Raw genomic sequence first — 70,729 nt, 5'->3', positions numbered from 1 at the left:
CTTACGTTTTGCTAGTTTCAGGTGTACAGCAAAGCGATTCAGTTACATACATTCCTTTTCAGATTCTTTTCCATTATAGGTTATTACAAGATATTGAGTATAGTTCCCTGTGCTGTACAGCAGGTCCTTGTTGTTTATCTATGTTATACGTAGTAGTGTGTATCTGTTAATCCCAAACTCCTAACTTATCCTCCCCTCCCCCCTTTCCCCTTTGGTAACCAAAAGTTTGTTTTCTATGTCTGTGAGTCTAAAACAGTCCTTTTTCTGCTGATAGTATCTTATTTTCATTTACCTATATGAGTTTCATCCTTTTCTTCTTCCCCTTTTATGTTTTTGTTGTCTCAAATTATCCCTTTTTTTGTTGTAAGTTTGTTACTTATACCTGAAAATGAGATAGCTATAGCTGTTTTTCTGCTTTCCATTTTTTTTTTTTTTTTGCGGTATGCGGGCCTCTCACTGTTGTGGCCTCTCCCGTTGCAGAGCACAGGCTCCGGACGCGCAGGCTCAGCGGCCGTGGCTCACGGGCCCAGCCGCTCTGCGGCACGTGTGATCCTCCCAGACCGGGGCACGAACCTGTGTCCCCTGCATCGGCAGGCGGACTCTCAACCACTCCGCCACCAGGGAAGCCCCTTGCTCAAAGTTTTGTGTATTTTTGCTGTTTTGTTTTTAGTAGAAGAGTTCCTTTCAGCATTTCTTTTAAAGCAGGTCTAGTGGTGATGAATTCCCTCACCTTTGTTTGCCTGGGAAAGTCTTTATTTCTCCTTCATTTTTGAATGACAAATTTGCTGTATAGGGTATTCCTTTTTTTTAAAAAATTAATTTATTTTATTTTTGTGTTGGGTCTTCACTGCTGCACGCAGGCTTTCTCTAGTTGCGGCGAGCGGGGGCTACACTTTGTTGCAGTGCATGGGCTTCTCATTGCGGTGGCCTCTCTTGCTGCGGAGCACAGGCTTCAGGCGTGCGGGCTTCAGTAGTTGTGGCTCGCGGGCTCCAGAGCGCAGGCTCAGCAGCTGTGGCACATGGGCTCAGTCGCCCTGCAGCATGTGGGATCTTCCCGGACCAGGGATCAAACCCCTGTGCCCTGCATTGGCAGGCGGATTCCCAACCACTGTGCCACCAGGGAAGTCCCTGTATAGAGTATTCTTGAGTGACAATTTTTATCTTTCAGTATTTTGAGAATGTCACTCCACTCCCTCTGGCCTGTAGGGTTTCTGCTGAGAAATCTGCTGATAGCCTAATTCGGGTTCCTTTGTAGATTACCATTTTTTCCCCGGCTGCCTTTAAATTCTTTCTTTTTCCTTGACTTTTGGCAATTTTAATATAATGTGTCTCAAGGAAAGTCTTCTTGCGTTGAGGTAATTAGGTGTTCTTGTAACTTCATGGACTTGTGTATCCAGTTCCTTCCCCAAATTTGGGAAGTGTTCAGCTATTATTTCTTTAAATAAGCTCCCTTCTCCCTCTCTTCTCCTTCTGGGATACCCATTATGCTAATATTGCCCTTCCTAAAAGATAGCTCTTGTAGGATTTCCTCATTTAAAGGAATATCTTATTTCTCTTTCCTCTTTTACTTGTATTATTGTTAGATTTCTATCTTCTATCTTGGAGCTCACTAATTCTCTCTTCCATATGGTCTGCTCCATTTCCAGTGCTAATACTCTCTTCATCTCATTTATTGAGGTCTTCAGCTCCAGAATTTCTCTTTGGTTCCTTTTGAGAGTTTCGGTCTTTTTGGTAAAGTGTACCTTCTGTTCATCGTTTTTATTCCTGAGCTCATTAAACTGCCTTTCTGACTTTTCTTGTATCTCTGAGTTTCTTTTTTTTTTTTTTTTTTGCGGTACACGGGCCTCTCACTGTTGTGGCCTCTCCCGTTGCGGAGCACAGGCTCTGGACGCGCAGGCTCAGCGGCCGTGGCTCAGGGGCCCAGCCGCTCCGCGGCATGTGGGATCTTCCCAGACCGGGGCACGAACCCGTCTCCCCTGCCTCGGCAGGCGGACTCTCAACCACTGCGCCACCAGGGGAGCCCTCTCTGAGTTTCTTGATTACAGCTATCTGAATTTTCTATCAGATCACAATATTTCATGACTTTAAGTTTGGTGTCTGGAGAATTGTCATTTTCTTTTTGTGCAGTGTTACTGTGGTTCTTCGTGTTGTTTGATGAACTGTTCCTTTGCTGGTACATTTGAGGCTGGACAGGTTGGGAGTTAGAGTCCGTTCTTTTATTTTCCAGTAGGTGGCGCTATCACACAAGTTTTTGGTTTCTCTTAGCTGAGCTGCCTCTGGTTCTATTTCAGTGCACTTTCCAGCTTCGTCGTCTCTGTAAAAAGTGTGGCTCTGTGCATTCATTGTCATTTCTTGTGCCTCTGGTGTCATTGCTGCCTTGTTTCTGCCAGGGCTGCTGTCATCCCTGGGATGGTGGGCTCTTTCCTTATGTCTGGGATCCCCGGAGACACAGGCTCCCTGTGGAGGAGGGAAGACGAGGGGAGGGGAGCCAGGGTCCACGGGGCACCTCTCCTGTGTCTGGTGTTGTAAGGTTCCCGGGCCCCACCACTGCAGATGGGGGCGTGTCGTGGGCGCCTCAGCGGCTGGGAGGATGGTCCCCCAGCCCTCACTGCCACTGCTGCCCAGTTACCTGTGGCCACGGGTGCCGGTGCAGCTGGGACGCCTGAGTCATATGTGCCCCTTCTTCTGCTGCTCCTGGGTTCTCTGAAGCTGTGGGCTCAGCTGCCGTGGTCAGAGGGCTGGGACTGCAGGCAGGCACCCATTCCACTGTTCCCACGGTTCTGTCTTCTCTATTTCAGTTCACCCACCTTTAGATGTACTGATGTGTGGACATTCCCCGTCCTGCTGTGTTGGGCAGAGGAGGCTTTGCTGAGCTGTGGACGTTTTACCGGGTATAGATTGAAGGGGAAGGACAAAGGTAGTTTTCCACTCCACCATGTTTCTGATGTCACTCTTTAACTTTAAAAGACAGTTTTACAATTACCGAGTGGTAGCGTGATCATAACAAATTAATTAAAAACAATTTGGCATCTTCCACGTTCTATTATTTTACATGAATCTCATCTAAAAAATTAAAAAGCAGTTTGCACAGCCAAAGTGTAACAGGAAGAGCCAAATTTGACATGTTGGATCTGTTCCTTTTACTTTAACCTTTGCTTTCCGCCGCTTTTGTTCACTAAAAGGATACTGTCTCTACACAATGGCCTGCCTCTGGGAACCCCGCCCCTCTGCCTGAATGTTAAACCAAAGTGCCTTTGTTCAGGCAAACATCCGGCCCTGTCCACCTGTGGATGGCTGCAGGAAAGAAGAAATTAACACCTCCCCTCCCCAAGGCTGGTCATTCCAGGTGATACCTGCAAAACTTATGGCTTTTTTACTTTACTTCCTCATCTCCTCCCCCTCTCTGTGCTATAAAAGAAACTGGCATCCAAACCCCGATAAGATGGTTATTTTGAGACTTTAATCTGCCATCTTCTCGATCTGCCTGCTTTCTGAATAAAGTCGTATTCCGTGCCTCAACACCTGTCTCTGATTTTTTGGCCTGTCGTGTGGTGAGCTGAGCGAGCTTGGACTCGGTAACAAAAGGAGAAACCGTGGATCACACAGGGGTGGGGGAAGCATGCAGCTAGACCAGAGGAAGAACCGGCATTTGGGCTCCATCTCTCTGCAGAGCAGTGTTCTCCACTGCTCATGCTGCCGCGCAGTTTCATTAAGTTCGGCAAAGACGGTTCTATTCCAGCACTTGATGGCAAAACCCGTTTCCCAGGGTGCGGAGCGGGTGGCTTGGGGCTCCCAGATGTCACGGCAGAGAGCTGTAACCACAGAGAATCCTGAGCCCAGAAGTGGGAGGGGGTGTCAGAGAAGGAGCCAGGGATATCTGCTCAGAGGAGACGACTCCAGAGCTGGATCTTGGTGTGTGAAGTTGGGGGCAGAGCCAGGTGGAGACAAGGCACAGTCATCCAGGGGAGCAGACATGGAGGAGGGCCCCCGAGGCTAAGTGCGAAGGAAATGGTGGTTTCCAAGAATAAGAAAAGTCAGCGTCCTAAGTGAAGAGCGAGGGCACGGAGACTCCTGGAGAGAGGAGCAGAGGTCCCTTGTGGCTGGAGAGACTGCACACAGTTCTCCCCTCCAGGCTCAGTGCAGGAAGAGCAGACCCAACCGCCTCTGAATCCACTCCTGCCAGGATTCTGCCGACCTCTGTGGGCATCCCTAGCCCTCATCGTCCTGCTCCCCGTGATGTGTGGTCCTCTTGTGCCCACTGTGACACCAGGCGCTCCTGGCCTGGCAGCCCCTCCTTTGTGCCTGGCGGGAGGCTTAACCTCCTGCAACCAGCCTCTAAATGGCGAGGTCCTGAAGGCACGTGGCTGAGCCCTCTGCTTTGCTGGGGCTTCTGCACGGCCCACCCCCAGGCAGCCCTGTTTCTCCTCTGAGCTCCGGCCAGCCCCTCTCCTGCTAAGCCTGCACCTCCACCACCAAGCCTGGCCAGAACCCTGGGGGCTTCTGGCCAAGTCCTGCCAATGTTATCCCTAAATACGTCACTTCCACTCCTCACTCTCTCCTACCTCCCTCTCCCTGTGACCTTGTGCCTCAGGGTCCGTCCTCCTAACCGCTTCTCAAAATGCAGATGTAATGGCTCTCTTGCTCACCAGCTTTGGCAGGCTGAGTGATCTGCCAGCCAGAGAGGGTGGGACATGCATGACCACCACCCATCCATCCGTTCATTCAGCAGGTATACATTGGGCGCATACTTTTGACTTGGCACTGTTCAAGGAGCATGCTTCCCACAGGAGTCAGACAACCGTCCTTTCATTTCAGCCACAGGGGTGTGTAGGAGAGCAGGGTCGAGATTTGAAGCCAGGGCAGTTGGACAAGCCAGGCTCCACCATGTGCTACAGAGGGACTTCATGCAAATCAGGTCATTGATCAGGTAAGTAGGTCATCTTATTGAAGGCTCAGGTCTGCCATCACTAATGTGAACTTCAGCCGGAATATCTGTCAGGGTCCAGCTGGAAAAGGAAAGCTTGTTTATGGTGGGACTTTTCCAGTGTATACCTGCTGAGTGAATGGATGGATGGGCAGTGGTCATGTATGTCCCACCCCTGTCTGGACGTGGTGAAAGAGGTGATTGTAGGGGAGGAGTAGAGGGGGACGGCCGAGGCAGGTGGTGAGTGGGGCGGTCTCTCTGCTGGTCCCCAGGGAAGTGGGGAGCACCTCCGCAATGCATACATTTCTCAAGCCTGAGAAGGGAGGTTTGGGGAGACGGCCCCCGTCTCTGCCCTCAGGAGACATTGTGAGGACAAGAGTGCCATTGTGGACTGCCACCAGCCTGCCCGCCCCTATGACTTGGGCAGCGCTGCTCCCCAGAACTTTCTCCAGCGGTGGAAGTATGTCCAGTATGCAGCCACAGGAGGCTCTTGAGTACTAGCGTGACTAGTGCAACTGAGGACCTGAATCTGTAATTTGTTTCACTGCGGGTAATTAAACCTAAATAGTCACCCAGAGCGAGGGATCTGAGAGCCACATCTCCGAGGCCGCGTTGCCAGCTGGCTTCCTGTTAGATTCTGCAGTAGGAGGCGTCAGAGGGGGACTGGAGGGGGTGGGGCAGGAGATGGCCTCCTATTTTGTCCTGGCAGGGTCACTCCTGCAGTGGCCAGCGTCCATCTCCTTCCAGCACCCTGGAGCGGGCCTTGCGGCTTGGCGCTCAGCAGCACCCCTCAGCCAGCCACGCTTGTTCTGTGGATGTCAGGCACGCTGATGGCATCAGAATTTACACCTGTTTGAATTTTGTCTCCCTCATTACTAGCGAGGTGACCGCATTTTATGTTACCCCCGTTTCATCGTCTCCTGTGCCCTGCTTGTTCATACTCTGTGGCCCGTGCACTTTCCTGTCAGGCTGTTACTGATTTGTAGACATTCCTCTTACCTGTTGGATATGAATTCTGTGTGTTGCAAATACTTCCTTTCATTAGGTTGTTTTTATTACCAATCTATGGTATTTTTTTGTCCTGTGAAATATGTAAAATTTTATGTGGTCAGAATTGTGCGCTACTTTATGCCTTCTTGCTATAACCCGGACTAATCTAGCCCAGAGTTATAAACACATCCTTCTGTAGTTTTAGTAATACTCTGATGGATTTTTTCACGTTAAGTTCTTTTGGTTCATTGGAAATCATATGTGTGCAAATGTGTATCAGGTCAGGAATTAATATAATTAATTTCCCTCAAAGCTGACAGATTGCTCCAAGCCCACTCGTTCCTCCTTGATTTTAAATCCTGCCTGTTTAAGGCCCTGTCCTTTTGTTCGATTTGTTCAGTGCCTCGAATTCTGCTATCGCTCGGCAGTGTGTGTGATGCGGCATGGCGTGGAGGGAGGGTCAGAGCACCCGGCCCGGCTCACGTGGGTACCACTGCAGCTCTGCATGGACCCTGCGCTCCATCTTCAAGGTAAAAGCCTGAAGCTCAGAGTTTCAGCGATGTGCTCACTTCACGGACCCTCAGCCTGATGTTTCCAGCCGAGAGGGCTGGCTCCAAAGCCTGTGTTTTCTAGAAACTCGAGTGACAGGACCGGGGTCTGGGTGGTTCAGAAATGGTGCTCCAGGAACACCTCAGCGTCAGAGCGCCCAAACCTCTGTCTGGGCTCGTTTTCTCTTCACTCTACACTTTACCTGGGAATCTCGTGCTTTCCTCTGGCTTCAGATACCATCTGGATGCCAAAGACCTATAGGCCTGTTTCTCCACCCAACCTGCCCCCCAGGCTCCAGGCCCAGGCATGGACCTGCCTGGGGACATTCCCCTGCAGGGCTCAAGCAGACCCCTTCCCGCCAGCCCACATCTTTCTCCTCCCCACTCAGGGACCGCCACCAGCACCCACTGGGGGTTTGAGCTGCCATCCTGGGCAGCCATCTTTTTTTTTTTTAATTGTGTTTCGTTGTTGTGGTTGTTTTTGGGTTTTGTTTGTTTGGTTGGTTGTTTTTGGCCTCACCGCACGGCATGTGGCATCTTAGTTCCCTGACCAGGGATCGAACCCGTGCCCCCTGCAGTGGAAGCGTGGAGCCCTAACCACTGGACCGCCGGGGCACTCCCTGGGCAGCCATCCTTGACTCGTCACTCTCTCTCACTCTGTCCATCCTTTCTGGAGTCCTGTCAGCATCTGTCGGCTGTGCCCTCCCTGTGGCTAGAGGGGCCTGCTGAAAGCGCCATCTAATCAGCTCTGCAGAGCAGGCCTACTGCACGCAAAATAAAACGGACATTCCCTGAGCCCCCCCTGGGGGCTTCACTGCTTTTGGCCTGGCCCACACTCCTCTGGGGTTGGACCTCCTCTTCCTCCCCTGCGCCCTCTCTCGCCTCTCCCACCTCAAGTGAACCCCACTCCCCTGGGCCTCCCCAGAAACCACTCACGTTGGTTTCATGCCGGTTCCTGGTGTCGGGGTCTGTTTCAGGGAGCCCAAGGCAAGACGTGAGCTGTACAATAAGTCCCCTACATACGAACCTTCAAGCTGTGAACTTTCAAAGATGTGAACGTGTGTTCCGTCAGCGTCAGGCATGAGCGAAATTGCAGCTTGCCCTCTGTCTCCTATTGCTGGCGATCCTTCAGCTCTACCATCTCCCACCTCCTCTCCCTCCTCCAGTCAATAACGTTCTTGCCTTTTCACTCGATGCCAGCCCCTGTGTGCCAGCTGTTGTACTGCACTGCTGTACTTTTCAAGGTACTGCACTGTAAGATTAAAAATGTTTATTTTTTGTGTTTGTTTGTTTTTATGTATTATTTGTGTGAAAAGTATTATAAACCTATTACAGCACAGTACTACATAGCCGATTGTGTTAGCTGAGTACCTAGGCTAACTTTGTTAGACTTGTGAACAAATTGGACTTATGAATGCGCTCTCGGAACGGAACTCGTTCATACGTAGGGGACTTACTGTATTTGTTTTAGGGTGGATGAGCTTTCTGAAGCTGCCATGACACTGACCACAAACGCAGCAACTTAAATCCACACACTTATCCTCTTATAGTTCTGTAGGTCAGAAGTCCAGTTTGGGTCCCTTGGGCTACAATCAGGGTGTCTCAGGGCCCCCTTCTTCCTGGAGACTCCAGGGGAGGATCCATTTCCTTGCTTGTTCGTGTCACTGGCAGAATTCACTTCCTTGTGGTTGTAGGACTGAGGTCCCCCTTCCTCACTGGCTCTCAGCTTCTGAGGTCACCCACGTTTCTTGTTTTTAAAAACTTATTTTTGGCTGCGTTGGGTCTTCATTGCTGGGTGAGGGCTTTCTCTAGTTGAGGCGAGCGGGGGCTTCTCTTCGTTGTGGTGCACGGGCTTCTCATTGCTGTGGAGCACGGGCTCTAGGTGCGTGGGCTTTAGTAGCTGTAGCACGTGGGCTCAGTAGTTGGGGCATGCGGGTTCTAGGGTGCGCAGGCTTCAGTAGTTGTGGCACATGGGCTTAGTTGCTCCACGGAATGTGGGATCTTCCTGGAGCAGGGATCGAACTCACGTCCCCTGCATTGGCAGGCAGATTCATAGAGGCAGAAAGTAGAATGGTGGTTGCCAGGGGCTGCGGGAGAGGACAAGGGGAATTACTGTTTAATGGGGGCAGAGTTTGGGAAGATGAAAAGTTCAGTATATGGATGGTGGTGTTGGTAGCACAACACGTGAGTTCGCTTAATGCCCCTGAACTGTACACTTGAAAGTGGTTAGGATGGTAAATTTTATGTGATGTGTGTTTCACAACGACAACGACAAAAACAACAACAGCAACACAGAGAGTTGAGTTCTGGGCCCTGGGAAACAGCTGAGGGTCAGGTCCCTCTCCCGGCCGGCCGAGGGGGATCTCCCTGCCGCCCCTACTTTGTATACAGACCCTCTGCCGCATCACTTGAGGGGGTCACGTCTGGCGCTTCACTGAGGATGGAGAGACAATGTTTCACCGGCAGGGGGCGCCAAGTACCCGTGCACCTGCCCCGCTCCGCCGGCCTGTCCAGCCTAGTCTCCCGCCGTCTGGGTTTTGAGGGGAGTCTCCCAGAAGGAGCCTCGGCTCCTCTCATGCTGGATCCTGGGCGAGATGCGTGGAGCCGATACGCCCCGTGTTTCTCTGATCCCATTTGCTCACAAACCCTCCACTTAGAGAAGAAGCTCCTTTACTGTCGAGAGAATTTGCTCCTAAAGCCATTACAAGAAAAATTATTGAATAAATGTCATGAGAATACTGTGTCAGTCAGAGCTGGATCAGGATAGAGAAGCCACACAGTAATTGGCATGGGAGAGTTTGATATAGAGGACTGTGAACGGAGACTGGGTGGCCTACGAAGGAACGCAGGACCGCAGCTGTAGGGATGCCTGGTCAGCAGACCCCGGCGGCAGGGGGCCGCACCCTCAGGAGGAGTGAGTCAGGGGCCAGGCTCTGCCTGGGCGCATCATACGTGGGCGTGGGAACCGAGCGTCCCCGTGTCACACGTGAGAAGACGCAGGTGCAGGAGCGGCTGCTTCCTCTCTGGGGTCTCAGACCCTGGGGCCCGGCAGTACAGACGGGGAGCAGCCCCTGTGGGATCCAGCAGTGAGCCCTGTCCTCTCCCCTAGGGGCAGGGATTCTCCCCACCCCATGACATCGTCTGAGCTTGTCTCTGGGTGGCGCTGGCTGCCAGGCCACTCGCAGGGGAGTAAGACCACTTGGGCTCACCCTTCAGGGCTCAGCTTACTCCACGGGGCCTGAGCCTACCGTGAACCACAGGGGAGGGCCTCGTGCTCGTCCAGTGCCTGTGTTTCCCAGAGGACCTGGCATGGGTCCCTGGACCCTGCAGGGGCCCCTCCTCAATCAACACAGCTGCTATTTTCCCATCTGGTGGCCCGTGGCCAGGCAGGGGTGAGGAGAGGACCCTCAGGGAGCTGCCTGCAGGCCTGCTGGAGAAGGCGGGGTCTGATGGCCTTGCCTTCCCAATGCAGAAGCCACCTGCTCAGAGTGGCTGTGCCGCAAGGAGGAGCCAGACGAGGCCGACAGGCATGATGGCTACTCTGGGCTTGTCATGGCCATCTGGGTCCTCCCCATCTCCACCTCCATCTCCACTGTACCGTCTCCACCCCCACCATCTCTATCTCTACCTCCACCACCGTCTGCACCATCTCCAGCTCCACCATCACCATCTCCAACCCCACCATCTCTATCTCTACCTCCACCACCATCTGCACCATCTCCAGCTCTGCCATCTCCATCGCCACCATCTCCATCGCCATCTCCACCATGTCCACCTCCACCATCCTCACCTCCAGCACCTCCACCTCCACCATCTCCACCTCCATCCCCCAGTGCCTATGAATCTCAGCACAGAGAAGCCTCTTTGACCTCAATCCTCACCTCTGACCTGAGAATGAGGCAGGGCAGTTATCCCCTTCAGCTTCAGACGGAAAACTCGAAGCTCCCTGAGGGTTTTCGAGCTTGGGGCGGGTTTCTATAAAAGCTGATTGGACCTGTTCTCAAGGGTGTGTGAGCTGAACCGAGGGCAGCTGGGGCTTCAGGGGAACAGGAGGAGGGCTGGCTGGGAGACCCTCAGGTGGGTTTCTGGATCCATCCATGTGGGGAGGAGACGGTTCTAGCCTGTGAGCTCAGGGAATCCCCTGGGCCTGGCCTGTTCTCTCTGCCCTGAGGCCCGAGGGCTGCAGCTGGCCTCCCAAACGTCATCAGCTTGGCCCAGAGGAGCTGGCTGTTTTGTGAGTAGGGGCTTCCATCCCTGGAGGGATCCAGACTACAGCCTGTCCCCCTCTTAAGGGCAGATTGCTTGTGGATCAAACAGCATCATCCTAGGGCAGCACCCACTGTCATGAGCACTGACCCTCACCCACCTGTCCAGGGTGTCCCCTTACCCAGCCTCCACCGTCCCACCTTCCCCTCTCAAGCTCATCCTTCCACAGGGAGAGCCCCTCCTGTCTTCCAGGGAACATCACGCCCTCACACCCCTGCCCCCAGACCTAGTGGCGTGTACAGCGAACACGTGTCCTTCCTCAGCGTCCTGGGGGAGGCTGGCCGCGACTCAGCCAGGACCTCAGTGCAGCTGGAGGAATGTCGAGGTGACCTCTCACCCCAGGGCCACCCACACGGCTTCTCCTTGTCCGTGAAAAAGCAGCTCTGCACAGCAACAAGCCAGAGCTGCCCACCTCTTAAGTTCTGGCCCTGGAGTTCCCAGAACGTCCCTTCTTCTGTGATCCACAGACCATAGCAACCACTAATGCCAGCCTGGATCTGGTGGGGGGAGGGGCAGCCAAGAGTCTCTGATGACCTTTGAAGCGTCTCTGATGACCTCTCTGGAGAGAAGAGAAGCAGCCGGCTCTCAGCAGGGGAGACAGCTCTGCACAGGGGGGTCCAGTGTGCCCAGCGGGTGCCAGGACAGGATGAATGTGGGAGCAGCAGCGTGGGGTCCCAGCACGATGGCCCCTCTGGGACTCTCCTAACCCCCTTCTCACTACCTGCCTGAAACCACCTGCGCCAGCAGACCACGTGCCCTGTGCGGGCCACGGCACTGTGCACGGGGAACGGAAGCCAGGGCCCTGCCTCTCAGGCACTCCCTCTAACGGGGATGCGTGGGCAGCCTGTAGGCCTCGGGAATTTGCTCTGGGGCACAGAGGAGCTCCATGGAAGTGGGGTGCAGGGACCCAAGTCTACGGGATGGGGGAGGGGAGGGCATCGCAGACAGGGGAGCAGCTTCATCCAGCGCCCTGCCTCCCAGGGTGCTCGTTCCCTAGTACCGGTCAGTGTGGAGCCACAGCCCCAGGCTGGGGCAGGCTGCAGGGTGCTGTCTGATCTGCCCCCCGCATCTGGCCCATCTCTCCCATTCCAGCCTGCTAGCTGTGTATGATCGCCTGCGAGGTCTGGCCTAGCCTCTCTCATGGAGTGGTGCAGGCCTCTGTGAGTCTGTGGCCTCCTGGGACACTGGTGGACACCTGGGCCGTGCTCTTGGCTTGTCTCCCTTGGTGCAGGGCATCTGAGATAGGGCAGCTGGCAGGAAACACTGGCTGAGACTTCAGCCCCCGCTGAACGCGTGGAAGGCCTGGGTCACAGGTGCTGAGTCGCCCCTGCATCTGTGTTTGCCACCACCTAGGGCAGAGGCAGGCAGGACGGCTGGTCAATTTTAACTAGCTTCAATTCTCCCTTGAAATAATTCTGTTTGTAATCAGAAAAAGCACAGAAAGCTTCAATCCCTTATTAAGTGGACTTCCTCATGCAAGAAAGGTCAGTTCAGCTCTTGCAAGGTAGTTGTTTTGCGATGCCTGTACTAGAATCCCTCTACCCAACCCTCCCTCGCAGGACCTGGACTTCAGGGTGGGGGTATTACCCATCTTCCACCACTCAGAGAGGCGGAGCCCTTGTCCAGGTGGGGAGCCCACTTGCTCCATCCCTCTGACTTGGGAAGGGCCCAGGCTGAGAGCAACCAATCCCTGAGGGGACCCCCATCTTCCTGACCCGGCTTCTTGAGCCCTCAGACCAGCACGTGCTGGGGGGGTGTGTGTGGACTGGGGGCACCGTAGGGCAGAGGGGTCCCCATCAGTGACAATGTGACCAGCTGTCCATGGGGCCAGAGTCTATGCTAGGGGCTGAGAATGACAGAGGTGACCAAGCCAGGTGAAGTGATCCATGGTTGGAGAATCCCGGGTCCCTCCCTCCCTCCCCTCGGAGGCCATGACACTCCTCTAGGTCAGGTCCTTAGGGGTACCCAGTCACTCTCCTGGCCCTCGTCTTGTCCCCTGAGGCCTCCAGAGGGCACAGGGCAGGACCAGGGCCTGAGGACGCGGTTCTAGCCGTGGGCAGTGGGGTGTGTGCGGGAGTGCAGCCGGGTGCACGCGTGTATGGCCCCACCCGCTCTAGTCCAGAGGGGGTGCAAAGGCTCCTGGCACAGGCGAGGCCCCAGGAAAGTATCCTGGGGGCCTGAGGCCAGTAAGAGTTCGGGGATCATTTGCGCTCCACCCTGAGGGCTCCTCTCCGCACCCTCACACAGAGATATCCCCACTCTCAGCCAGCTCTCTCCCCAGGGGTGCTGCCCTGCCCGGTCTATCATGGCACAGAGACGCAGAGCAGTCCTTCTCCAGACACCATGCCCAGCTCTTCTTCGGGCTGGGGTGAGGGTGGGTGCATCCGCAGGATCCTGCCCGCTCCTTGGCAGGCTGCTCTCACCTGCCCCTCATCTTGCCCCGCAGCCCAGCCGGGCGCGGAGCCTTCCAGGCTCTCACTTGCGGTGGGCCGCGCCCCCAGGGCTGCAGGAAGGGGGCTTGCGCTGGGGAGGGGATCCGTCCTGGGGGAAGGACCGTCCAGTGAGGGAAGACATATTTTGGGCTATAGGGCGCGTCCTTAGGGTACTCGTCCTAGGGATGGGAGCGTCCTGGGGGAGGAAGCGTCCTGAGGGGGAGCACGTCCTGGGGGAGCACGACCTGAGGGAGGGCACCTGGGTGGGAGGGAGGCGCATCCTAAGGGGCGCAGAGCACATCCTGGGGGAAGGCACCTCCTGGGGGCGGGCTTTTTGCGGCCCCATCCCCGCCTGGGCTCCGCCCCCGGGCGCCCCTAGCGCCCCCAGCCGGGACTCAGCTGTACCGCGCGCCGCAGCTGGATTGTGCGCCACACAGCTGGACCGCGCGCCACAGCTGGTCAGCCATGGAGACAAGAGCGCGGCGGCGCCCGCACCTTTTCCCGCTACTGCCGCTGCTGCTGCTGCTCTGCGGTAAGGGGACGCTCGGTCCGGCACCGGGGGCCCAACCGCCCCTGGGGCTGTGGGATCCGCGCGGCCTTTGCCTTCCTGCAACCGCACCTGGCTGCACCTCCTCCCCTGCACCGACCTGGGCGAGTCTGGCGCGCCCCGCTCCGGAGGGGCGAGGGGTGACCGGGTGCGGTCCCCAGGCTCTCTCCAAGCCGATGGCGACGGACCGGACTAGGAAGGAAGGTGCAGGGTCTCCTGCGGGCTCTGCATCGCCAGCCGCAGACTCGGCCTGGGCCTGCCCCTCCCAGCTGCGATGTCCCCGGCCTCGCTGCCCTGGAGCTGGGGACGCCATGCCAGCGCGACAACCCGAGCGAGCAGCGGCGGCGAGCATGTCCGTCTCCCTCCTCCCTGTGAGATAGTGCGCTCCTCGTCCCGGGGCTCCTGCGTTCACACCAGGCGCAGGGGTGTGGATGAGAGGAATCCAGAACTGGGAGTGCTAGATCTTCCCTGCTGTGCCTGTCCTTCCGAGGACAATGTTTCAGTGTGAGTGTGTGTGCGTGTGTCTGGAGAGACTGGCTGGAGGGGGCAGGGGGCGGCTTTCCGAGGCTTCCCCTCTCAGATCCCTTCTCCAGCAAGAAAACACAACTCCTGGGAGAACACATTGCTCACACATTGGGAATGGATTGAATGAAAAGGTTGTTTTGAAAAATCGTTCTAAAGAAATCATCCAAGAACAAGTAATAGGGTATGCGTGTTTGGGGAGGGCTTCGGTGGGAGAGACTTGCTGAGACTGGGAGTTGCAGAGCAGGGTCTGAGCCTGGCCAGCTCTGGGAGGAGGGAGCCCTGGCCTGGGGTTCAAGGGTCTCAGGCCCTGTCCGTGGGGGCCACTGTCCCCTGGGTCCTTTAGGATGCTCCCTTGCTCTCACTGGTCTCAGTCTCCCTGGCTGTAAGATGCAAAATTGGGCTTATTTGAAATATCATTGTCTGCTTTTTTTTTTTTTTTTGCGGTACGCGGGCCTCTCACTGTTGTGGTCTCTCCCGTTGCGGAGCACAGGCTCCGGACGCGCAGGCTCAGCGGCCACGGCTCACGGGCACAGCCGCTCCGTGGCATGTGGGATCTTCCCGGACTGGGGCACGAACCCGTGTCCCCTGCATTGGCAGGCGGACTCTCAACCACTGCGCCACCAGGGAAGCCCCATTGTCAGCTTTGATGACGTGAAATTTGGAAAAGGCTGCATAGGCCCATCGGCATCTTGAACTCTAGGTTACCCTTCCACTGGAGATGCCTGGGGTGGAGAAAGTGTGACTTCATTTCATATTCTGGGCTTAGAGCCCTAGGGTTAGCTGGGTTTTGTGTTGAAGGAAAGGGTGATTGGTGGCTTCCAGAAATCAGGAGTGCACTGATGTGGCTTTTCAGCAACCTTCAAATACAAAGCTCTTGAATGGAGATTTTGGTCCTTGTAATGGAAGAGGAATCTTTTGCTTCACTATGAGGGAAGCTGAGGTTCTCCTCACCCGCCTGTAGCATGGAGTTGAGAAGGCCCAAAGGCAGACCCTGTGCAGAAATCTTCTGTGTTAATAATCTTGGGCTCACGTTGGCACGGTTCTGGAGGCCACCTTGTCTTGTCTTGTTGGTCCCAGTGTCCCCCTTCCATGGAGCCTGGGCTCAGGCTCCCCAGCCGGGGTGGGGACCGGGCCAGCCTCTCAGCAGACACAGCCCGGTGCTGGTCTGGTCAGAGTGAGGGCCTCAGGAACTGGCTCCTGACTGCGTCAGGGAGATGCAGGGAGAGGCAAACCTGCTCTTGGTCACGTGCTGCTATGTCATAGGTGGGATGGGGGCCATATCAGCCCTGGAGGCTGCTGCATCTTGAAGGAGGGTTTCAGGGCTGCCGGCTCTCTATGCTCTGGATCCTGACACCCTGCTGTCCCTGAGCTGCCTCTGAGCTGTGCCAAGTGGGGGGCCTGGCTTCCCAGGGCGCAGGGCGACAGGGGGGGCCGGTTCCTCTTGACCATAGGGGCCCATCAGGGAAGGTGCTTCTTTGAAAATTACAAACCCTAATTCAGAAGCAGTTGCTGCTGTGCAGGGCCCTGGGGTAGTGAGGTCAAGCAGAAGTCCGCTCAGCTGGGCCTCTGCCTCCGTGTCTGTTCCCACCCGGAGCCAAAACTGACCTCAGCTTGGGCTGCTCACTGCTCAGAAGTCAATGTTCGACAGACAGGAGTTGGTGGGGGGAAAGAGATGCTTTATTCAGGAATCCAGGAACCTGGGAAGATGGCAGACTAGCATCCCCCAAACCAACTCCGCGTTGCCAATCAGAGGGCAGGAGCTTTTAAAGGAAAGCTTCCAGGACGTGCAGGAGACTGCGTGCAGAACAGATGGAGCCGCTTGTGTCATGGCGACAGTCTGATCATCACGCAGGTAGCTTTTCCCCTCTGGTGGCGGTTTTTATCAAGTATGTACAAAACAACCCAGGAGTATGCATTGGACACTGTCATCTGTCTTCTTCAGGGAGGGAATAAAGATTCTGTGACTGCTCTATGGCCGATTTACTCTTTAACCTGTTACCATTCTCTAGGCCTAACTGCTATTTTTGTCACTACATGTCTACATCCTTTCAATCATTTATTCTTGAGCCAGGCTTTTGTGACTCAGGGGAGGCCCCTAGGAGACTAAAGCTTTTTGCTACAAACAAGAAACAGGGGACCCAGAAGGGCTTCTGTACCTGAGAGGGTCCTTGCAGAGTCCTGCTTGGTTTCAGTCCCCCCTTTTCTTTGATATTTTCCAATCCTGAGGAGGAAGAGGTGCAGAATATGAAAGGGAAGAAAGTTTTGGATAGAAAGGTTAATCATAAACTTAGCAGAGGAACTTGGTTTTGTTTTTTTTTTTAACTTTTCCCAAATCTTTGAGGGAATGGGGTGATGATCACTCTGGTTACTTCCTGGTGAAACGAGGCCTAGTCCTGCCTCAATTTGGGGAATTGGACACAGAGTTGGAAATAGTCCCTATTTCCAAGCTTAGCATCAGTATTTTGTATTATGAAAACATTACTTCCCTCTTTGATTGCTTTGTCATAGCACCTAGACAAACATTTGAAAATTAGTAGATATATTACAATGAGGATAATAATCAAAATGCGTGTTTGTACTATTCTCCAAATGTATTTTTTCCCTTAATGGTTAAAGCAGACATACAATGTATGTTTAATAAACCACAAACAGGCTGTTTTAAATTAGCATAAAATTTGAGTTAAATCATGTAAACCAGAAAGACTTCCCTATACCTCAATATGTGAAAATTTCTTCCGTCATTTCCCCCTTTTGATTGCAAATCTTTCAGTAGAAAGCACTGATGATCAAAGTATCTGTCCCTTGATTGTGTTTGCTGCCTGCCCTGCCCTGGGTCTATCATGTCCCTTGGTGCTACTCCTACTTTTTGTTTATATGTTTGCCTAGTTATCCATGTTGGGGGAAAACTAATCAGACATAACAAACAGCTACAAAGGTATGTTGACAGGGAAACATTTGATAGGTTATACATCTTATCAATTATATCAAATTGTCACACAAACATTGCACGTGCTCCAAGCAGTAGACTTAAAGCAAGCAGTGATACATGTCACGAGTAGTTATACTCTGTGACAACTTTATTAGAGAAATGCTTTCATATAATGTTTTCCATGTAGTTTAATAGACCAAATAATCTTAATTAGTTTAATATGTCTTTCTGAGATGGCTCAGGGGCCCTTTGGGAGACTCAAAGTTAGCTAGAGAAAGAAACTTACAGTCTGTTATCAAAGCCGCTCAATATTCCAGGAAAACTTTGTTCTCTTAACAGAGAGAGAAAAACAAACTCTAGTCCTGTATTAGTTTGCTTTTAAATTCAATCTAATCTCAATCAGTCCTGACCATGCACAAAACTCTTCTCTTAAGGTTCCTTTTCCATAAACCTTCTACAACTTTCTGTATCTATATAAGTTTGTCCCTTATTTTTTCCCATCTAGAAACAATGAGCTCTAGGACAAAATTATTTTCCCTTTTTCTTTAACAAAAATATCTCCATCCTTCTCTTGCTGACAACGTATTTTCTTTACATTCTGAAATGATTTCCTTATTATTTTTAATAGTTTAATCGCATATTTATTAGAATTTTTAACCCTTAAAAACCTTAATCGCCAGCAAAAACCAAAAGCCAACTAACTGAACTGTTTGTTATACCAACGTTTTCTGATTGGCAAACTTATAAACATGTTCTCTAACCTCTAAAAACATTTTTTAAAAAATACGTTTTTATAGCATAATTTCTCTTTAAAGTGGTTCAAGATGTGTGTCTAATAAACCCAAACATCTTTAGTTTTTTTTTCTCTCGTAAGACAAAAGAAGATAGACTTGTCTAGCAATCAATGTTCCAGTACTTTATCTTAAAAATGACCTAGACCTTCAAGAAATGTTTATCATTTAACTTAATTCAGAAAAACTCGAAAGTTTCAAGTTACTAAGAATCTGGAAAGACTAAAACATAATTACTTCTAAAGAGTTCACCTAAGAGCTTCTATACCACTTATCTCTATTTTTTTTTACTTATGACAGTATCATCATACAAAATTAATTTTCTTGTTGACAAGTTTTTCAGTAGATATAATATGAATTTACTGACTTTCAGTAAACCTAGGTACAATAAAATTATCATACTTAACATTGATGACTCTAAAGACATGTCTGTATTAACTACACTTAAACTAACTTTAATGCTGGATATTAATTTAATACTGAATATTCCCCAGATCACATGAACCTGAAATTCATTTTGGTTAGTTTTTTGTTGTATTTAGAAATGTTTGATTTGTAAGCACTTACTTTTCTTTAAGCCAATTAAGTAGCGCTCATTTACAAATTAGTTTTGGTAATACTATCCAAAGATAAAGACATATAATTATAATGTATACATAGACATACATATATCCAGATAGGCAGAGATCTCATAGCTTCATTAAATTAAATTATATATATATTTATTTATTTATGGTTGCGTTGGGTCTTTGTTGCTGTGTGCGGGCTTCCCTAGTTGCGGCGAGTGGGGGCTATTCTTCATTGTGGTGCGTGGGCTTCTCATTGCGGTGGCTTCTCTTGTTGTGGAGCACGGGCTCTAGGTGTGTGGGCTTCAGTAGTTGTGGCAGGTGGGCTCAGTAGTTGTGGCACACGGGATTATTTGCTCCGTGGCATCTGGGATCTTCCTGGACCAGGGATGGAACCCGTGTCCCCTGAATTGGCAGGCAGATTCTTAACCACTGCACCACTGGGAAGTCCCATACCTTCATTTTAAAACTTATTCATGAATCAGGTATTTATTTCAATACGAAACTTATTAGTTTATAAATCTTATCCCATTTTTCCTCTCTGTTGTGAAATAGCTCTAACGCATAATAGTAGCGTAGTTTAGGGACCCATTAAAGGGCAAATTTTTCCCCCTGAATCTAGGGAGTATCATGGTCAGGTTGTATTACAAAGGATAATCGTCTGTTTACATTTCATTGCTTTGCAACTGGAAGTGGTCCACTTCTGCAGGATGCACCCTGAGGTGTTGCATTCAGAAAACAGATTTTGTTTCCCATAGAAGTCACACTTATGCCCAAGACAAATGCAAAGATACACACAAAGAACAAAATTCAACTCTTGTAGCACAACAGAAGGGTGAAGTCCAACAGTTCCCTCGACTTACCCAAATGAGGTTCCCTCTTTTTAACAACAAACAACACACAAATGGAAAGATAGGGAATCAGGACATCGTGTGTCATGGCAATTCACCTGGCCAGTGTAAAACCAAAAATAATAGTTGGACTAAGTTAAATTTACTTACTTGAGTTTAAAAAGGCTCTCCCCCCATCCTTTTTCACTTTTGGTTGAAGTTCTACTAATTAACCCAAGGCCTACTGCTCGGTTTCATGCCTAGCCCTTGACCAGCCCCTTGGGTCTGGGTGTGAATTCTGGGGGCCTACATTTGCAGCAGCTTAACCCCAAGATTATGAGACACTTACTTACTGGCCCTTAGCTTCAGTTTCCCCCACTCTAGTGTGGATGCAGGAATAGCAACCTATAAAGGGCTGTTGTGATTGCCATTTGGATTCAATGAGTTCAGTCCCCATAACGATGTGCGGGGACCAAGAGTGTGGAATGAAAGGGCTGTGTGTATGGGAAGCTCCCATCAGTGCCTGGCACACATTCTGTGGGCACTTGAGTTTGCTAGCAGCTGTGGCTACCAGCGGCTCACAGCACCCCCAGACAGAGTGCCCATGCCAGTGTGTATGTGTATGAACATGTCACTGTCACTGTTTTTGTCACTGGTGGGAGTAATGTTGTCCTGCTGTTGAGCCACCTCCTGTCACATTGGATTCTGTGGACTCAAGCGAGCCCAGAGGCAGTGGCGGGTATCAAGTACCCCAGTGACGCAGTGATTCCAAGGAGGTGGTTAGCCGAGAGGTGTTTGAAGGTCCTCTGACGTCCCTATTCATCGTATAGGTACAGAAACTGAGGTCCAGGGTGGGGAGGGAACTCCTCAGACTGCAGGGACTGGGGGCAGAACCTTTCAGAAACCACACCCTCCCACAGCCCTAGTGACCATGGCCCATGGCTGCAGAGCCTGCCGAGTCTGCTCGATGCTGATTTGCACAAGAAGAGAACGAGAGCTCCTGTATTTCATTTCCAAGTGACTGGCCATAAAAGGCCTTTCTCTTGGAAATGCATCTGTTTGGCTGTTTATCATCTCCCAGAGTCTGGAAGTCCCCTAGACAAAAGGAACACAGTGCATTTTCTTTGTTTCCCTGATGGAACCAACTGAAATGGTTTTCTATTTCAACTTAATTCCCGAGAACTTTACTAATGCAGCTGGTAGCTTGAGTGGGTGGCAGCAACACACTTTCTTGGTGTTGTCAGGAATCTGCGTGTTTACCTCACTGTTATAACACAGGGCAGGTTGTTGGGTTTGGCTGGGAGCCCCTGAAGCCTGTGCATCAGAAATGGTGCCATGGGCTTCCCTGGTGGCGCAGTGGTTGAGAATCTGCCTGCTAATGCAGCAGACACGGGTTCGAGCCCTGGTCTGGGAGCATCCCACACGCCACGGAGCAACTAGGCCCGTGAGCCACAACTACTGAGCCTGCGCGTCTGGAGCGTGTGCTCCGCAACAAGAGAGGCCACGATAGTGAGAGCCCCGCGCACCGCGATGAAGAGTGGCCCCCGCTTGCCACAACTAGGGAAAGCCCTCGCACAGAAACGAAGACCCAACACAGCAAAAATAAAATTAAAAAAAAAAAAAAAAAGAAATGGTGCCGTAATTACCAGTCTCCCCACCCCCTCACGGAGGGCACCTGTGGTTGATCAGACAGGTGTCCCATGGTCCCTGCCCTGTGCATCCTCACAGCATCCCCCGCCTGCCTCCATGGGTGGGAGAAGTTATCCCAGGAAACCTGCCTTAGGATCTCACGTGGTCCTTGATGACACATTCTCAACCTGCCCTGGCCAGGCCCCTGTGGTGCTGGGTATGTGGCGATTCTGGGACACATGGAGATTCTGGGTTCATGGAGATTCTGTCCATGAGGAAGCAGGAAGGAAGAAGAGGAAGGGGCTCCAGTGGTGGGGAGAAGTGGGAGGGGAGGAGGAGAAAGCCCTGGGCTGGGTCTCAGTGATCCGACAGGTGGCCGTTGGGTCAGACTGAGGATGTCTAGGTGTTCCAGGTCCAGGGGTCCAGGTCCAAGGGGTCCAAGAGGTCCAGGGGGTCCAGGTATTCAAGGTCCAGGGGGCATCTAGGAGGTCCAGGGTCCAGGTATTCAAGGCCCAAGGGGTCCAGGGGGTCCAGGTCCAGAGGATTAAAGTCCAGGTCATCCAGGTCCATGGATCCAGGTTCAGTTGGGTCTAGATGGTGGTCCAGGTGGTCTAGACGGGCCAGGTCCAGTCGGGCCATGGCTGGGAGGAGTGGCAGCAGCCAGCAGGGGCGAACAGTGTGAGACTTGCCGGGCCCGTGCCCATGTGGGAGGAAGGTGGAGCCCAGGACAGCCATGAAGGATACTGAGAGGATACTGTCAGGGGATGACAAGACCAGGCCCAGGAATGGGTACAAGGGCTGGATGTAGAGAACATCAGGTGGACTTTCAGAGCCTGTGGTGGGGAGCCTGTCAGCGAGCTGCGGGGAGAAGATGCCTTTGGAACAGGGCAGCCAGTGGGAGAAAGGAGCATAGGCTGCCTTCTCATCGTCTGCCTCCACCTCAGCCTGAGAGCCTGCGTTCCCTAAAGTCACTAACTGCGGGCCTGCACGGCGCTGGACCCAGGGCTGCACATGTGTTTGGCTCCCTACCGTGTTACTGAGCAGGTCGATGACTTTCCCCGGTCACAGTGGCACTGTCTTGTCGGGCTGTTGCAGGGCTCGGCGAGCTGGACCACACTTAGGACAGGGCACTCAGTGGACATTGGTCAGTACTGAAGTGGAGGGAAGCTGGGCAAGGAGGTGTCACGTCAGGTGTCACGGCTCCATTTCCAGATAGGGAAACCGAGCCTCAGAGAGGAGAGTGAGTGTGTCTGGGCTGGGGAGCAGAGCCACGGGGCTGTCTGACTCCCCTCTGACTCTTGGTTTCAGCGCTCCCATTTTCTGTCTCTTACTCTGCAGAGTGTGGGCCTGGGTCTCGCATCACCCACCTGGAGCTTGTCAGAGATTAGCATCTTGGTGCCCCAGGCCTGCGGGGTTAGAATCTTCATTGCACAAGATCTCCACGTGCCTGTGTGCACGTAACTGTGAGCAAGCATTGCTCTTCCCACTTGTTCTCAGCTCTGACAGCACATTGGAATCATGTGGGCGTAGGGGCAGTTTAACAAACACCGATTCTTGGTCCGTGTCTCAGGGCCCGGGCTGTGGCCTGGGTGAGTCTGGTGTGCGGCCAAGTCAGACACCTCACGTGGTCACCCTGACTCAGTCTCTTAAATGATATTATATCAATTCACGTATAGCACAAGAACCTTCCATTTTTGCCCTTTATATTATCACTATCATACATTTTATTTAAACTTAAGTTGTAAATCCACAATACATTATTTATTTATTTATTTATTAAATAAATTTATTTATTTATTTTTTGCTGCTTTGGGTCTTCGTTGCTGCATGCGGCCTTTCTCTGGTTGCAGCGAGCGGGGGCACTCTTCATTGCGGTGCGCGGGCTTCTCATTGCGGTGGCTTCTCTTGTTGTGGAGCACGGGCTCTAGGTGCGTGGGCTTCAGTAGTTGTGGTTCACGGGCTTAGTTGCTCCGCGGTATGTGGAATCTTCCCGGACCAGGGATTGAACCCGTGTCCCCCTGCACTGGCAGGTGGATTCTCAACCACTGCGCCACCAGGGAAGTCCCCACAGTACGTTATTGTTTTTGTTTTCACAGTCAGTTATCTTTTAAAAGATTTAAATATTGAGAAAAAAACTTTATATATTTACTCCTAGAGTTACAATTTCTGGTGCTCTTCATTCCTTTGTGAAGATCAATATTTACTTCTGATATTATTTTCCTTCTCCCTAAAGGAAATTCTTACATATTACTTGAAGTTTGAGTGTGCTTGTAATACCTTCTTTCAACTTTTGAATGTTTGAAAAACCTTTTATTTTTTAAAAAAGCTTTTTTGAGATATAACTCACATACCACACATTCACCCATTTAAAGTATATAGTTCAATGTTTTTTAGTATATTTACAGAGTTTTGCAACTATCACCACCATCCGGTTGAGAACATTTCATCACTCCTAAATAAATTCCATGCTCACTAGCAGTGATGACCCATTCCACCAACCCCCTCGGCCTTAAGTGATCTAGTCTGTACTCTGCCTCTATAGATTTGGCTATTCTGCAGACTTCATTAAATGGAATCATACAATATGTGGTATTTTGTGACCGGCATCTTTCACTTAACATAATGTTTTCAAGGTTTATCCAAGTTGTAGCACGTGTCAGTACTTCATTCTTTTATGGAAAGAAAGTACACTACTACCTCTAGTAGTGTGATTGTGGGGTCATATAGTCATTGTATTTTTAACATTTTGAGAAACTGCCAGGAAACTAGCTTTCAATGTGGCTGCATCATTTTACGTTTCTACCAGCAGCATATGAGGGTTCAAATTTCTCCACATCTTCACCAACATTTGTTAGATCTTTTTTTTTTCCTCCCCTCCCCTCCCCCCACCTCTGTTAGATCTTTTTGGTAATAGCTATCTTGGGGGGTGTGAAGTGATATCTGATTATGGTTTTGACTTGCATTTCCCTGATGGCTAATGATGTTCATTATCTTCTCATGTGCTTATTGGTCATTTGTGTATATTTTTGGAGAAATGTTTGTTCAGATCCTTTGCCTATTTTTAAATGGGTCATTGCTCTCTTTTTATAGAGTCATAAGGGTTCTTTATCTATTCTAGATACAAGCCCCTTATCAGAAATACGATTTTCATACATTTTCTTTCATTCGGTGGGTTGTCTTTTACTCTCTTGATGGTGTCTTTTGAAGCACAAAAGTTAAAAATTTTGATATAGTTCACTTTCTGTCTTTTTCTTTTGTTGTTTGTGCTTTTGGTGTCATACTTAAGAAGACTTTGTCTTATACAAGGACACAAAGACTTTCTCCTTTTATCCTAAGAATTTTTATAGTTTAGCTCTTACATTTAGCTCTCTTATATGTTTTGACTTAATTTTTGTGTAAATTGTGAGGAAAGGGTCTAATTTTATTCTCTTGCCTGTGTATATACAGTAGTTCCAGCACCATTTGTTGAAAAGACTATTCTTTCCCTGGTGAATTGTCTTGGTACATTTATAGAAAATAATTTTATTCTAAAATGAAGGTTGATTCTTGCACTCTCAATTTTATTCCATTGATCTATATGTCTACCCTCATGCCAGTACCACACTGTCTTCATTATTGTAAGATTATTGTAAGTTGTGAAGTTGTGAGTCCCACATAGGCACATATACACCAGATACACACAGTAGGGCAGCGTGCACATAGACACACACATGTACAAACACACATACCACACAGACATACATATACACACAACACACATACACACATCAGGACACACACGGCAGGGCAGTACACATATATACATACACACATACATACGTCAGGATACACATGGCAGGGCAGATATACCTACACACACAACACACACAGATGTGAACACAACACACACACACTAAGACACACATGGCAGGGCAGCGTACACAAAGATACACACACACACATAGATGCACACACATACATATATCAATACAACATATGTACTCCAGGACATGCACAGCAGGGCTTTCTCTTGATTATATGATGGGAGCCAAAGCTGGGGGTCACGAGAGGGAATATTACGAGGGGGGGAACTGACCCCTGGAAATCGGATGCCTGGAGGGGGGGGGACGGGTCCTGAGGGTCAGACAGGCGGGTGTTCCCAGTGGGAGGAGGGTGTTCTCTGGGGGTGGAGGGCACAGGAAGTGTTGGGGGCAGAGTTCAGGAAGAGTGATGAGAAATCCTGGGGCAGGGGTCCTGCCAGACCCCAAGAGTGTTCAAAGGCCTGGCCGCTGTTGCTGGACCCTGCAGCCCTCAGCCCCTGGCCTCCTGGAGTTCAAGGGGGTGGCTTTGACAGGGTGGGCAGTCCTTACTGTCAAGGGGCCTCTGTTGCTGCCCAGAGGCCTGGGACTGTCATCAGACTCGCAGAACCCTTCCTGGGACATGCTGCGGGTGCCCTCACCCTCGAGGTGCAGTGGTCGCCCCTGCTCCCTGCCCCCACCCAGCCCGGACTCCGTCAGCCGTCAGCCTCTCCACTCCCGGGACCCCTGTCCCTCTGCATGCTGTCCTCTTACCTGCTTCTTCCCATGCCGCCCTGGGAGGACGGGCCCTCTGGGTCCTGTCTCCTGGATGCCTCCAAGTGGGTCACTCTTTCTGCACTGGCTTCAACCTCCCCAGGTCACATGGAGGTCAAGGTGAAGGAGGAAGACCCCAGCTGGCCTTGAGGGTTATCAGCAGGAGCCCTTCAAGGCTCATGCCAGCAATTCCAGCAGTGCTTATGGCTGTTTCCTCTCTAGGGGAGTGTCCCCCAGTGGGCGGCTGCAATGAGAAGCGCATGCTGGCCATGCTGCCCCACTGCGGTCAGACCTTTGCTGAAAGGATGAAGAAGGTGGAGGTCTGGAAGTGGTGCAACTTGTCGGAGTTCATCGTGTGAGTGTCCCTGCTCAGGCGCTGGGCCTGCCCTCGCCCTGCCCTCGCCCAGCCCATGCGCTGCCCGTGGCTTGCCCATGCCCTGCCCACGCCCAGCCCATGCCCTGCCCTCGCCCAGCCCACGCCCTGCCCATGCCCTGCCCGTGGCTGGACTACCCTCTGCCCACAGCCCGTCTGTATCCTGCTGACCGTGTGCCCGTGCCCCGCCCTTGCCCTGCCCACATCCTGCCCTCGGCGTCTGTGCCCCGCATGCTCCGAGGTCCACTCCAAGCCTCACAGCCCTCCGCTCCCCGCACGGACCACCCTGGCAGTTCCAAACTGGACACTCCAGGCTGTGTGTCCCCCATTCCTCTGAGCGAGGTCATGTCTCTGGGAAACCCTGACACCCACTGTCCTTCCTGAATTGGGTTAGTGCCCTGCCCTGGCGTGCCTGCCTCTCTTCACGGTCCATGCTGGGTGGAAATTGTCATTTTGGGTTTTCTTCACAGCACCGGCCAGGGCTGGGTTTGTAGTCAGGACCAGTGGACCCCAGAGAAACTGAACCCCGCTGGTTTCTACCTGGTGTGGTGGGAGCAGTGCCTCACCACAGAGAGCCCCACGTTCTAGAAGCTCCTGAGGTTTTTGATCTCCTCTGGTCACACCTAGCATCAAGTGTCAAGGTGGCCCTTTCACCTCCTCAGAAATCACCTACGGGCTGTGCCCGCCCTCCTCCACTTCCCACCTGGCCATCTCAACCTGGTGCGCTGCTGGCGGCCGCTGCAGACTCCCACTGTCCTGTGAGCCGTGCTTGCCTGGAGGCCCCATCCTCCCTGGGAGCCGCGGATTTGCTCAGTTGCATCAGCCCGTTCCCCTCCAACACCCCGGCCCCTGTGCTCTCTGCCCCCAGTGGCTGTTCTAGGGGCTTCCATGCCCAACTCCCCAGGGGACAGTGGCAGGCCCCTCGCAGACATAGTTGTTCGCTGAACAAAACGGTATGAAATTTCTGTGTCTGCTGGGAAAGGGGGCTGGGGGCTCGGGAAGGGGCTTGGCCAGGCTTCTTCTTGTCCTCTGAGCCTGGCCTGGACGCCAAGCCTGGAGTGGACACATAGGGGTCAGGGGTAAGGGAGGATGAGGTGGGCGCTTCCCATCCTGTGCCTTTGTCACCTGCTAAAGCCTCAGCGAGGAGATCAGACATCCAGCCCTGGGGCCTGAGGACAGCAGAGGGGGCAGCCAGGAGTGGGGTCTGGGAGTTGGAGGGAGAGGGGCCGACTTCCACCTGAGTAGGGAAATTTGCCTGGCGGGAGAGGGAGTCTGACAGGGGCGGTTTGCCTCGCTCCCGGCCTCTGCATCCCCCTTTCCCATCTGGCCTATGGCTGCGTCTTCTCTTGCTCTGGAAGCCAGACTGAAGGGAGGACATGGGGAGGCCCTGGGTGACCAGGGGACGCTTGGGAAGCAGAGACCCTGTCGTGACCCTGGTTCTGTGATGTCACACAAACAGCAGCTTCCTTGTGAAGGACACCCTGATTTCATCTCCAGCCTGAACTTGGGCTGGCGAGTTAACAGGGCTTGCGAGCAGTGTGTGCAGATGTGTGCGTCCCTGCCTTCTGCCTCCCCAGCCCAGGGAAGGGCGGGATGCTGGGATGTGGGAGTTGGCCTCTACAACTCTTGCCATGTGCCTGAGTGCCCGACCTTTCTGTGTCTTTTATCCTGAAAGCGTTTGCTATTAAAATTCGGAGCCACTTCCCAGCGTTCTTGGGAAGCACCAGGTGTGGGCATTCTGTGCCTGGCCCCGTAGGTCGATCCACGGAGACAGGCGTTGTGCTCAGCTCTGCCCCATTCCTGGCCTTTGGGGCTCACCCCGAGACCTCACCGAGCGCCTACTATGTGCCAGGCACTTGCCAGGAGTGTATTCACTTCACCTCATTTGGTCCTTTCAGTCACCTTATCGGATAAGAATTATGAACCCCATTTACAGGCGGGGAAACTGAGGCTCACGGAGGCTAAGTAATGTGGGCAAAGCCAGGAAGATGGTCAGTGGCCTAGCTGGGATTGAAGGACGTTGATTCTTCATCCTGACCCCTAAGCTGCTGTCCTGTGCTGTTTTCTGTGCATGGGGGTCACTCGGGCCACACACCACTCCCCAGCCCCTGCAGGCTTGCTGTCCACCGTGGGGCTTCCCCAAGTTCCATCTGCTTCGTTTCAGCCCTACTGAGCCCTGGGGTGGGTCGGGGTTTGGCAGGGTGTCCGGTTAGAGGCTCTGTCTGGGGTGGCAGACCCCCTCCGGTGGGTCTTGGGGAGTGATGGGTTTGCCTGAGGACCTGCCTGGTGAGGTGTCCCAGAGCCTGAGCATGTCCCAGGGGCCACATCACGGCTCTGCACACAGATTCCAGGCCGTACCCTTTGCTTCCCGCTCTCTTTTGCCTCGTGGGGCTCTCCCTTGTCTGCGTTAGCTGAGGGGTGCAGGGCAGACGTGTGCCTGACCAGCAACCCAAGCGTCTGGGCTGGGAAACTGCCCGGGGCTTCCAGGAGGAGTGGGCACTACGAAGACCTGGTTGAGTGATTAGCCGCCCCGTTTCCCACCACCTTTCCAGGCAGAGACGAGGTTCTGTACAGGAAGCTCCTTGCAGGAAGCAGTTCCTTCCTGTTGCTCAGGCCAGGCCACTCGCCCTGGGTCCGCACCGGAGGGAGGAGGGGGGCCACAGGGCCTGGTGCCTGTGGGGATCTGGGGCAGGAGCCTCTCCCGCTCCCATACCTGTCCTGCATGTAGCACTCTGCCAGCTGCAAGAGAGTGTGGGCAGTGGTGGAGCTGGTGCACCTTGGCACGTGTCTGACCAGCCCTCTCACCAGAGCACCTTGGATAATGGCTGCCAGCCTAGGCCACCACCCCCAGGGGCTGCTAATCCCAGGCCAGCTGGCCGTGGGGCTGAACTCTGGGTCCTGGTAGCTGTAGCCCTTGGTTGGCTTCAAGGACCGTCCAGAGCCAGCCCGCTGGATGGACGTGGCTCCTCATGGGTGGTTTGCTGAGTGCCCTTTCCGGTTGACTGACACAGACAGGAAGACCCTGGGGCGGGGGGAATCCCACGTGTCCTGTCAGATGGGGGCTGCGGGAGGTGACTTCTGAGAGGAAGACAGGCCGGGGCTGGGCTCACAGGTGGGACACCCCCCCCCCAACCAGGTAAATGAGGGCAGGTTGACTTAACTGGGAGGCCGCTGGCCCTCGGCCTGCCTCAGAGAGACCTCCTCCCCGGGGGGCCCATAGAGTGGCCTTAGGTGACAAGGGCCTTGCAGGTCCAAGTGGCTGTGACTCCACACATCCCTTGGTCTTGGAAAAAGAAGCCAGGCCCAGAGTACCCCCTGGGAAGACCTGAGAAGTGCTGGCCCAGACCTTGGGCGTTGGGACTTCACATCCTCATAGGAAGCAGGTGACGGATGTGGATGACCAAGATGAGGCAGGGATGACATAGGAGATGCAGGACGGGGCATGAGGTGTATTTTGGGGAGCTCATGGCCTCAGAGTTTCCATGCTGGGCTCTGCTGCCTGTTTTAAGATGGGAGGGCCAGGAGTTGGGCTCGATGACACCAGGCTCTGTGCAGAGGTCATTGTCTGCTGGGGTGGGCACGAGGGGAATCGAGTTTGTGACGCGGCAGCCTGCGAAGGGGAGTAGAACATGGCTGTGCACTTTGGGGAGGGGGCTCAGGGGCAGATGAAAGCGGGGCTGAGGCCTAGAGGTGGGAAGCAGGGCATGGGGTCGCCATGCCAGAGAACCTCTGGGCAAGGACCCCAGGGAGATGGACCCTGCTGGCCCAGCAGGCCCAGTAGGGCTCATAGCAAGAGGCCTTCCCCTGTGGCCTGGGGCCATGATGAGAGCAGGCAGCCAGACAGGACTGCCCCCCACTTTCCCGGCGGTCAGGGCCAGAGTGAGGAGGGGCAGAGGAGCCAGGCGGTCAAGCCCTCTGCCTTCGCAGGTACTATGAGAGCTTCACCAACTGCACCGAGGTGGAGACCAACGTGGTGGGCTGCTACTGGCCCAACCCCTTGGCGGAGAGCTTCATCGCTGGGGTCCACAGGCGGTTCTTCCAGAACTGCTCCGTGGACAGGCAACACTGGCAGGACCCCCCAGACGAAATTCTCATCCCGCTCATCGCAGTGCCCATCCTGCTGACCATCGCCATGACCGGCGTGGTGGTGTGGCGCAGCAAGCGCACCGACCAGGTGGTGTGAGGGCCCGGTGAGTCCGAGGGGCCCCGCCTGAAGAAGCGGAAGAAAGTGGAGACCGGTGGACACTCTTCGGCTGCCCCCCACCCTGCCTGGGCGGCCTTTGGGCTAGTGAAAGAAAACGTGCCGCAGCTGGAGCCTGCGTGCTGGGCACAAGTCACCGCTGCTTCGCCGCGCTGTCCCAGGCTGGGCTGGGGCCTCGGGGTTCCTAGCACTGAGTCCCGTGGTGCCCCATCTACAGTCCCGGCCAGACCCTGCCTCCCAACTGACTCTACCCCTGGCCCCAGCCCAGCCCTGACTCCACCCCTTGGCTCTGACTCCACCTCTGGCCCTGACCCCACCTCCAGCCCTGGCCCCACGCCCAGTCCTGACCCCACCCCCGGTCCTGGCCCCACCTCCCACTCTGACTCCACCCCCAGCCCTGGCCCCACCCCGGCACCGCCCTGGAAAGGTGTGCCTATTCCCACCTCGCTGGGGGTTGGGGGAAGAGAGATTGGGAGGGGGTTTTTGTAGGTCCTCGCTTCGCAGGCTTTGAGTCCTCTTGGTAGGGAGCCCACCTAGAGATCTGGAAGACTGAGGGTTGGGTTGGGGGTTCCGAGGAGCCACAGCACAGCCTGAGACCTGCTTTCTGGGGCCACCACCAGGGGCTGGAACTGGGTGGGCCTCCTTCCTAACGGCCCCCCGCTGTGAGCATGGCCTCGGGGTGGGGTCCCCTGCGCTCTCCTTCTGGCTGAGCTCTGTCTGCCATGTCTGTGCTTTCTCTGAGTAAAGAGTCATGCTACTTCTGGGGTTTCCAGTTTTATTTCAGGGAATTCACAGAGACCCCACCTGGCCTCTTAGAACTGGCAAGTCCCCCATGCCCATTTTACAGATGGGGAGTGCCTGAGGCTCCAGAATGTCAGAGCTCAGAGTGGCAAAGAGAGCTTCATACCAGGGGAATGTGGGCAGGCAGGAGGGATCTACCCATCCAGCTTGAAGAGGTTTTGTGCTTCCCACTGGCACCCTGCGCTTTGAGGATGGAGGGGAGACTATCCTTCCAGCATTTCAAGGTCGCCTAGGGCTTGCCAAGACCCCCACCTGGTCCTGGGGACCTGGGAGCAGCTGGTGGGGGCACTTTGTCCGCAGACCTCTCGCTGGGCCTTGTCCATGTTCCAGTTCTGGGGCCGAGGCTTTTGGATGTGGGCTGTTGGCTTCAGCATGGTCTTGCTGGGGACCAGAGGTGGGCCATGGCTATGAGTGGACGTGGAGAGAACCTGGCAGGGCAGTCCCTGTGTCCTTCAGAGGCCCCGCCCCCTTCCTGCCCAGATATGTGGTGGTCCCCTGAGCCTGCTGGTCCCCTCCAGGTGCCCAGAGGTGCGGGTAGGGGCACAGTGTAGGGACAGAATCTGAAACCCCTGGCACTTCTGCTTCGTGAGGCAGCTTCGGCCGAGGACCAGAAGTCTGTGATCTGAACGTGAACGCACGCTGACTCCAGCGCATCTCCCGCTACCTGAGCCTCCGCTGGTCATCTTCGCTGGACGTCTGCCAGATGACGTGGCCTCTGGAGGCCGGGGTGCGGGGTCAGAGTGCTCGCGGGTCTCAGACCATCTCAAACCTTTAAAATGTTGGCCCTCTTCTCAGATGATGTCCTGGGGGGCGTGGCTGCCTTGGTGGGTGTGCAGCCCAGCCCCTGGCTTGCCCTGGTCACTCCCTGTTTGAGGGCCTCTGGAGCACATGCTGTGTGTGTCTTCCCCTCCCCAAGAGTCCTCACTTCCTGGCTCCCATAAGAAGCTGGGCCCCCACCAAGAGGCTACTTCTGTGTGCACATGGCCGTCAAGTGGCCCTTCTTGGCTGTGGACCCCATCCTTACCAACAGTGGTGACCCTTGCAATCCTGGGCCAGGCACCGGGCCACCCGACCACCCCCCTTAGCTCTACAGTGCACTTTCTTCACTATGCTAACTTTAGAGACCTCCTGGCCCCCATGAGACCTCCGACCCCCAGGCCAGCTCCGTCCAGCTCTGGCTCTCTGCCTTCCCCCCCGCCCAGCCTGAATCCTGGTCAGTGGACTCTTGGCCATGCCTTTGCGTGCTCTGTCAGCCCCTTGGCCCTCTCGTCTTTCACTGTGCTCATTGGCAAAACCAGGGCACGGCTAACCCAGTTCTTTGCCTCCTTGAACCTGCAGCGGGGCTGCTGAATGTGTCGGGTGAAGAACGCACAGGGATGCTGTGTCAGCACCTACTGCTGGGTAACAAATATCACAGACTTCAAGGCTGGAAGTAGTCCAGCTCTGCAGCCTGGAGTTGGGGTCCAGGTTTGCTGGTTCTCAGTGCAGGGTCTCTCCAGACTGGAGCCAAGATGTCTTCCGGAGCTCGGGGTTCTCGCCCAGGCTCACGGGGTGTGGCAAAGGCCCGTTGAAGGGCTAAGGGCCCCATTTCCTGTGGCTGTCGGTGGGGCTGCTCTTAGCTGCTAGAGGCCCTGCACATGTTCCTGGCTACATGGCCCCCTCCATCTTCAAAGCCAGCAAAGGAGACTGTACATCATGTTGACCCCTCTGACCTCTAGACTTGGATTTATCGGGGGGAGTCATATGATCGGTAAGCCCGCCAGGATAATCTCCCTATCTGAGAGCCAGTAAAGTTGAGACCTTAATCACATCTGAGAAATCCTGTTGCCCTGGTTAGAGTTTGATTGAATAATCGGAGAGGGTGTGTGTCCACCAGGGTGGGGACCCCAGGACATCTGGGAACCCCACCCCGACCCCAGCCCCAGTTCTGCCCTTCCCTCTGCCTGGGTTTTCCCGGACGTCTCACACCTCCTCCTCTTCGTCTCACTCCTTTATTTTGTCGCTGAGTCTCACAATGGCAGAGGGCTGGTTCCCTCCATCTGGCACACTAAGTGTCACCCCTGTGCCCTGCTTTGTATCAATTGAAGGCGGGTGGGGAAGAGGATCCAGCAAAGGACGTGGGCTGTGAGTGACGGAGGGTGCAGGGAGCAAGGTGTCTCTAGGGCCGGTCCAGCAGTCTGATGTCCTTTGTGCACTTATTTCTAGAAACATTTATTAGCGTGGGAGTCCCTGGGCACCATTTCTGGCCGAGGTGAGGTTGGGACTCTGACTGAGACAAATGCTCCTTGTGCTGTGTGTGTTTGGAGAGTCTGGAGTTCCCTGCACTGAGGTCCTGAGGGCTGGGGGCCGTGGAGCTGCCGCACTGCTGTGGACAGGACTGGGGGGTGGGAACCCAGGTGCCGGTCCCCACTCACCTCATCAGGAAGGGAAATAAACCTGCATTCAACATTCACCCTGTTCAAGAACTTAGGATCCAGGAATAAGAGGAATGTCTACTCAAGTTTCATATTTGAATCTTTCCTCACATTTTCACCTATTCATGAGTTCTTTTCTAGGATCTGGAGGGTCCTGGGTGCCAGGCCCACACAGGGAATGTGTGTGTGTATGCATGTGTGTATATGTGTGTGCATTTGTGTCCCTCTTCTCCCAGCTCCCAGACAAGGGGATGCCATGTCTCTCCACTTTCTAGACAAGGAATCTTGATACGGTATTTCCCTGGGAGGGGCAGGATTTCTCATCCCCTCCACCCCAACCTCCACGTTACAGAGACTAAATTTTAGTCACGAACAGCTGAGATGTCAGGGCTCCCTGCGCCCGGCCAGACCTCACTGGTATTTGCTGGGGGGCTCTACCCCAGGCATGGCATGCTGAGAATACTGAGGCCCCATCAGTGTCTCTTCAGCTTGCCTCTAAAGTGGAGGTTCCTCCCAGGAGAGGCAGCCTGAGAAGGCCAGAAGCTGCCATCCCCACCCAACATCCTGTTCATAAAGTGGGGGTGTCATGCCACAACCCCAGCTCTGGACGGTGGGTCTGAGATCTTCCCTAGGGGAGAGGAAGCCGTAAGGATAGGCAGCTCTGAAGCTCTCTCCATGACAACTGACTTTATTTAGAATAGAGCGTAGGGAAGTCCAATCCTAAGGGAGCTCTCAAGAACTGTGGGCATTTTGGTGGTGAGTAGTGGGAAGCAGCTGGCAGCTCCACCGTGGAGGTGAGAATGAGAGGAGGCTGGCAGCTCCATAAGAGCACAAGTTAAGCCACAGGCAGCTGGATTTTACCACCAGAGAGAAGTGGGGACAGAGACTAATGCAAAGAGCTCCAGTAGGGTCAGAGCAAACCTCATAGCCTGGCCTTAAAACCACCCCACCAAAGAGCTCAGATTTAATTGGATTAGAATGTGGAGCATTTATGTCCCAGGTCATTGTCAACACAATGGAGCAGTCAGCCAGACACCAGCGGAGCCTAACAGCTGAGCGTGACACCTGCAGAGACAACAGATTCACACAGAGATCAGACGCAGGGACATCAAAGGCGGCCCTGCGGAGCCTCTGTGGTCCTGTGTGTGGTGAGCCCAGGGCTGGGCTCTCTGAGAACGACATGTGGGCTCACACTGACAGTCCAGCCCATCCCCAATTTGTCCCTCGTCCTCCAGTACTCTCCGAGAGCATGTGCAGACTTGCCTCTGTCTTACGTACACAGATCAGCCAGGTGCCCCTCCCCTGGAGGGGGTTGGTGCAGGAATCCTCGACATGTCCTTGACCAAGGTGTGCTCTGTGTGTTCTGTGTGGATCTCTGCACAATGGTCAGGGTGCTGCAGGGGACCGCCTGGGTTTAATCCCAGCCTGACCACTTACGACGTGACCTTTGACAAGTACGTGGCCTCTGCACAGGTAGGTTCCTGGTCCACACAGGGCCTTGGGAGGGCGGGATGAGAAAATCCACACAGCTTGCTGATCTTGGCACACAGTAGGTGCTCACTGTTGACTGCTCTTATGGAAAGTCTGGGCTGGGGTCTGGACTGGGGGGTCCCTGGCGTGTCCCTTCGTGGAGGGTGACACTGTGGGAGTGGACGATGTGGGAGTGGACATCCCAGGGGATGTGCTGTGGGATGAGGGAGTGGACATCCCAGGGGATGTGCTGAGTGGGGCGCAAAGAGAGCTTAGGGCAAAGTCTCGAGGGTTCCGACCTTAGGAAGGAGGGTCCTGGGCAACAGGGAGGGAGTGAGAGAACCAGAGAGTTTCCAGAAGGCGTCAAATGCTGCTGAGGGATCCAGTTCATGGAGACCAAGAAGAATCCCCTGGATGTGGTCAGGTGGCGATCCTTGGACCGCTGTCAGAACCATCTCCTGTCCTGCAAGGCAACAGGACCAAGAATATGTCACCCACGGGGGGAGGCTTACGTGGGTTCAGTCGGGTCCTCCTGACCCTCCTGATGTCCTCACCATCCCCCCGAACAGCAGGCCACGATTACACTGGGAACGCTTGCTGGGGGAGTCCTGATCCTGCTGGGACTGTTGGAGAAGGTTCCAGAAAGAGCAGAGTTGGCAGATGACGGGTGGGTCAGAAGGTTGGGAGATTGGGTGGTCCTGAAGGGTGTGGGAGAGGTGCTGAGGAGCAGGTGGGCAGCCCCGAAGCTGCCACTTTACAAAAAACAACTGGAGATGCGGAAAGGCTTTAAACAAGGCGAGGTTCCCGTGGCGGGAGCGGATTTGAGGGATAGAGGAAGGAGGAACGGGCCCTCTGTGTCGTCACTGCAGAGGCTCCTCCCACCCACTGCCCCCTTAGTGGCCGGTTTGGCCTCCAGCAAAGCAGACCCACCCTTTCCCCACGGGCAGGGGCCCAAGTGGAAGGAAGCTGGGTGTCCTCTGGGGAGCAGCGGTTCCCTGGCAGGGAGGCAGAGATGCGCAGGGGGAGGGGGCCGTTTCCCCGCAAAGGTTTGACCCCGCCCCTCCTACGTGCTTATTTCTGGTCCCTCTCATCAGGAGCCTTCTCCTTGGGGCTGGTTTGGTCACCAGGCAGCAAAAGCCTTGAGACTGTTTTCACAGCTTGCCTCGGGGCAGCCAAGAAGGGGGAGCAAGGCCACCTGAGCCCAGCGCTGCTGCTGCTTCCCCCACATGCCTGGTGTCCAGGGTGCCCGCTCATGTCCAGAGATGCCCACTTGTGGCCGGGTGTCCCTTTGTGTCCAGGGATGAAGACACCTTCTTATTGCTGTCATTTATGTTCAGTTAATAGTGGATGCCTTTAACTTGCAAAGTAGCCAAAATGAATGCAGTCAGTGGAAGGGGGTCAGTCAGAACATCAGAACCGGGGTGGGGAGTTCCCTGGTGTCCTAGTGGTTAGGATTCCGGGCTTTCACTGCCATGGCCTGGCTTTGATCCCTGGTCGGGGAACTGAGATCCCGCAAGCCACACGGCGCGTTTCCAGGAAGACGAAAGAGGCCCCCAAAGGTCACTCTTCATGTCTCTGACCATAACTGGGTAAGGGACGTATGGTTGGCAACTGGCTGGCGCTGTCCCCTGAGCGCTGCGGGAGCAGAGAGGCCGTGTGTGGCTGCACAGGTGCCCGTGACCTGGCTCCTCCCCGACTTGCCGAGGGGCCCCAGGAAAGTCCCAGGCCTGGCCTTCAGTCAGCAGAGGACACGGGGTGGCCGCGGGAGAGGACCCACAAAGGCTGCCAGAACCAAGTCACTGGGGCTTTGGCGACTGGTCCTGCTTGAGCAGGGGCTGGAGAGTCAGATGTGCTCAGGACAAAAGGAGGCTGGAGGGGAGGCCGGGTGACATGCAGGCTTGGACCTGGGGATGCTGTGGACAAGGGGCAACTTCTTGAGGGATTGGGGTCCCCTCCATACCTGCCTGCCTACGAGAGCTCTCCTTATCCGGAGGCTCGGCTCTGCGCTGTTGTGCGGGCTCTGGACCAAACTGTGATGGACGTGCAGAGGCAGAGGGTCCACATGGCGGGTGCCTGGGGTCACCAGGAGGAAGTTTGACAAACGCCGTTCCGGGTCCGCTCTGTGCTCAGGAGGGGTAGGCAGCCCCTCCCTCAGGGTGGAGGTGCCGACTCCTCCCACCATGCCTTTCGGATGGAGATTCCCATCAGCACAGCAGGAAGCTGGGCGGCTTTGTTGTTTCTGAGGCTCATGGCTCTCTGTGATGCTCAAGATACGGTGGAATTCCATCCTAGCTCCTGGAAAAAGCCAATTCACAGCCAACCTGAGACCGTGGGATGGGAGGGGAGGGGAGGGGAGGGGAGGAGGGGAGGGGAGGGAGAGGAGAGGAGCCTGAAGATAAGCCACAGGAATGCACGGTTGCCCTCCCACTCCACAGCCCTCCTCGGCCCTGAGCCTGGGAGGAATTGGGGCTGCCGATCTTGTCTGCCTGCCCAGCTAGAGCTCACCAGGGCTCTGTGGCCTCAGGGGACCTCCCTGTCTCGAAAGCCCCCCATCTGTCCAGCTGATCTGACTCAGTTAAAGCCAGAAGTATCGTCCCCTCCCCCAGTGCCTAGGAGAGATGCCCTCTGGAGTCAGCCTCACTCACAGCCCTGGGCCCCCGTCAGGTACCCCTGGGCGGTCCGGGACAGCTTCCTTCCTAGGGCCTGCCGTGGGCTCAGGCTGCCCCGCTGCCCGCAGGTGTGGGCTGGCCCAGAGCAGCCTGCCTGGAGAAAAGCCTGCCTCAGGTGGACAGAGCTGCCCCATGGTGCGGTCACTGCCCAGAGGATGAGATCAAAGGCCTAGGGCTGCCCAACCTTGGGGCACAAGTACAGGCAGCAGGCGCCACTGTGGTGCTGCAGCCCCAGGACCAGATTCTGCAGGGCACAGGCATTCGTGGCCGCTGGGGCCTCATCTAAATCCGCTCCCAGCCCAAACGGGGACCCTGAAAGGAGCTTGCGCCTTCCTGTGGCAGCCCCGCAGCCGCAGAGGTGGCTGACTGGCCTGCGGCTGCGGTTGGCAGCTGATCCCGGAGGAGGGGCCATGGGGCTCCTCTCTGTTCCCCCAGGATGTTGGGTCACCCCCCTCCCCGCCCCCACACACACCGGCACTGTAGTAAGGAAAGGCGCTGAGAGGCTGGCGGGGTCACAAGGAGTGATTCTTTCCCCATGTGGTCTGACCCCAGGGGTGGAGGCCCATACGGTTTGCCCCCCCCACCCCCACCCCCAGCCTCCCCAGAGCCTCGTCCCCGCCCCCTCAGTGCCTCCCTCACCAACGCCCAGTCCTGCTTCCCCTCCCAGCCAGTCTGCACCTAGCCAGTGTCCTGAAGTGCAAGTCAGGCCAGGAGGCGGCGGTGTCATTGGCTCTCAGCAGAATGTGCCCGCCCCCCCAGGCCCGGTGTAGCTCCAGCCCGCCCCGAGCCACCTTCCTCTGCACCACATGATTTTGGGGTTCTTTTCCTCGTGGCATTTTCAAAAAAATTTTTATTGGAGTAGAGTTGATTTACAATGTTGTGTTAGTTTCAGGTGTACAGCAAAGTGATTCAGTGATGCCTATCCAAATATCCACTCTTTTTTTTTTTTTTAGATTCTTTTCCAGTGTAGGCCACTACAGAGTACTGAGTAGCATTCCCTGTGCTCTACAGCAGGTTCTTATTAGTTATCTATTTTATATGTAGTAGTGTGAAGATGTCAGTCCCAATGTCCCAATTTATCCCTTCCCCCCCGTCCCCTGGTAACCATAAGTTTGTTTCCTACATCCGTGGCTCTACTTCTGTCTTGTAAATAAGCTCATTTGTACCCTTTTTTAAGATTCCACATATAAGCGATATCATAGGATATTTGGTTTTCTGTGTCTGACTTGCTTCGCTCAGCATGACAATCTCTAGGTCCATCCATGTCGCTGCACGTGGCATTAGTTTGTTCTTTTTTTATGGCTGAGTAATATACCTGTGCCTCATGATTCTTGACCACCAGCTCCTCCAATGCCAAGCCTACACACACCGTTCCTGTCCTGATGCCAGGACGCTCTACCCTTCTCGGACTCTGCCTGGGCAGTTACGACCCACCTTCAGGTCTCAGCCGAGACACTACTTCCTCCAGAGGCCGCCTGAGTCCTGGTTAGGGGGGACGCACCCCTCACACTAATGCTTGCACGCAGCCTGCACGGGGCCCTGCATGCTCTCTCCTGTGTGGGAGACGGGTCTTCTCTGCCTGGGAGTCACTTGTCAGCAGGTCTTGTTACTTCGGGGAATAATTGTGAAAGTGTGCGAACGTGTGTAAATGTGAATGTGTGAGTCAGTATGAGAGTGTGTGTGCACGTGTTGTGTGTGTGATTGCGTGTGACTGTGTGTGAGCGTGTGTGTGAAGTCAGGGAAGACACATATGGTTCCAGGATGGTGGCTGTGATGAACTGTGTGTGTCCCCTAGATGCATGTGGTGAAGCCCGAACACCCAGGATCTCAGAATGTGTCTTTCTTTGGAGATAAAACCTTTTTATTAAGGTTAAATGAGGTCACATGGCTGGACCCTAATCCCATAAGACTGGTGTTCTTATAAGGAGATCAGGACACAGACACACACAGTGGGAGGATCATGTGAGGACACAGGGAGAAGATGGCCGTCTACACGCCAAGGAGAGAGGCCTCAGGGGAAACCAGCCCTGCTGGCAGCTTGATGTCAGACTTCCAGCCTCCAGAACAGAGAGGGAATAAATGTCTGTTGTTTAAGTTGCCCAGCCTTGTGACGGCAGCTGAGCTGACTACTGCAGTTATCGTGACCTGCCCCTTTCCCAGTCAGTGGCCACTAGGAGAACTGGACAAGCCGGGGAGGAAGCTCTCTGCTCCTTCGGGCACCACGCACACTGCCTGTTTACAGGATTCTGACCAGAATGGAGCTGCAACCCTGCCTGTGCATGTGGTCCTTTTCTGAGACTCTCTGATCACTACCAGAAGGCCCTCTGTAGTCATCTGGCCAACCAGAGCCCATCTGTGTACCCTTACTCAGGGGTCTCTGGCCTCTGTCCCACTTCCTGGGGCTCAGTCTCCATGGCTGGACCCACCCCTTTGGGAAGCTCTCATCTCTGTGTTCACCTTTGCACTGAAAATGATCCTTCTGGCTGGAGGTGTGATATGAATGTCCTGTGTTCAGATGGGCGATGGCCACCAGGTCACAGAGCAGTCAGCAGAGTTCTTAGAACTCCCAGGTCACAGAATGTGATGGCTGCAGAGGCTCCAGCGCTCCCGTAGTGGATGGAGGCGAACTGAGGGGGAGAAGAGGTGGTCCTGCCAAAGCGCCTGGAGATGGAAGGTGACTGCGGCGTGTCCTTCCCCCGAGCACCGATGTGATTGTGTGCCTTGCTTTAGGCATCGTCCACCCAGGTGGCCCAGGACATTCCTTTGAGTCTCCTTACCGAGTTTCACGTGTCCCCTTTCCAGTTTGCTTCTGCTAAAATCTACTGAGTCCCACTAAGACGCAGGCCACGCACATCATATGTTTGTAAACCGATGCCCACGTCAAGCTACTTGCGACGGAGACTGTGTTGGCCTGAGCTCTGCGTTTCCTCCCAATGCCAGCCCTCAGCCCCTGACCCAACCCTGCATGGATGTGCCTCAAGTCAAACGCCAGTGGATGTTGAATGGATGCAACTGGAGGGAAAGTGGGTTCTGGCCACAGAAGCTGCTTCCTTTGGCCGATGACTCTCTGCTCCATAGGTCTTGTTTCTAAGCGTTTTGGTTGTTTACAAGGATGTTGTTTTCATCCGTTTGGGCTGCTATAACAAAATACCACAGACTGGGGGTTTATAAACAGAAATCATTTCTCACAGTTCTGGGGGCTGTGAAGTCCAAGATTGCAGCGCTGGCTGATTCTGCGAGGTGTCTGGTGAGGGCTCACTTGCTTCTTCTCAGATGGTGCGTTCTTGCTGTGTCCTCTTGGTGGAAGGGGCTAAAGATCTCTCTGAGGTCTCTTTTATAAGAGCATGAATCCCATTCATGAAGGCTCTGCATTAGAATTTCAACGTACGCATTTTGGGAGGAGACAAACATTCAGACCAGAGCAGATGTGAAAGGGACTCTGTCCCACAGTGACACCAATTCATGGTGGGGAGTAACTGAGACAAGATAAAACAATATTATCATTGCTTCTGCATGTAGTCTATGGTGCTCACAATATGGTGCATTCATGGATGCCTCTTTGTTATACAGATCTGCTTTAGTACAGAAGTATTCCTAATTTTACAACTGGAAGATTGAGTACTCAATCAAGGAATTAGCACCAAATAGATATTAGTTATGATCAATAAGATATCTGGAAAGCACAGATGCTGGTCTAGTTAACTAGCATTAATAACACTGTTACAATAAAAATGACGAGGGAGGCCAAGAAAGATCCCCACCTTGGGCCACCGGTATTTTGGACACTTACCTGTATCTTTAAAGTGAACGTGGGTCCTCAGGATCATTTAGAGTGACACGCTTGATTGCCCGTTCCAGGATTAATTAAAACTATATGCAACCGGGTGGCTCTGCACCATTTCTGGAGCCATAATAAAAGTCCTCATGGCTTTGGCTTGGAACCTCCAAGACTCATTTATGTGTTCGTAAGGGTCTTAAGAATTTTATAGCATTGAGTTTTATAGGTTGAGCCCTTTCAGAAACCATTTTCCCCAGAACAGAACTTGGTTTAGGGATCACATTCCAGTATGTCCCCTTGTCAGTGCAGGCAAAAATGCGGGTGTATTACTTCTAACTAAGTGGAAATATCTATTTATATTTTCTATTTTTAAAACAATACACATTAATTGTAGAAAATTATGAAAATCCAGAAAAATAAGAAGCAGAGAATAAAAATTATAATCCCACCACAGAGGTGAACGCTGTATATATAAACATACTGTCCGTACTCTCTCTTCTCTATCTATCCCATTCATCTATCACTTCTAGCACTGCTGTATCTGACCATCCACACCCACCTGTCATGGTCCCCCTCCCTCACCCACCTGTCACGGTCCCCCTCCCTCACCCACCTGTCACGGTCCCCCTCTCTTACCTACCCGTCCAACTGAAAGGTGTTCTAGGACATACTCATCCACAACCCCACTGATATGTTTGCTCTTCTATTTTTGTTGATTTCAAAACAATCCATCAAAAGCTCAATCCAGGGGCTTCCCTGGTGGCGCAGTGGTTGAGAGTCCGCCTGCCGATGCAGGGGACACGGGTTCGTGCCCCGGTCCGGGAAGATCCCACATGCCGCGGAGCGGCTGGGCCCGTGAGCCATGGCCGCTGAGCCTGCGCGTCCGGAGCCTGTGCTCCGCAACGGGAGAGGCCACAACAGTGAGAGGCCCGCGTACCAAAAAAAAAAAAAGCTCGATCCAAGATAACCAATAATAGTACAGGCTGAAAATCAGCAATCGTCTGGAGCTGGTGATGGGTTTTCTGCTGCCTTTGCATGGGGTGGTGGGTGACCATGTTCCTCAAAATGCATATGTTGAAACCCTACCTCCAGGACCTCGTAATGTGACCCTATTTGGAGGTAGGGTCTTTTTTTTTTTTTTTTAATTATTTATTTATTTATTTTTGGCTGCGTTGGGTCTTCGTTGCTGCACGCGGCCTTTCTCTAGTTGTGGCGAGCGGGGGCTACTCTTCGCTGTGGTGCGTGGGCTTCTCATTGCGGTGGCTTCTCTTGTTGCAGAGTACCGGCTCTAGGCGCGCACACAGGCTCAGTAGTTGTGGTGCACAGGCTTAGCTGCTCCGTGGCATGTGGGATCTTCCTGGACCAGGGCTGGAACCTGTGTCCCCTGCATTGACAAGCGGATTCTCAACCACTGCGCCACCAGGGAAGCCCTGGAGGTAGGGTCTTTAAAGAGGTGACTAAATTAAAATGAGGCCATATGGCTGGGCCCTAATCCAATCTGACTTGTGTCCTTTTAAGAAGAAGAGATCCGGACACAGATACACACAGAGGGAAGACCATGTGAGGATATGGGGAGAAGACGGCTGTCTACGTGCGAAAGAGAGAGGCCCTGGAGAAAACCAACTCTGCAGATACCTTGAACTTAGACTGTTCTAAGTGCTGTTCTGGAATAAACTTCCGTTGTTTGAGCTGCCCTGTATGTGGCACTTCCTTTTGGCAGCCCAGCAGACTAAGGGAGTGGGGTTGGCTTAGGGCAGAGCTGGCCCCACTTCTCCTCTAACTTGCAGAGTCCCTGGAGACAAGCTGCTGCCTGTCTGGTTTTCCTTCCTTGACAGCACAAAGGGACAGATGTGCTCTAAGGCAGAAACACCTCTCTTCTCTGCAGAGAAGTGGGGTCCTGTACTCTGGTGATCCTGAGACCCCATCAGCAGAGGGTCCCTGTCCCTCTGTGGCCTGTAACTCCATGGAAGATGTAAAGAATTACACGTGTGCTAGAGGCAAAGGAGTGGCAGAAGCTTCAGAGAGGAAGGCACTCAATAATTTTTTTTGAAAGAAAGAGTAAATGAGTAAAGCACTGAGTACGATTGCAGACCAAAGCGGACGGAGGTGACTTCTTTCTGAGACCCAGTCACCGGCAGCAGAGATGAAGAACCGGGTCAGAAAGGACTCAAGTCTCCCTGACCCCAGGTGCCCATCACTCAGGACAGCACCCCCTGATCCCAGCCCCCCATCATTCAGGACAGCTCGCCCACCCAATCTCCATCACTCAGAACAGCTTCACCTGCAAGCAGAACGACCTCAGAAAGGGGTCCAGGAACTGGGACAAAGATGAAACCTTTTTGGGAGATTCTGAACTCTTTATTTCTCCTTTTCTCTCTATTCCTTGCTTGTTTCCTAACAGTGAGTTCTTCAGTTCACAGGACGTGTTTGGGGGACACCAGGAATGCGGGTGGGGGAGATGGTTTTCTGTTCCCATGAGAGGGAGAAAGTGGATGACCCAGGAGACAGGGAGACAGAGGGAGACAGGGAGGGGGCAGTGGGAAGGCAGGGATCTTGGTGGCTCCTTTAGCCAGAAATTAAAAGTGTTTCCCAATAACAAAGCCACCAGAGGAGGAACATGGGACCTGGGCTTCCAGGAACAAACAATAGTACATCCTTCCTGAACGTTCACTGCATTCTGGGAACTGTGCATAAGCGCCCTGTCTCCTGTGATTCTCCCCATGACCCCTGGGGCAGATTCTATTTTTATTGCTATTATGCAGATGAGCAAACTGAACCCTCGGCACCGCTAGGTAACGCTTCCAAGGCCACGCAGCTGGGTAGTGGTGAGAAAAGGTTAAATGCTGGTTTTATCTGATCGCATATACTTTTAACCACCCCCGTATTGACTTGGGCATGAGAGAATTGCCAGTGCCTCTGGACAGAGAAACACGGAGCTCACCGTCCCCTCTGCTGGGCTTTGGCGCCTTCTGGCTTTGCCTCCCCTACCCAGCTGGCCCCCGGGGAGTGCAGTCATGTGCTCGGCTGTCTGTAACTGTGGGGGTGTCCTGGAGTTGCCCGAGGCTCTTTGGAGCATGGGCTCGTCCACTTCCTCTAACCTGGTGCTAGGTGATCAAAGCAGAGACTCAGGGGATGGTCCTGTCCAGAGTCCCCCCCCCCCCACCGCGCCCCCCCTTATCAGCTGGGAGAACGGAGGCACAGAGAGAACAGACCTGTCCATGACCGCATGGGGGCAGCAGAGGGGTCTAGCCCGTCCCCCACCCCCACCACTCCCTGCTCAGTCATTTCCCATCTCCCTGTGCCTGATGCTTATCTTTATTCACAGTAGTTCCCCTGCTCTCATCTTAAGGGGCCACGGTTTAGGTTCTTGGGCGTCAGTCTGTCTGCAGGTGTCTCTGTGTAAGGAGGGCCAGAGCTCTCTGGTAGCGGCACCATCTGTGTCCCAGGCATGGCTGCAGGGCCAGCTTGGTCAGCTGTCAGGGACAGGGCTCCCTGACTTACCAGCAAACTTGTACAGACTGTGTCTCCTCGTCCATCAATATGTGGCCAAGAAATGCAATATTTATAGAGTTGCTGGAAGACTATGAGAACATCTGTGCCTTAGATATCCTAAAACCACCCTGATTATGGCAGAGCAGCAAGACTGCAAGCAATTGGCTGACTGGGGCTTTGAGGTGAAGACATTGGCTTCTTTTTTAAAAAATTGGAGTATAGTTGCTGAACAATATTATATAGGTTACAGGTGTACAATATGGTGATTCACAATTTTTAAAGGTTTTACTCCGTTTATAGTTATTATAAAACATTGGCTCTCTTCCCCATGTTGAACAATATATCTTTGTAGCTTCTTTTATACCTAACAGTTCGTACCTCTTACTCCCCTACCCCCGTATTGCCCCCCCCCCACTGGTAGCCACTAGTTTGTTCTCTGTATCTGTGAGTCTGCTTCTTTTTTGTTATATTCACTAGTTTGTTGTATGTTTTAGATTCCATACTGGCTTCTTTTTAGAGACTTTTGAGAAAAGGGCCTTAGTTTACTCACTACCATGCTGGGATGAAGATACTAATTTCGATGGTCATTGGGTCACTCGATGACCTTCAGAAGAAACTCCCTTTTGGTCTGGCTTCAAGAACAGTTGCATTTCTCTTAAGTGACTGGATGGCTTTTTTCCTTTATATGCTGTAAACTGTGTAGCGGGTAATGTTTTCTTTTTCTTATTGGCTACTAGGAAATTTAGAGCCACTTTTGGGGCCTATCTCTGGCAGGTATGCCGAATCTCATGGAAGACATGCTGGATATTAACCCCACTCCCTGTTCTGTTTTATGTTTAGACTTATTTATCTTTGACTTTTGTTTTTTAGGTTTTGTATGTATTCTGTAGACCTCTGTAAGCACTTTTTGCAGCAAAGAGGAATATACTTAAATTAATGAATAAATATGCAAATAAATAAGGTTGGAAATGACAAAGTTGCTTTTAAACAGGTTTCTTCAATCTCAGGTGTGTGTAATTCAGAAACTGGAAAAAACCTGCAAAGGATGTGCTTACACACAGAGAGATTAAATAATCAGTTTCTAGATTATTAACCTCCATAGAGCTCTTTCCTAAAACTGTCCTGCCTGGGAAGTTTGGTTAAGGAACAATGGGTTGCTTTATTTCCCTTTTACAAACAGCATTCTCCCACTTGACTCACACCTCTTATCTATCCCACTTATTACTAGGGGCATGACGGGGTGAGGGTGTGCAGGGGGGAAGTCTCTAGGATGCTAGCGGGTCCACTTCAAATCTTGTGTTGGGTTGGGAAGGTGAGTGGGCTAATGGCTGGGATGCATGTTCTTTTGTGTGTTGGTAATTTTAAGTTTTGCTTTCAACTCAAGAGAAAGAGGAACCCAGGAAGGGCTAATGGGTGAAGGATTCCCTAAGTTCTTGTGTATTTGAAATGTGTTTCCTGTAGACTTGATACCTGAAGGACAGCTTGGCTGTATTTAAATCCTCCTTCACACTTCTGTTCGTTGGGTGTTTGAAAAATGCCACTCCATTGTTGCCTTGCTTTGTTCGTGTGTTTTGAAAGGTCTGAGGTTAATCTAATTCTTTTGCCTTTTAAGTTATTTTTTTCTTTATGTCCGGAGGCCTTGAGGATTTTACCTTCATCTTTGATATGTAATAGTTTTACTAAAATATGTCTTGAACTTGGACATTCTGGGTTAATTTTCTCAGGTTCCCAGTGAGCCCTTTATGATGTACAGATTCAAGTCTTTTCCTGTTTCTGGAATGTTTTCTTGGATTATACTTTTGAATAATAATTCTATTCCACTGTTTTGTTTTTCTTCCTCAGGGATTCCAGTAATACAAATATTATTTCTTCCATTTCTACTCCTTTCTCTCTGACTTGCTTTACTTCTTTCTCTTGTGTCATTTTTATCCTCATGGTTGTTTTGCTGTTTTCTTTGATTAAATTTCTTTGTATTAAATTTGCATTTAGCAAAACACCAATAAGGAAGTTGAGAGAACCCCACTCTTTACTATTCAAACCACCTGAGAGTCTTCCTGACACATAACACTGCGCCTTACACCAAGTAGAAAATAAACTCTAAGCAGCCAGAAAAGAAAAAAAAAAGTTTTGCATTTAAGTCTATTTTCTCTTGGGCACTTTGTGATCTATTCTTTTTTTTTTAATTGCTGAACTACTTTATTATTATTATTTTATTCTTTTTTTCTAAGAAATTTCATCCTTTTCTTCCACTTCTCTTCTGAGTTCAATCAACTCTTTTCCTTTTCTTTCTGTTTTTGGCCATTTCTGTTCTTGACATTTGGATTTCTGATTCAGATGGGTTTTCATATTCTCAAATGCTTTGACTATATCTAATTCTATTTGGAGTGTAGACTTAACACTTTTCTTCTTTTTCATTTTCGGAGGATAGGTGTGTTTTCCTCTGCTGGTTTGTGTATAAATTCATTTCCTGATGTTTTGCAGCTGTTCTCTATGGGGTTTATTTCCTCTTATTTATTTTATAAATAAAATTCCTAGTTAAGCATGACCCTTTCCTGTCAGTCTGGCAACTACGGTCCTTGGGATTAGAGTTTGCTTTGGGAGAGGGGCTGCAAATCCTCTGATTTTGTGGGATTTTGTCATGCATGACCCTGCACTTACTTCTTCTTGTTTTCCCCTAATTTCCAAAGGACCCTTCTTTCTTCCCCTTTGGCTTTTTTGGGAGGACAGTTCCTTTAAATCATGCCTGCCCCTTAACATGATGCCAGCCCTGAAATTGTTCTTTGGAATCAGAGGGAGCATTTTCAGGCTGGATTGGTCTTACCTTCTGAAGAGTCACTTCTGCCTGGACCCTGCAGTCCCCTCCTCTCTGTGGTCTTTTTCTGGCAGCCTTGATAGGGCAGTGGGTGGGACCTTGTGCTGGGGTTTGCTGCTTTTTCTTTTTTTACTGACAGTTATTTTGCAGTCTAGGTATTCTTTATTTTTAAGAAATGTTGAGACTATGGTTTTGCATAGAAATTTCATAGCTAAGTTATTTCATATCATTTGGGGAGAATATTTTTGGGTCCTATGGTTGGAGATTTTAACACCCTCCTTTCATTTATAGATAAAACAATTAGGCCAACAAATCAGTAAAACTATGGAGGATTTAAACAGTACCATCTGTCAAGGTGACCTGATTGATATTTATAGAACACTACACCCAGCAATTGCAGAAACATATTCTTTGCAAGGACGAAGGCATTTTCTCATAAAGAGAGACCATCTACCCGAGCTTAAAAACAAATCTCAATACATTTCAGAAGTTTAGAGTCATATATAGTGTATTCTCTGCCCACAATGAAAATAAATTAGAAATCAGTAACAATAAGATATCCAGAAAGCCCCCCAAATATTTTAAAATTCAGCAAAAACTCTTTTAAAGAACCTGTGGTCAAACAAAAATCACAAGGTAATTTTTAGAAAATATCTCAACTTAATGAAAATGGAAACAACATGTCAGAGTTTGTGCAATGAGCCAAAGCAGTGTTTAGTGGAAATTTATAGCCCTGAATGCTTATATGAGAAAACAAGCATTATTTATTTTTTTAAACAAATTAAAAAATTCTTTTATTTTCTAACTGATACATGCATTAGAGTTAGAAATTACTATCAAAAGGTTTATAACGCTGCTACTATTACTACTACTACTGACAGTAATGATGATGATAATAACAATAACTATAACACAGAAAGTATTCTTTTCCTCACCACCTCTCGCAATGTCCTTCTCTCCTAGGTACTGTCCTGATTTTAATACCAAAATTCCTGAAGAAGCACATTTTAAATTAATGACAATTCTACCTTAAGAAGCTAGAGAAAAATTAAATAAGTAGAAAACCCAACAATAAGTAGGAGGAAATAAATGCTAAAGGTAAGAGTGGAAATCAATGAAAGAGAAAGCAGATGGCCAATAGAGGAATCAATAAAGTCAAAAATTGACCCTTGGAAGAGATTAGTAAAATTGATGAAAACCTAGCAAGACTGATGAAAAAGGAAAAAGAAAATCCAAAAATTACCTACATCGAGAAAGAGAGAGGGGCCATGTTAATAGATCCTACTGATATTAGAAGGAGAATACAGAAATATTATGAGCAAATTTATGTCATTAGGTTTGACAACTTAGATATAATGAACAAATTCTTTCTGAAGCCTAGTTTATTAAAATAGACACAAGAAGTAATTGGAATAGCCCTGTAGCTATTAAAGAAATTGAATTATTAATAAAAAAACTTCCTAGAAAAAAATCTTTAGAGTCAGAGGCCTTCGCTGGTAAATTCTGTCAAACATTTAAGGAATTAATGACACCAATCTTACATTAATAAAATAGAAGAGGAAAAATGTTTTCTCACTCATTCAGTGGGGCCAGCATAGGTCTGATACATAACAATGAAATTACAAGAAAAGAAAATCACAGACCAATACCTCTCATAAACATAGGTGCAAACATCTTTAACGGAATATTAGCAAGTTGAATCCAGCTGTAGAGAGCAAGGATAATGCACCTTAACCAAGGGGGTTTGACCACAGGAATGCAAGGTTGGTTTTACTAAAAAAATCAATGTAAATCATCACATTCACAGAACAAAGGAGAGAATTCACACAGATGTGGAAAACAAAATTCAGTAGCTATTCGTGACAACAACTCTCAGCAAACTAGAAAGAGAAGGGAACTTACTCATGGTGAAAAGCAAAAGGAGTGGTCTCCATAGGGCCACAGGGCAAGAGGTCTCGGTGCAACCTGAAACACTGTCCGCTCAGCAGGCCTATCCCTGGAGGCAGCACTCAGGGACACTGGCCATGACCTGGACTTGGCTTTGCACTTCCCCATTAACTCGAAGAGCACAGTGTTGACTTTCCACCTAGACCTTCCCCTCAGGATGGAATGTGTTGGCTTTCAGCTTGGGGAATCCATGTTGTTGAGCAGTCCCATTTCTCATTCTGAATAAACCCTCTGGCCCTGGGTTCAGGGCCTCTCATGGTGGGCTGGCTGGCATGACCTGACAGCTGCACCCACTGGATGGAAAGCTCCCAGTCTGGGGACCCCGCCAAGTCCCCACTGCTTCACTAGCTGGCCTCTCCTTCTACTGCAGTCAGCCTGGCTCTTCCTTGACAGTGTCTACACTGGATGCCCTGAATCTGATGAGGTGACGCAGTTGGCAACAGCAAAACCCCATTTGGAGGTCCGCATTACTGAAGTCTGGGTGACGATGGGCAGGTTCCATGGGGAGTGTGGTACTCTCCGGGAGTTGGGCTCTCTGTAGGGTTGGTGGTGGTGACTATCAAACAATTGTTTTTTCCTTCTTTGTTTTATCTTCACATGGGCATACTTATCTGTAAAGCAAAGAAGAAGCCAGCTTTCTCCAGCACCTCACTTTCTTTTACCAACATATTGTTGTATAACTGAGTATTGAGTAATTGAGCACTGTGTACTTTTTCTATCAACATTTTATATGCCTCTACTTTTGGAACTATAATTCATTAGAATTATGATGATAAAATTGTGCAGTGATATCAACCAATATTCTACAAACCCACCCCACCACAGGTTGGGTCTTTACAGGCAGAAATGATCTGGTTGACTTTTCAGGAACCTCCCGCCGCCCACAACCAAAATGTTCTGGGAGATTTTCAGGCGGTGGCTCCACTGGATGTAACTCCTACTTCCGAACTCATCTCCTTGTCCCCAACATCTCCGGAATCTCCCATGTATCCTTCATTCCAAGAGCTGAAGCTGTCTTCCTAAGACACAAGCCCCATGATGCCACACTCTCCTCTGCTTAGAGAATCCCTCTGACTCCCCACTGCCTACAAAGAAAAGTCCATACCCTGGATGTGGTGTCCTGAGTCCTCTGTAGCTGGGGCCAGGCTTCCTCTCCACACCACCCATTCCAGCCTCGAGAACACTTCTCGCCTCCTGCATACATGTTTGCTCTCAGGCTGTGGTCTCCATTCTTCTCTCTGCACCTGGTCTCTACTCCCCTCCTCCACCTTCCCTCACTCATCCCCCAAGGTCCAGTTCCAATGAGTCATCCTCCTGGAAGCCTTCCTCTGCTCCCTCCACGGAAGCCCCTCCTGCCTCCTCTAGGGTCCTGGGTCATTCGGCTCTGAGCGCCATCACAGCACATGTGTTGATCATTATAAGGATCTGTTGACAATGTCTGCCTTCCACACTCCTGACCACAGCAGCCAGCACCATGCATTCTTGTTAGGCCTCAGGCACTGCTTTAGGTATGTTGTGTATTTCATCTTATAGGACAGGTTGCTACTCTTCCCTGCATTTATGGACAAGGCACAGAGAAATGTAACTTGCCCAAGGTCATTCCTCTTCCCTGAACCCCCCAAGAACCAGCGGGGCGAGGACCCCTGCCCACATCTGTCACTATTCTCTCAGGTGTCAGCTCCTTGCCGAGGCTTCGAGGAACATATCTAATCCACCTCTGAATCCATAAAGGGCCCCCACGCGTCCTGGCCCATGGGACTTCAGTGAACATCTAAGGAATAAATGAAAGTGATTTTTGGAAGAGTTCCCAACTGCTCCCATCTTTTCCTCTTTTAAGGTAAGTTATTTAAAAATTATAAAGAAATATACAGACATGGGAAAATGATAAGGAGGTTACTTTTCTCCATAAAACAAAGTAGAGTCTTGGCTCTTTCCATTGCCAAGGTCATCCCAGGCAACGAGGAATCTGCAGTGGGCATCAGCATGAAGCATCTTCCTAGAGGTTGGTGGATCAGGAGTCTTTTTTACAGAGAACTTGGGGTAGCTGCAGGTGTAAATACAGGGCTGCCTGCAGACAGCAATTAGCTGGTTGAGAGAGAACCAATACAGCACAGACAAGCAGGGAACGAGAACATGCGAGAACCCAGGGGAGGCTGGAAGAGGAGGTCTGATGGGATAGGACATGTTAGCTGTTTCAGTACCTCTCTGATAGGGAAGGAATCTCATTCTGCATTTCCTATGATTTTTGAAAATAATCTTGGTTATGTTAGCAGCATGGTAACTGTGCACAGAACTCAGTTCACAGCATGGGTTCACACTGGTAACATTTTTGTTGTTTTCATAGTGAGGCCAACTAAAGAGCTCTTCCAAGAAGGACCAGAAGATGGTGAGGCCAGGTGGGTTCTATCTGGGTCCTTGCCTGGTTGCAGGCAAGATTCTGCTGCCCAGATTGGGCAGACAAAGTCAGCATCTCCTTGCCCTTTACTGATGGGGACTCCATAAAACTTGCTCCAGAATGACTTCTGGCCAACCTGTGCCCCTCAGGCTTGGCTGTCATCACTACCAGGGTCTAGGTTGTCTGCATAGGTAGGACCATGTGCCTGGGCCCAGAGCTCTCCCAAATCCTCTCTCCAGGGAAGCAGCAGTCCACACGTGGGAAAAGGGGTCAGTACAGGTCCAGGAGGAGCTGGAAGTGTCGGCTAGAGACTGTAGCCTGAGGCCATCCACCAAAGAGGCAGAAGGAGGAACATCAGTGCATCCTGTCCCCTGCATCCCAGCTTTGGTGTAGGCTTGGGAGGCTGTGCTCAGGTGAGAACTTCCTGGTTGCTGTCGAGTGACCACAGCCATTGCAAGAAATCTCCATCCAATATTTGGCTTGCGAGAGAAGGAAACTTGGTTACAGATGGCAGTGGTACTCATGAAGAATGGGACTGAATTTCCAAGCAGTGGGTCCTTCCTAAGACTGGAAATTACACCAGCAGACTTCCGCAGTTCAGGCTGAGTGTACTCGAAAGCAAGCACAAAGTGAAGAAACTAAAGACTCAGGAGGATGTTCTGTGGGCTGTTCTGGAAACTAGAATCTACCCAAGAGAAACAAAGACCAAGAGCAGCACTCAGCGAACTACACAAGTATGATGAAATCAAAACATCCACATTGAGACAAATCAAGGCCTGAATGTGTCGGAAGCTTCAGGGTGCGCCTGGTGTGGTGCCAGCGTCTTTGGGGTTCATGGAGCTTAAAACAGCTGGTAAACAAAACCAAATCAAACCTGATATGGGGCCCCATTCTTCCTTTCTCAATGTTACTATTGACATGGCTGGATTTACATTTGTCTTTTTGCTTGTTGTTTTCTAAACGTCTCATAATTACTTTATTCCTCCTTTCCTATTCCCTTCTATCTTAAATAGATATTTTCTAATATAACATTTTAATTCCTTTAATGGTTTTTAAAAGTATAACTTTGAGCTATTTTCTCTAGGGCTTATGTACACACCTTAACATACCAGATTTAGTTCAGATTTATACTAGCTTAATTCCAGTAAGATATAAAAGTGCACTCTGGTATAGCTCCCTTCCCTTTCCTTGTTTATATGCTATTATTGTTTTCCATATCACATCTGTATGTGTTACAAACTCAATACATTGGCACAATTATGGCTTTATATAATCCCATGTCTTTTAAAGGAGCTAAGAAACAACAGGAGAAAACCAATGTATTTATAGTCTTAAAAATAGTAACATTCTTGTTTACCATTGCTGGCTCTTTTCATTTCCTCCTGTGGATTCGAGTTACCCTCTGCACTCACCTCCTTACACCACAGTAGTTTCATTCCCACCCTTTCCTTTGTATTGTTATTGTCAATCATATTACATTCTTTTTGCCACAAGTCCAACAATACAGTTTCATATATATTATTTTATACTATTTCTTTTTACATAAAATAAGATGAAAAGAGATAAGAATATTTAATTATGTTGTTCTTAAGAATCATTACCTGCATTATTACCTTTACTGGAGCTCTTTAATTTTTCTTGTGGATTCAAGTTACTTTCTGGTGTCATTTGCTTTTAGCCTGAAGAACTTTCTTTCATGTTTCTTTTAAGACAGGTCTGCTAGCAATGAATTCCCTCAGTTTTGCTTATCTTGGAGTGTCTTTATTTCACCTTCATTTTTGAAAGATGGCTTTGCTTGAAATAAGATTCTCAGTTAACTGTTTTTCTCATAGTACTTTCAACGTGGCTTTCCCACTGCTTTCTGACCTCCATTGTTTCTGATGAGAAGTCAGCTGTTGATATTATTGGGGCTCCCTTGTAAGTGACAAGTCATTTTTCTCTTGCTCTTTTCAAAATTTTTGCTTTGTCTCTCAATATTTTGCTATGATGTGTCTGAGTGTGTACCTCCTAGCTTTCATCTTACTTGGAGAACGTTGAATTTCTTACATGTGTAAATTATTATTTTTTTCATCAAATTCTGGAAGTTTTCAGCTATTATGTCTTCCAATTATTTTTCTGCAACTTTACCTCTGTCCTCTCTTTCTGGAATTCCAATTTCATGTTTGTTGATGTGCTTAATGGTGTCTCACATTTCTCTGAGGTTCTCTTCATTGTTCTTCGTTCTTTTTCTTTCTATTCTTCAGATTACATAAGCAGTATTAATTTATTCTCAAACTCACTGAATTTTTCCTCTGTCAGCTCATACTATTGAGTCTCTCTATTGAATTTTTCATTGTACTTTACAACTCCAAACTTCCATTTCACTCTTTTTTATAATTTCTATCTTCATTAACATTTTCTATTTGATGAGTCATTGTTACCATATCTTCTTTTAATTCTTTGAATATGACTCCTTTTGGTTTTTGAACATATTTATAATAGCTGCTTTGAACATCTTAATGTTGGAGTTAACAGAACCCTCAAAGGTAAAGGCAGTTCCTTTTGCCTGCTTTAAAAAAACCAAACTGGGTATGTGTCACACTTTCCTGTATCTTTACATGTCTCAAATTTCTTTTGTGAAAAATTAGATTTTTTAGATAATCTGTTGTAGCAACTCTGGATATTGATTCCCTCTCCTCAAGAGTTTGTTGTTGTTTTCTCATCTGCTTGCTCATTTGTTTAGTGACTTGGATGGACTATTTTGATGAAATCTATATCCCCTGAAGCATGCAGCCTCTGATTTTACTCCTCAGAAGACACAGCCTCTCCTTCCCTAGGGCTGACAAGGGTTTTAACTGGGTTTCCTTGATATCCCTGTTGAACATCCAGTTGGCCTACCTCTATGGGTATCACACCCAGGTATCATCCACTAACTGCTAGCTGATTGCTCTGTTTTTTATTGACAAGCCCTGAAACATACATTGCTTCACAGTCTGATCCAGTTAATGTCTCACTGCTTAGCAGGGCTTTCTTTGAGGCTTGCTCAAAGCCTTTGAGGAGGGCTCCACTCAGCTGTCTCTTTCCCTGGTTCTCTCTGTTAAATTTCTAGTCCCATTTCAGTTGCTGCTCTCATGGCGCTGCCAGCCTCCTCTTAATTGCTCACCACCAAAATCTACATCATGTTTGGCAGCACCCTTGGGCTTGAACTTCCCCATGTTCTGTTCTAAATGAAGTCAGTTCCCCAGAGAGAGCCATAGAGCTGTCTGTTCTCACTGCTTGTCTCTTTCTCTGAGAACCTCTGGCCACTGTTTTGAGGCTGGGGGTCAGGACAGTGGCTTGCTTCTCTTGAAGTGGCACCCCACTTTTACACTTGGGGTGATGGGCACATGCAGTAGCCTCTAGTACTTGTGGCTTGCCTCTCCTGACATTGAACATTATCCTATGAGTGAGCTGAGTTGAGGACAATTTGGTCCAGTATTCTCAGTCTGCTACACCTGGGTAGAGCCACTGCCTCATCAGTAGGGGTTGGTGGGAGGAAGGGATTCCCAGAGTTCTCAGCCACACTTGCCTGGATTACAGCTGGTGGGAAGGTGAGAAATGCTTGTGGCTTGCTCCTGCTGGGGAATAACTGTAGCCATAAATTGGGAAATGGAGAGAAAGGGAGTCCCATATTCTTGACTGAACCTACCCAGAATTAGGTTCCATCACACTGAGCTCTGGGGAAGGGGATGGTGAGGGAGTGGGTCAGTACTCAAATGCCATTGTATCTCACTGTTATTCCTGAGATTTAGTAGGTTTTCTTGAATAAATGTTTCTCCATTTGCTCTGTGCTCTTAGGATAATTCCAGAGACTTTAAATGACTGCTTTAAAAAATAATTGTCACTAGTTATTGCTGTTTTGCTGAGGAGAGGGCTGTGGAGCTCCTCATTCCACTAGTCTAGAAGTGCTTGCCTTTGATTTTGAAAGATATTTTCACTGGATATAGAAGTCTAAGTTGACAGTTTTTTCGGTACTTTAAATATGCTTCACTATCTTCTTGCTTGCCTTGCCTCTTGCTGTCACCTTTGCCTTTCTTCCTTTCTGTGTTTCATGTCATTTTCCTCTGGTTACTTTTAAGATTTTCTAGTTGTGAACATTTTGGTTATGACATACCTTTGTGTATTTTTCTTCATGATTTTTGTGCTTGGAGTTTGTTGAGTTACTTGGATCTGTGGGCTTATCATTTTCATGAACTTTGGAAAAAATGTGACCATTATTTCTTCAAAAAATTTTTTTCTGTCTGCCCCTTGACATCCTTTTGTTTGGGGGACTCCAATTCCATATTGATTAGGCCACTTGAAGTTGTTCCCCAGCTCACTGATGTGTTGCAGTTTTTTTGAGCACTTTTCTCTGGGTTTCATTTTGAATAGTTTCTATTGTTATGTCTTCAAGTTCACTACTCTTTTCTACTTCCATGTATAACCTGCTGTTAATCTCATCCAGTGTGTTTTTCATCTCAGACACTGTAGTTTTTATCTCTCAAAGTTTGAGTTGGGTCTTTTTAATACTTCAGTGTTTCTACATAACATGTTCCATCTTTCCTCTAGCTTTTTTTTTTTAAGTTGGGGTATAGTTGTTTTACAACGTTGTGTTAGTTTCTACTGTACAGCGAAGTGGAGTTCCCTGTGCCATACAGCAGGTTCTCATTAGTTATCTATTTTATACATAGTAGTGTATATATGTCAATCCCAGTCTCCCAGTTCATCCCACTCCATCTTTCCTCTAGCTTTCTGAACACAGTTATAATAACTGTCTATATATTTTTGCGTCCTTGTCTGCTAATTCTAATAGCTGTGTCAGTTTTGAGTCAGTTTTGATTGACTGATTTTAATGTTCATTTTGAGTTGTATTATCCTGATTCTTTGCATGCCTGGTAGCTTTTGTTTAACTACCAGGTATAGTGAATTTTATCTTGTTGGCACTGGGCATTTTTGTTTTCATAAAGATATTCTTGAACTTTGTTCTTGGATGCAGTTATCTTCATAGAAGCCATTTGAATCTTTCAGGTTCCGCTTTGAAGGTTTGTTAGGCTGGATGGAGCAGTGTGTATTCTGGGGATTGATGTTAGACAATTCTTAGTACTTCACTCAGTGAACTGCAAAGTATGAGACCATCCAGTCTGGATGGTGGGAAAAGGCACTATTACCAGCTCTGTGCCAATGCTGGGTACTGTTGTCTCTAAACCTTTGAGATGATTCTTTCCCAGCCTCACCTGGTTTCTTCACACATGCACTGACCATTCTTAACTCAAGACTCAAGGGGGACCCTCTGCAGACCTTCAGAGCTCTCTCTCTGTGCAGCTTGTATCCTCTCTGGTACATTGTCATGAAAACCCTAAACACCTGAGTCTCTAGCCTGCATCTCCTCAACTCCCCGTCCCTGTGCCACACCTGGAAATTATCCCAAGGCAGTAAGCTGGGACCATAGTTGGGCTCATCTTGTTTGTTTTCCAGCTCTCAGGATCCCTGTCCTTCATAGTCTGAGGTCCAATATTTTGAAAATTGTTATTTTATACATTACGTCTTTTCTTTTTCTGTTTTTTTTTTTCCAGGCATGGCAGTACCTGCATGTCCTGTTACTCCATCTTGACCAGAAGCATATATCCTGATCTCATAATGTTTTCTTTTACTCCTGCATTTTCTGTTGTGTCTTCTTCTCAGGGAATAGATTTATATTTCAGGCAACTCTCTAACCCAGAACCTAAGAATCATATATGACTCCTCCCTCTCCTGCATTCCACCTCCATTCAGTCCTCAAAGTCTATCCTTTATGCATTTTTAGCCCTTCCTCTCTCTGTCTTTTCTTTTTCTTTCCCTCTGCCACTGGGCTAGTTCAGGCCACCATAGTCCCTTGCCTGGATTATCAAATTTCCCTTTTCTCTCTTCTCACCCCTTCACTCCTTACCCAAATTCCTCCTCCTCTTGTATTCAGTGAGTGCTATGCTCATCCACCAAGTTGACTAAGGCAGAAACAGGAATCATTCCAGTTTTTTATCTTCTCTGCAAGCCCAATACCTAGCATATTCTAGGTGCTCAGTAGAGATGTTTTGTTAAGATGACTTTTACACATATGAAAAGATATTCAACCTCATCATAATAAGAAATATACAATTTAAAATATATGAAGGGCTTCCCTGGTGGTGCAGTGGTTGAGAGTCTGCCTGCCGATGCAGGGGACGTGGGTTCGTGCCCTGGTCTGGGAAGATCCCACATGCCGCGGAGCGGCTGGGCCCGTGAGCCATGGCCGCTGGGCCTGCGCGTCCGGAGCCTGTGCTCCGCAACGGGAGAGGCCACAACAGTGAGAGGCCCATGTACAGCAAAAAAAAAAAAAAAAAAAAAAAAAAAATATATATATATATATATATATGAAGATGCCATAATTTTTCACTGATCAGATTGGCAAAAATAAAAAATTGATAATGCAGTGCATGGGGGAGGATGTGAGAAAAAGCTCTCTTATATGTTGCTGGTGGGGATGTAAATTGCTACAGTTGTTGTAGAGGGCACTTCAGCAATATCTGTCAATCAGAGCTGGAAATGCATACGCCTTTGGCCCACAATCTCACTTCAACAAATTCGTCTTACTGAATACTTGCATATATACATATGTAATCTATATGGACATTCACTACAGCAGAAGTTTGGGAGCAACTTGAATGTTCAAGCAGAATACTAGTTAAATGCAAGGTGGTCCATTTGTTGTGTGTTGAGTGGGGGTAATCCCCGTGGTGTGCTGTCAGGTTCAGAGCATTGTATATTTCATGGCCCCTGGTGGACCCAGTCCAGAGATGGACAAGAGAAGGAGAGACTGACTTTTCATTTTATACCTTTTTGTAGGCTTTAAATATTGAACATGTACATGTATTATCAATTCTAAAAATAATATTTTAAAATGTATTGTTTAATATTGTTGGATTCCTCTCTATTAACCCGACCCCAGTACTACATCTGCTCGATCTCCAGGCATTATTGATTCTACTATGTAAAATTTTCTCAAATCTGTTTCCATTTCTGTCCATCCCCTTTCCCATTTCTGCCTACTCTTCTGCAAAGCCCAATTTAAAGGCCTCCTCAGGCTTCCCTGGTGGCACAGTGGTTAAGAATCCACCTGCCAAGGCAGGGGACACGGGTTCGAGCCCTGGCCCGGAAAGACCCAACATGCCGCGGAGCAACTAAGCCCGCGAGCCACAACTACTGAGGCCACGTGTCACAACTACTGAAGCCCACACGCCTAGAGCCTGTGCTCCGCAACAAGAGAAGCCACCACAATGAGAAGCCCACGCACCGCAACAAAGAGTAGCCCCCACTCACTGCAACTAGAGAAAGCCCGTACACAGCGACGAAGACCCAACGCAGCTAAAAATAAAAACAAACAAATAAATAAGCTTATTTAAAAAAATAAAGGCCTCCTTGTCCTGGGGATCCCTGATCCCCTCCCACTGGTATGAGTTCAGTTCTAGACATGTTAGGTTTTGGGTGCCTGGGGTACATATCTCAGTCTGGAGCTCAGGAGAGATTTAGACCAAAGATGCAGATGTGGGAGTCATCAGGTGCATTTGTGGCTGCATTCCTGGGCACATGAATTGACTGGTGGCTACCAGAAATGATAGGATTTTCGTCTAGGACTGAGGATTGGGAGATGATGTTTCTGGAGTGGAATCTGGTTGTCAGGGACAGCTTCTCCCAGGCCTCTAATTTGATATTGGACTTCTGAGTAGCTGCAGGAGCTGTAAAGACACAGCGAACTGCATCTAGCAGGATTTCCTCCGCCTGCCCGTGGGACCACATGGCATGTGTTTTCCCAAAGGCTAGACGTCATCCAGAAGCCCCTCCCACAACTGGCACTGTGCAGGGGTTGGCAGGGGAAGGTGCTTCCCTCCATCGTCTCCTGGGACGCCCGTGAGAGCTTCCACTTGAGAAGCACGTCCATTCATGACACATCTGCTGTGTGAGGTCAGCCTGGGTGCCAGCCTGGAGGGAAAGGTTGGGTATCAGGGCTGACCCCAGTGCCTTTGCTTGGTATAGCAAGGCTCTGAACTCACCCGGCCTCGACGTAGGAAGAACGCCTGGCGCTGCCGAGGGCTGATTGACCTGAGGGTCAGGATGGAGCCATGCTGAGCGTGAACTTCAAACAGGAAACCTGCAGGTTTGTCCTATTGTCCCCTTGCTGAATGGCCATAGTTTCCAGCCTCCGAGAGATGAGAAGCCCTGAGCCTGAAACGTCAGAACTGAAGGCAGTAATGAAAGGGCTGGTGCAGCGGGGCCGCGGGCACGTTCCATTCTCCCTGGGCTATATTAACACCCCCCATCCTTCAATCTGAGTCTCTTACCTCCCCAGAAGACCTGGTAGGGCTAAAGTCCCCTGCTACCTGTGCCCATTGTACCAGGAGGGATGGTGGTGTTTGTTCAGACATCAAACCGGTGCATGTCTAGTTCCCCATAAATCAGGTGGTTCCGTGGGTTCCCTCCTGCTGACTTAATTCCACTCCGATAACGGATATGACAAGACAGTCACTACTTGGCTTTGAGTTTCAAGACTGACCTGAATTTCTAGTGAGGCAACAGTCTAGAAAGCCAGGCTTCAAAAGGGACGTCTAGATTCCACACCTCCCCTTTCAGGCAAAGCTCAGCGTTCTGGGGACGCAGCGTGATGTCAGAGAGACGGGACACAGCAACTGAAGGCTTGGAGACAGGCAGGCCTGGTGGGATTGCTTGGCCTGACCACAGTCCTCCCTTTTCTTCCTCAGTTGGGGGAGAACCCCAGGTGCGGGGTGGAAACTTGTGGACAGGACTTTTGGTTAAAGAGGAGGATTAACAGGGTCATTTACCTAAACCCGACTAAAGCTACCCAGGAGGAACGAGAGGATGAAGAGAATAACAGAGGAAACAACAGCCGAGGAGCATTAGCAGCACAGTTTGAAGCCAGAAGTGGGTGGATTTTGCAAAGTGGAGGGAAGTGAGACCTAAGCGAGGCCTGGGTGGGCCAGGCCGATAAGAGGCAAGTGGGGGGAGCCAGGGCTCCAGCGGCGTGGGTTGGCCCCGTGTGCGGGTTGAGCAGTGAGGCCTGCATGCCCTCCCCCTGCCCTCTCCCCCCGCAGGAGACCCTGTGACTCCAGCGAGGCTAAGGGGTAAAGGTGAGGCTGAGGGTGTGGGTGGGCAGGTGAGGCCCAGCCACCTTCTGTGCTCCTCCCTGGAATGTTCCCTGCTCCTGCAGGAGTCTGGACAATCGCCCCTGAGGGAGCCACCCAGGTGGGAGGCCAGAGCCACGCATGCTGACCTCTGGGGACCCCCGCAGTGAGGCTGTGTGGCCACGCCTGGTCACCCTACTCGAGGCACATCCGTCCCCAGGCCCTGTCTTCTCGCTGGAGCCTCCAGCCAGTGTTTCAATGTTTTCCCTTTAAATAGTCACATGTGGTCCAGGGTCAGCTGACTTCTCCAGAGATCCTCTGTGATATCGTGATTTATAATAAGAAATACGTATTTGGTCTTCATCCTGTTTATGGCACAGAGCTCCTCAAACCCTTGGAATTCTTAAGTGGTGAGAGTGATGAAGTTGTCTCTTGTTATGTTAATTTTGGAAATTAATAATTAATAATGTGATTTTGGAAAAGAAACTTCCGGTTGCTAGGAGATCCAACCGTGCAACCGTGTGATTAGAGGGTTGGAACCTGCAGTCCCAATACCCCTGCCCCCCAAACTCCAGGAAGGGGAGAGAGGTTGGAGGCTGAATCAATCACCAGTGGCCAATGATTTAATCAATCCTGCCTATGTAATGAAGCCTTCACAAAAGCCCAAAAGGACAGGGTTTGAAGACCTTCCCGGTTGGTGAGCGCGTGGAGATTTGGGGAGAGCAGAGCTCCTGGAGAGGGTGTGGAAGCTCCATGCCCTTTCCCCATACCTTGCCCTGCACATCTCTTCCATCGGGATGTTCCTGAATTATATCCACTTATAATAAACCAGCGATCTTGTGAGTAAACATGTTTCCTAAGTTCTGTGAGCTGCTCTAGAAAATTAATATTGAACCCAAGGAAGGAGGGGGTCGTGGAACCTCGAATTTAGAGCCAACTGGTCAGGAGCACAGGTGACAACCTGGGCTTTCAACTGGCATCTGAAGGGAGGGCATCAGTCTTGTGGGATCCGATTCTGTGTCCAGGTAGACAGTGTCAGATTTGAGTGGAATTGTAGGACATCCAGTTGGTGTCAGAGAATTACCTGGAGCTATGTGCGGGTCCCCACCCCCTAAACTTGACACGCACATTGGCATTCGGTGATGGGAATTTTAGCCTCTAACCTGAAAGATAGAGACCAGAGCAAACAGAGCAGACAGAGGAGCTGGGAGGACCCTGAGACTGAGGGGAGGGTGGAGGGGAAGACAGACCCTGTCACCGCGAGCCCAACAGTGTTACTGTCCTCAGCGAGGCAGGAGGCCTTGCATCTACCCCACTGGATGCCTTTGAAGGCCAGTTCAGAAGGCAAGAGACATGAGAGACACAAAACCAAAGTATCCAGGGGAAGGGTGGAAAGGGAGATCTCTCCCCATTCACTGCTCTCGCCTCAGGCACCTGTAGTGTCTCTCCCCGCTCTACCTGTCGTCTCTGCCCCTGCCTCTCCCTGTCTCTGCCGTTCTTACTGTGCCGAACCAGTTAGGGAACAAGGGGTCCCCACACATCCTCAACAGACTTGCTTCTCTCTCTTTGACAACCACATCTATCGGTGTGGGCATCTGGAAGGAGTGAATATTTACGTTCTCTAGGCTGCAAGGTGGAGGTAGACAAAGGGGTGGGGACCGAGTGTTGGGTCAGCCAATCACCTGGCACATTGACTCGGCCATTCTCTTCCTGAGGATGCCAGGGTTGTCTGCAATGCCCTGATGCCACCCTGGATCCCTTGGTGGACATCCTCCACAGACCCCTTCTCGGAGCCCTAGGAGGGTCTCTCTGGAGTGTCTACCCTGGAGCAGAGTTCCTGGGTCTTCAGCATGCACCTGCTTCATGTTATGAGTGTCACCATATTGCCTTCTGAGATGACTGAATCCCGTTTATTCTCCTCCTGGTAGACCAGGAGGATTCCCCTTTCTTCACATCTTAGCCAGCACTTGGCATCATACCCCCTTTTAATTCTGTGTGTGATTCTATTGGGTACAAAGTGTCCTCTCCTTTAAAAGCCATGCTTTATCCTGTTACCAGTGAGGGTGAGAGTGTCCCATAGACTCATTAGCCAATTGGGCTTCCTTTCCCATAATTCCTATTCATCCCCATCTATCTGTTGGAGTTTCTGACTTTTCATCATTCATTCCAGGAATTCCTCACGGTCCAGATTTCACTCTCCTGTCAGTTTTAGATGTGGTTTCACCCATTAATTTGTACGTGATGTCCGTCACTGAGCAGAGTCCTTAAATGCGTGTCCTCAGATGCGTCAGGTCTTCACTTTGTAGTGTGTGCTTTTATTTAAGAAGACTTCACGTATTCTTTTTATTTTATTTTAAAGGAGGCTTTCTTCACCCCTAGTCGCGAGGATATTCTCCATTTTCTTCTCATGGCTTTATAGTTATACCTTTCCCATTGAAGTCTTTAATCTGCATGGCGTCTACCTTTGTAAATGGTGTGACATGGGGTCTGGCTTTGTGTGTCTCCGTGTCAGGAGCAAGGAACAACCCCTCCCATGAAGCTGTCCTTTCTCCTCTGCTTTCTGGCGTTGCTCCCTCTAATATTTAGCCCCCCCAAAGGGGCCCTTTGTTTGGAGCAGAGGTGGCTGCTGTCATTGAGGTTCTGAAGCAGGTCTTGAGGTAGGAGATATATAGGCCCCAGGCTGAGCAGCTGCAGCTGACTCCTGCTGAAGCTTCGAGATGGGATACCAGGAGGACCATCGGGCCCCGATCGGGTGCATTCCTGTGGATTCCCCGGCCCGACACATGCGCGGAGAAGGTCCTTGGTCCAGGGTGAGGACGAAAGGAGGGAGAAGATGCCAGCTAGAATCCGTCTTGGCTGAGAGATGCGTGCTCACCCCAGGACCAAATGACTGACCAGAGACAACCCGGAAAACTGCCCCTATGTAAGCAATCTAAGCCACTCCTATTGGGTGCAACTCACTCTGAGCTCGCCTGTGTGCTCTTTCACAGGTATTTTGTTTTCTTCCACGTGTACCCTGCTTCTTCCACGTGTACTTTGATTCTAAGAAATGCTTTTATCTTTTTCAAAATCTTGGTCTCTTTGCTGAATTCTTTCTTCAAATAAGACAAGAACCAAGGTCTTTCTTCCAGCTTTTCACCTCTGGAATCAGTCTGAGTGCCTGGGAGGGCGAGTCCTCCCTCTGCTTTTACTCCAAAGGGCACTGAGCTGTCTGCAGATCTTTCCTGTCCTGTATGAATTCTAGAATGTCCTCGTTCGCATTCCTCACAAATTCCAGTGAGAGTTTCGAGTGGGATGGCGCTGAATTTGTAGTTTATACAGCTGCAACTTTACACATATTTCTGTAACAGTTTGACTGCTTCTTACCTTCTGTATGGAGCGCAGGGGGGCGGTGGTGTGTCTGTCTCCTGTGTCCTTGGCCCTCTGGCACTCACGCACGCAGCATGTGGGCTGCAGGAGGAGCTCACCAGTGCCTTGTTGGATAAATCTGTTGAACGGTCGTGTTAAATAATGATGCTTGTGAAAGCACTTTGCAAACTCGGAGGAAGCACACCAAGGGGCACAAACCACAGGCCAGGGCAGCCCGGGGCTCACTTCTTTTTCCCCCTCCCCTCAGGCAGGTGGGGGCTGGCTTCTTCACCTGCGTCATGAGTGATGCCTCCAGCCCAGGATCAGTTTGAGGATCTAAGTGACCCCTGACACGAAGGAAGCACCGCATGTAGATCAGCTCTTAGCGTTATTGTCGAAGCTGATGTGAAGGGAAGATGATACTAATTCGACTTAAGAAACTGTCTCCTGATGGCTAAGGGAATCTGCTGGTGGGTGGCTTAGGCACACTTGATGTGTTTTGCCATCTGTCTTAGTCAGCTCGGTTGCCATAACGACATATTACAGACTGGCGGCTCAAACTACATTGATTTTTCACAGTTCTGGAGGCTGGAAATCCGAGATGAGGGTGCCAGTGGGGTTGGGTTCTGGTGGGGGGGCCTCCTCCTGGCCTGTAGATGGCCGCCTTCCTGCTGTGTCCTCACATGTCACAGAGAGAGAGAGAGAGAAGCAGCTCTTGTGTCTCTTCCTTTTATAAGGCCACCAGTCCTATCAGATTAGGACCACACCCTATGACCTCATTTAACCTTAATCACCTTCCTAAAGGTCCCATGTCGTCTTCTGAAAGTCACATTGGGGTTACAGCTTCAGCACATGAATTTTGGGAGCCACGGTTCAGTCCGTAGCACCGTCCTATGGCACAGGATACGGAGACAGAAAGGTTTCCCTGTCTGTTTTGGCTGAGACCCCGGGACCACAGGCGCCCACTGCCTCCCTTTGAGGGAGGTGAGAGGTTGGGACTTAGGGCAGCAGGGCTCTGGCAGCTGGAGGGAGGCTTCTTGGGAGACAGGTGCCTTCTCCTGACCTTGAGTCTTCTGGCAGGAGCATCAAAGGAGGCGGCTCAGAGGGTCTGACGTGCATCTCCTGCTGTTCAGCGTGGACCTGAGCGCCCCTAAGCCCCTGCCCAGACAGGGGAGGGGGATGCCAGGAGACGCCCCTGCATCCACTGCCCTGCAGCCTGGTGGAGCCCGAGGTGGGTGCAGGAAGTGGCGGGGAGCAAGGCCTTCCCCAGACACTGGTTTGTATGTTGGGCTGGCTGGTTTAACAGCCAACCTGGAGGCTGTCTCAGGACCGAGGTGACTTCTGTTATCTGAGAGTGACCAGAAAAGTGAGGGCCTGCCTCAGTGTACCTCTGAGGCGAGGAAGGGGGCAGCCCACTGCAGGGGACTCAGGGCAGTGGGGCTCCCATCCTGGAACCCTCAGGGCTGTCTTCTCAGCCCCACGTCACAGGTGGAGGACGGAAGCACAGAGCGCGCTGGTACCTAGGGCACAGGGACGGGGCTGTGACCGCGGGGCCCACAGGCTCAGTGTGTGGCCCTCTGTGAGGGCGCGGTTCCCAATCCTGTCCCCTGGGGCCGCTGAGGTCCGTCCTTCCCCTTCTGCTCACCCCACCCCTGCTGTGCCCCTTGACTCCCCCTGCCTTCCATCTCAGTGACCTCCATGCTTCCAGGGCACCCCCTGAGCAGGGGCCTGCTCCTGGACGGAGCAAGTGTTCACCCCACTCCCAACGCTTGGGCCAATGTCCGGATATAGAAGCGCTGGGGCAGTGACCTGGGGGAGCCTGAGGGGGTGACAGCGGCTGGGTGACGGGCAGCAGGAAGACATAGGCCTGTGCTATAAAACAGCTCTTCTGAGCGTGCAGAGGGACCCTCACCCCGAGTCTCAGGGGAGCAGAGCCTGGCCAGGATCCCTGGGAAATCTGGGAGAGGGGAGCTCTGGAAACAGCCCAGGCCAGCGGTTTCCAGAGGCGCTGGGATGTGGGATCTGCGGAGGGGTGGGTTGCGTTAGGCCCAGAAAAAGGATGTTCTTCAGGGTCCTGGTGGGTCAGAGATCCGGTGAGTCCCAGAGAAGGGACTGGTGCGGACAGAGCTCATGGACGAACGTACCACGTTCGTTTGACACAGGTTTGGGTCATCTTTCCAGAAAACCCAAACCCTGGTTCACACATAATGATATTTAAAAATAAAAAAGCTTATTTTGAGTAATTTCAAATGTATAGGAGTTGCAAGAAATCCCATAAACTTTTTACCCGGATCACCGACTGTGACCTTGGCACATGGACATCTTGTTCTCCTTCTGTCCATATACCTACATCTATCTGTGGACATTACGTATATGTGTACACATGCTCTCTACGTGCTTCTTCTTTTCTTAAAAAAATATTTATTTTTAAATTTATTTTTGGCTGCGCCAGGTCTTAGTTGTGTCACTCTGGGTCTTCGTTGCGGCACGCAAACTCTTAGTTGTGGCATGCATGTGGGATCTAGTTCCCGGACCAGGGGTCGAACCTGGGCCCCCTGCATTGGGAGCACGGAGACTTACCCACTAGACCCTTTATGAGCTTCTTATACTCCTTTAAGTATACGTGTATACCAGGACAACAGGCAGTGGCTGGACCATTATAACCGAAGGTGGGGTCTGACTGCTCGCTGCTCAAATGCCAATAAAGAGGCAAGGTTGGAGGAAAGGAAAGCTTGCTTTATTTTGGGGTTATTTTGTTTTTTTTTTTTTAGCTTGCTTTACTTTGGACGCTGGCAGCCAGTGGGGAGGGCGGACTCCCGTCCAAAGGCCTACTCCCCCGCCCCCGACAATCCGTGGACAAGAGCTTTTATAGACGGAGGGAGGGGGCTACGTGTAGAAACATCACAGTCAGCTCCGACAGTCATCTTGACGTTGGCCATGGGGTGATCTGTTCAGCATCATCTTGATTGTTTTAGGCACAGTTAGTCTTCGGTTCCACCGTTGGTTCGCTCCCATTTCTCTGAGGCCAATTATTGGAACTGTGGTAGCTGATGTCATGGCTACAGTCTGGTCATGATGTAGGTCACTTCTTCCACTTGGTGTGGGTATCAGTGTCTGTAAGACAGCTCCCAGGACATGGCTCAGAATATTATCTGTAGCCCTTGAGAAGGAACTAAGTGTCCTTACTATGCTTAATGACTGAACTATTATTATGTGGTCTCCTTTGACTGCTTTCCTTTGTTTCTGCATTTTCTCATGTCTCTGATCAAACTTACTCTTTGGCCAAAGGTTTTCCACAAACGAAAGGCAGGTGGAGGACATGGGAGGGCAAGGACCATAGGGTCCTGTTCCGTTTCACCATCACTGGGTAAAGAGATCATGAAATGACAGAGTGGAAACACTGCAGCTTGAACAAAAGCGGGCAGAGCTGCACAAAGGGAGGAGCCATCAGACTTCCCAGCTCCTACAGGACGCACGACAAGGACACTTACTTGGCTGTGAACTTAGGTAATCCTTCAAGGAAAGGAAAGACCGACCTCAAGGCGACTCAGAGGTCAGCAGGGCTGCCCCTCCCACTGCAGACCCAGGATGCCCATGCTGGGGCAGGGCTGCCTTCTCCTCCAGGCCACTGGGCAGGTGGCCACCACCCAGTGCCTCAGGGACCAGGCTGCCCCCCGTGGCAACACTGCTGCCCGGGGAGCCCAGGAAGCCATTTCTTCCCTTTGCAGCCAGGGTCAAACTCACATACCCGGGTCGTATTCACATACCCAGGGTCAAACCCAAACGCCCAGAGTTATACCCTCACCCAGGGTCACACCCAGACACACAACACTCCCAGGGTCACAACGACACCCACGTCCACCAAGGCCACCCTCCTACTACGTTGTCCGGTTCCCCGGCTGGCCTATTTTGGTCTCTCTTGGGTTAGGGCCAAGGCTCTGGCCTCTCTGGGGGCTGCAGGTGGGTCGTGGCTTGGGGGCTGCCTGGGCGCTGCCAGGACATGTTTTGGTTCCTGGGAAAGTCCCCCGTGTTCGCAGACTGCCCTCCCTCTCTGTGGCCTCTGGAAGGCCCCTGGGCTGCCGCGTGGGCATTCCTCGACACCAAGGCCCTGAGTCACCTTGGGCGCCCCCTGCTCCCCTCCTGGCCTCGCTCTCCCAACACCACAGCCATCCTCTGAGCTCCTCTGGAGGCCCGAGGTGGGATCCTTCCTAAACCAGGTCGGTTCCAGCTGGTACCCGGCATCTTGGCGGCATGGGGATGGAGATGGAGGTGGTCAGGGAAAGTCGGGAAAGGGAGGGGGCAGCGTGGCCACTGTGGCATTTGCCCAGTGCTCTCTGTTTGTGCAAGGGCACACTTGGGCCCATGGCAGCCCCTCCACGTGTCTGCTGTCGATGGGAACAAACCCCAGACTCCCTGGGGAAGCTGGGGGCAGGGGTGGGCACTGGTCCCTCTGGGCCTCCCACCTCCTCCTGGGCAGTGGGCCGCCAGCCAACCCTACCCCACCCCCTTCCCGCTGTGGGGAGAGCAAAGGCATCATGATGGGGCTGGGCGCTGAAGCCCAGGGGTTTTTTCCGGGGCAGGGTCAAGGGTCCTACTGGCCGCTGGGTCCTCAGCTCGGAGGACTGGACAGTCCCTTGCTGCTCAGAAGCCTCCCACCTCTCAGGTGAGCACCCAGGAGACAGCCAACACCCTGGAGCAGGCACCCACCCACCCCCTCCCCGCCCCCGGATCCCTCCTAGCGCTGCCTGACTGCAGACCTCACGTCTGGAGCGTCGCAGGGAGCGCGGCGCCAATGCCTTTCCTCTTCTGGGTGAAACGAGAGCTCAGCAGCCCCCTTGGCTTCTGACGAGTGACAGGTAGCTGATGTACCCACACAAATTGCATATAATTTTAGCTCAAAGTGGAGCCACCAAGTTTTCTAGCTGCCTCATGTGGGTGGGTTGAGAGCTGAGGCATATTGCCCTGAGGTTTTGAAGGGATGGGTGAAAGTGTGTGGACTGACTAGGCCGGGCCCTCTGGTGTGCGGGGTGCCCAGCTTTTGCAGAGGTGTCCAGAGCCTCGACCTTCCCCCACCGGGCTCACCCACATCCCCAGCAGGCCTCCTGCCCTGTTTTCTCAGCTTTCTGCCCTCCTGACTCCACGAAATCCCACCTCGCAGTTTACCTGGGCTCAACCTTGGCCCCTTAACGCAGAGGCCGGCTGGGGGTGCTGGGTGTGAGGGGTGTCCCACACCTGAGACCCCTCCTTGGAGCCCTGCACTCACAGCCCTTGGGGTGCTGTGGAAAGGCCCTGGGCCAGCCCCGCCCCTCGGGAGCCTCACCTGTTGCGGAGAGAGGGCAGAGTCCCGGGCCTGGCCCCCTTCAGGTGCACCTGTCATATTTCTCTGCAGACGTGGAAGCCTTGCAGGGACGTGGCCCCTACCTCCCCACTCAGGGACCTGGATTCGCGCCCACGGAGGTGACCTCTGCAGTCTTTGGCCACGGCCAGCCTTCAGTGTATGTTGGAAGAATTGGCTGGTGTGCATTTGGCTTTTTAAAAATAAAACATTGAGTACCATTATGCCATTTATCTTCCAACCACTGCCTTTTGTCATAGCGGAGCACATCCTTCTCTGCTGATCTCCTGGTCCTTGGGTGGGGGATGAGCCCCCTGAGGGCTGAAAGCCTCCTGACTGACTGCTCTGGCTGATGGAGGGTGAGGGTGCAGAGCCTGGGCTCCGAGTCAATTCTGCCTGGGATATGGGATCAGCCTCCCGTCTGAAAGTCTGGGAAAACCCATTCACTCATCCATCCATGCATCCCTGCATGCATGCATCCATCCAGCCAGCAAGCATTTCTCAGGACTGCTGGGTACCAGCAGCACTGAGGGATTGATGTGGGGTCTTTATTCTGGACTCGCAGTTAAGCCCCACGTGCAGGCTGAGAGCTCGTTCTGTGGAGACGATGGGAGAGGCTCCGTCAGGGACAGAAGAGACTGTGTCTCCCTGGCCGGCATCTCAGGTGCTCACACCCCAACCATCGTCACTCTTGTTTTCTGTGCAGCAAACTAGACGTGGCCCTAGGCAGTCATGGTGACCTTGGACTCAATAGAAACTCTCTCTAAATTCCACTCTGGACCACGCTGGCCCCCGGTGGTCTGAGAGGGCTCCGGCTCCGTAGACACTGAGGGCTCTATTACAGGAGGTCTGATCTGTGCCCCTCCAGAGCCAGACCCCACTGCCTCAGCATATTGGTCAAATTATTCAGATAATGACAGCAAAAACACATTCTTGTGTCCCACGCACTGAAGCATTTTGGTGAAAATGGGGTTTCTGATGCCAGCAAACTGAGGGAGAGCTCTGTGTCCAGAGGCAGCAG

The 70,729-nt window shown here is 51.2% G+C and overlaps 1 protein-coding gene across 1 annotated transcript; it reads left to right on the top strand.

Annotated features, from left to right (window-relative positions):
- Positions 1–13,582: 13,582 nt before the first annotated feature.
- On the top strand, positions 13,583–30,854 carry RAMP3 (receptor activity modifying protein 3). Its single transcript, XM_029233953.1, has 3 exons — positions 13,583–13,692; positions 25,750–25,882; positions 29,828–30,854. The coding sequence occupies exons 1-3, from the start codon at positions 13,626–13,628 to the stop codon at positions 30,081–30,083; spliced, it is 456 nt and encodes a 151-aa protein (XP_029089786.1). The 5' UTR covers positions 13,583–13,625; the 3' UTR covers positions 30,084–30,854.
- Positions 30,855–70,729: the final 39,875 nt, after the last annotated feature.

Source organism: Monodon monoceros, unplaced genomic scaffold (genome assembly GCF_005190385.1).
Source record: "Monodon monoceros isolate NGI ecotype Baffin Bay Population unplaced genomic scaffold, NGI_Narwhal_1 Super_Scaffold_2, whole genome shotgun sequence".
NCBI lineage: Eukaryota > Metazoa > Chordata > Mammalia > Artiodactyla > Monodontidae > Monodon > Monodon monoceros.
Note: the sequence above shows the minus strand (reverse complement) of the source record. Positions and strands in the feature narration are given on the sequence as shown.

What these genes read in the sequence shown, in the direction of transcription:
- RAMP3 (XM_029233953.1), top strand. Translation starts at nt 13,626, where the DNA reads ATGGAGACAAGAGCGCGGCGGCGCCCGCACCTTTTCCCGCTACTGCCG. An exon ending in GCTGCTGCTGCTGCTCTGCG is followed by an intron (nt 13,693 to 25,749) that starts GTAAGGGGACGC and finishes TTTCCTCTCTAG; the next exon opens with GGGAGTGTCCCCCAGTGGGC. An exon ending in AACTTGTCGGAGTTCATCGT is followed by an intron (nt 25,883 to 29,827) that starts GTGAGTGTCCCT and finishes CTGCCTTCGCAG; the next exon opens with GTACTATGAGAGCTTCACCA.